This window comes from Cheilinus undulatus, linkage group 24 (assembly GCF_018320785.1).
Source record: "Cheilinus undulatus linkage group 24, ASM1832078v1, whole genome shotgun sequence".
In the NCBI taxonomy this organism is placed as follows: domain Eukaryota; kingdom Metazoa; phylum Chordata; class Actinopteri; order Labriformes; family Labridae; genus Cheilinus; species Cheilinus undulatus.
This window is the reverse complement of record NC_054888.1, coordinates 9,739,735-9,811,823: the sequence shown is the minus strand read 5'-3', so window position 1 is coordinate 9,811,823 and position 72,089 is coordinate 9,739,735. Positions and strand designations below refer to the sequence as shown.

Here is a 72,089-nt window from a genome sequence, read left to right as displayed (position 1 = left end):
CTATATTGATTCTAACAAAAGTTCTTGTTTGTATTCCACCAGTCATGAATGAACTCCCTCTGTTTTATATGAATTTCTTTTACAGTTTATACCAGTTGACAATGAACTGAGTCTGTGTTTATGCCTGTGAATGTATGTTTTCTCCATTGTACATCTTCATTCCACCAGTTGCAGTTGAACTCTGGGAGTTTCTTGCTGCTGGAGGCGTCCACAATGTTTCCATGCTCAGCAGCAGATCCAGCAGCTCTGCAGCAGAGACAGGCTTGCTGTCCCACTGGGAAATAAACACACTTCCTCTCCACTTAGAGCCAAGGAGCATCAATATACATCTCTGTGTCTTTTTTTGGCTAAATATGGAGCTGATGTGGGGTTAGTCAGCAGAAAAGCAGGGCAGAAGTGCCCTCCTTGCTTCATGTCATTGATTGAATCTGGAGTAAACAGGCTGGTTTGAGATGTCGATGCAGTTTGCCGATCATCTTTACCTTGTAGCGCGCTCTCTGATCACAATAACCCGTTTGTGGACATCAACACGTCGTTTGTTGTGCTGCCACGTTGGAAGTTTTCAATTGTCCTGCAGTTTGTTGCTGGGGGAGTTTTTGTGCAATCACAGAAACAATTTAGGGGCCAAAGTGTTTCTCTGAGTTCTCTGGACAGAGTGAGAGAAAAACACCTGAACAACAGCCGTTGTTTGTCTGCAAGTAACAGCTGCATGGAGCTATAGGAACACTCTGCTCATGATGGGGAAACATACGGTTAAATCTGTGCTTCTAAGGAAGTCTGATACCTAGATAATCAGGATGGAGATGAAACTTAACCCTTTAAAGGAGTGAGGACAGCCTATGCTCAGTGAGGGATAGACGAGAGTTTTTTCAGCCCCATCATGGTCAGTCACACACCATTGCTCCACAATCAGCACACACAAATGATCTTCAAAGTCTTTGATTTTGGAAAGGTGCTGAAACTGGACGATGCTCACAATCTCTGTTCCAGTTCATCCCAAAGGTGCTCATTGAGGCTGAGCAGTCCCTCCCACAGAAAAACACAGTTAATGGGCCCTCTCCAGTCGTGATTTATTAAAAATGTCAGTGCATGTGTGTTGGATCAGCAGCATCAGCACTATCATCACGGCTATCATTGGGTATTAATTATAAAATTATTCATTTATACTACTTTTAAAACCAATTTACCAACTGTTTTCTACCCATTTTGCTGCTTCTTTTTGCCACTTTACCCTTTTTTCTGCTTTCTCCCCTTGTTTTCCACTTTTTTCCACTTCTAACCAATTTTTGTATCTTTTCCAACATTTTTGCCACTTCTTCTCCTGCCTTAGTTTTCCACCGTCAGTTGCTACTTTTAACCAAATTTTGGTGCTGATCGCTAATTTTTGCCCTTATTTATGGTAGCGTTGACCCACTTTGCTAATTTTTGGCACTTTGGACCAATTTATTGGTGTTTTTCTACCCCATTTTGCACTTTTAACCAATTTTTTGGTGCTTTTTGCCTATGTCATACTTTCATCACATATAACCCTTTGTTTTTTTTTTTACATTATTTTGCCATCGTCAACCAATTTTTTTTCTGCTTTACACTAGTTTTTACCATAGTTTTGCTACTTTTTACCCATTTTTGTCTTTTTTGGAACATTTTTGCCACATTTAACCCACTTTTGACCCTTTTTGCCAGTTGTTTGCCCATTGTACACCATTTTTGCCACTTTTAACCCGTTTTACTTTTTTGCTCATTTCAACCAGTTTTTACCACATTTTGCTCATTCTGTTTTGTTTTGTTTTGTGTGTGTGTGTGTGTTTTGTTTTTGCCAAGTTTATTACTTTAAACCATTTTGACACTTTGTTTCCACTTTAACCCCCTTTTGCAGGCTTTCTGGTCATTTTTACCACATCTTTTTGCCTTTTTTTTTTTTTTTAAGATTTATTTTTGGGCATTTTTGTGCCTTTATTAGATGGGAGAGGACAGTGGATAGAGTCAGAAATAGGGTCAAGAGTGGGGGAGAGACATACAGTAAAGGGCCTCAGGCCGGATTCGAACCCGGGCCGTCCACGTACATGGGGAGCGCCTTTAACCACTTGGCCACCTGCTCCCCATCTGTTTGCTATTTTTGACCCATTTTTCTGCTTCTTGCCCTTGCTTTCACCCATTTCTTGCCACTTTTAATCCATTTTGCTGCTGGTCACTAATTTTTGCTACTTTTAACCCATTTTTGCCATTTTTTGGAACATTTTTGGCACATTTAACCCACTTTTGACCCTTTTGCCAGTCGTTTGCCTATTGTACATAATTTTTGCTACTTTTAAATCATTTTTCTTTCTTGCTAATTTCAACCATTTTGCCACATTTTGCTCATTCTTTGTTTCTGCCAATTTTATTACTTTAAACCGTTTTGCCAGTTCTATTACTTTAAACCATTTTTGCCACTTGTGTACCACTTTGGCTGCTGGTCTCTAATTTTTGAAAGTTTTAACCCATTTATAGATGGCCAGTAAGGGCAAACGGTCTGCAAAAGCCAGAAACAAAACGGTTTCAATAAGAGAAACGCTTCAACTTTAGAGATGCAATCAAAAGTCCAAACAAACTTCAGAAGGGGAAACGTGGTGCAACTGACAAAACGCTCCCCTAGAATCAAAACCAAATTCATGACAACAAACGTGCTTCTAATACAGAAACTATTCCACACTTAAAACGATCCTGATCCTAAACGCTCTTCAAAACCAGAAAAAACAAAAAACACCAGGCCTCCAGGGGGCGCTCTAGCAGGAAGAGCAAGAGGGAGAAACTCTCTCCCTGATATAACTACATAATTGGCAACGAGTAATATTACCGTGTAATGACTTTCAAAACACAATCATAAGTCCGTCCTCGGCTCATTCTCTCTTCTATCCATCTCTCCCTCTCACTCTTCCTGCTAGAGCGCCCCCTGGAGGCCCAGTGCTTTTTGTCGTTTCTGGTTTTGAAGAGCATTTAGGATCAGGATCGTTTTCAGTGTGGAATCGTTTCTGTATTAGAAGCGTGTTGGTGTTAATGAATTTGGTTTTGATTCTTGGAGAGCGTTTTGTCAGTTGCATCATGTTTCCCCTTTTGAAATTCATTTGGACTTTTGATTGCATCTCTAAAGCTGAAGCGTTTCTCTTATTGAAGCCGTTTTGTTTCATTTAAAGTGCGTCTGGCTTTTGCAGACCATTTGCCCTTACCGGCCACCGTACATTTATTTGTTTTAACCTTTCTTTGCCACATTTAACCCACTATTTGCCCTTGTTGCCAGTTTTTGCCACTTGTGGCCCATTTTTCCACTTTAAATCCATTTTTAAACCACCAATTTTTGCCACGTTTTTGCCTTAATTGGGCTGATTTTTGCCATTTAAACCCAATTTTTATTTTGCTTTGCCCCTCACCAATTTTTGCTGCTTTTTGATCATTTTTGCCACTTTTATGTCACTGTTCAACTATTTTGCCTTTTTAGCCCTTTTCAGCCATTTTAGCCATTGTTAGGCATCTTTTTGGCACTTCAAACTTTTTTTTACCACTTTTCACCTATTTTGTCTCCTTTTGCAATTTTTCAGTTGTTTTCATTTAAAGTTGAGCTCAGAATGCTCATCCACATTGTTAACATTACCAATAAAAAGGTAATTATTTTTTAAGGGGTTTATATTCTTAAGAAGGCTAATATCGTACTAATTCATAAATAAATGGAAAAAATATGGTTTTCACTCTGGACCATGATTTTGCTGACCTCTCCTGACCCCCAGTTTGGCTGGGCCTCAGAAAGTTCTCCCCTTTATCCCCCCTTATGGGCAGCCTTGGTGGTTGAGGACAGGGCTCTGTGTGGGCCAATCAAGTTAATTCACACTGAACTTGTGAAATCATGTCTTTATAGTCCTTGCGTTGTGCTCTGGGGCGCAGTCATGTTGGAATAAAAAAGGGCCTTCCTCAAACTGTTGCCATACAGTTGGAAGCATAGCATTGTCCAAAATGTCTTGGTCTGCCGAAGGATTAACGATGGCCTTCACTGGAGATAAGGGGCCTAGGCCTTACCATTATCCCCTACAATCATCTTTGTTGTATTTATAAAAGTAAAACATCCACCTAGGTGCTGCAGCAGACATAAGAAATCAAAGTCAGTATTTAGGGGTGGTTTTCTGTGTTTACTGCAGATTTTCCAGCTCCATCATGTCCTCAGTCTGACTGCTCTGCAGCGTGCTTCACTCTCGTCCGTCTGCTCACAATCAGAGAAAGTTCGAGGACGATTTGAGCCGGGGTCTTTCTGACAAGCACCTCTCATCATCAGTTGTGTCAGAGCGGCCATTGTTTCAGCAGCACAGCCATCATCTGACCATCTGCTCGTCTGCAGTGACACCCTGATGTTTAATAAACACGGCGAGCTCTCGAGCCGGGACTGAATGAACCATCAAAGAGGTCGGATGAGCTCTTCAGAGCCAGCGCGCTATCCGACCACCTCTCCAGACGACGGCGGCGATAAGGCCCAGAGTGTTTGATGGCGAAAACATTCCCTCTTCCTTTATCAATCTCTAACAGAAGCTTTTTTTTTTGCTCCATTATTCTGCGCTCGTGCTGATAAGCCGTGGAGAGCCCAGAGTGGCGTGAAAGACATATTGTGCAGGCCAGCAGTGAGCGGAGATAAAAGCAGAGAGAAACACAAAGGTCAAAGGCAGACGCTGAAGGAGCGTGCTGCTCACAGAAACATCCAGAGATCATGTTTAATTTAAGGCTTTATCAGGGAAATGTCCCATGGTCAGAGACGTGCACTAAAGGAATGACAGAACAAAAACACCCATGTCTTAGGTTACTGGACGGCAGGACTGGAAGGTTTGAAATACAATGCCTATAAAAAAGTATTCACACTCTTACTGATTTTCAACATCAGTCATGGTCAATACAACCCTAACCTTAAGGTTTGGGGGCCTAACCCTAACCCTCTTTGGGTTTTCCTTAGTTTCTCATGAGCTATTTTTAATTTTATACCCCTGTTCTTTCCCACGGCCTGACCTTTAGTTTGGGTTTGTAACTCCAACCCTCTTTGGGGTTTTCCTTGGTTTTTGGTGTGCTATTTTAACTTTTATTCCCCTCTTCCTCCCCTAACCCTAACCTCAAAGGTTCGGGTGCCTAACCCTAGCCCTTTTAGATTTTACGTAGTTTTGGTGTGATATTTTTAATTTTATCCCACTCACCCTACCCTAACCGTAACCTTAGAGTCCGGGTGCCTAACCTTAACCCTCTTTGGGTTTTTCTTATTTTCTGGTGTGCTATATTTCGCTTCATTTCCCTCACCTTACCATAACTCTTACCTTTAGGGTTCAGGTGCCTTAACCCTAAGCCTATTCCCTCGCCCTACCCTAAGCCTAACCTTATGGTTTGGGTGCTTTACCCTAACCCTCTTTGGGTTTTCCTTAGTTTTTGGTGTGCTATTTCTAATTTTATACCCCTAGTCTTACTCTAAGCCTTACTTTTAGGTTTCAGGTACCTAACCCTACCCCCTGAAGTTGTCCCAAGTCTGTTGATAATTCTTGCTGCTTCTTCATCGTCTCTTCTACTTTTCTTGGCTGCAGGGTTCATCTTGAGGCTTGTTGTTAAAGGTGATAACTAGAAACAGCTGTAGTTACGTGCCGACGGGGGTTGGAGTTTGAGCCATGCGGTGTTTGTTATTGTCTATCTCAATGGGCGAAACTGGGAACAATGGCAGGCTGAGTGGCCAGTTATCACCCAGCAGTTTCGCTTTCCCCTCCCCTCAATCTCCCCGCAGAAACTACGAAAAGAGGGCATTTTTAAACACAAAATGAACCCTTTTAAATGTCACATTTGTGTAATTTTTTCAGCGAATGAGTAGTTTAAATGTTGGACTTGCATAAAATGAGAAAAACTAAAAATGATCATTTTGAAGAAAACGACTTTGTATCTATTTTTCTCAACCACTGGAATGCTGACTTGCAGGAACTTTATCTGGCTTTGGTCACATATGTTGTAAGTCCTGCATGTTTGAGTCCTGCAAGGAAGTAAAGGTTTGAAATACAATGCCTAATCTCTCACCTAACTCTCAGGTGCCTAACCCCAACCATGTTAGGGTTAGGGTTTCCATTTCAACTCACAAAATTCTGCTGTTGTGAGAAACAGCCACTTACCATAACCTCTGACAGTGAGTGGAAAATTAACATCATTCAGTACGTCAGTCTGGGTCCAGCTTTGGTGATGTCCAACACTTCCCGCCCCACATTTAGGTCGCCCCATTGTAGAGGTCTGCAACAGATGAGCCCAAAATGCCCCACCAGAGAGGTCTGCAGCCGAATCCTTTTTCAGCACTCTTCAAGTCCTGCCACAAATTCTCTGTTGGATTGAGACCTGGCCTTTGACTCGCCCTTCAACCTTTTCTGTGTAGCTTTCCCTGCATGCATCAGGTCATTGTTTTGCTGTAGTTCTTTCGCAGACTGGACAAGATTGTCGTCCAAGATTTTCCGATTTGCCATGTTCATTTTACCCTCTTCCTTTACCCAGAGGATCTGGCTGTGGACCTCTGCAATGGGGCGACTTCAACCCTCCTGGGGCGGGAAGTGATGTGCTTTACCCAAGTCAAGGATTTTATGACTAAAAATCACAAATTTAACAAGAGGGATACATTTAAATCTAACAAACCAGTGTTCATTTCACAGACTAAAACTATGACATCCCCTGATACTTTTCTCCAAGTTGCTTGGGGTGTTCCTTTGACTTCGTGGTGTAATGGTAGCCAGGAATATGGATTAACCAGTGACTGGATCTGTCAGAAACAGGTGTAACAAGCCAAATTATATTGACAGTGATGGATTTATAAGCTCAGTACAAGGGTAAAACATCCGAGGGGGTGAACTAAACCGGGCCTAAAATCATCTATGATGCAACCTTAGGAGCCAGGAGACCCTCTCCAACCTCTCCCTGTATATTTTTCTTCTTCTTCCAGTCCTCACCCTTGATAAAAAACCTCCTTCAGCTGATGTGTTTTCTGTTTTTTAGGCACTCGATATCTCGCATCCTGCAGACTTGTCCTGCTAATGACACAAATATTTTCCCTTTTCCCTCACCGTTCCTCTGCACAGCGTCTCGTAGAAACGGCACCGGCTTCCCGTCGAGAGCAGAGATAAAGATATCCAAGTGTTTCTTTTTAAAAAAACGAGTTAATCCGCTGCAGTGCAGCTCCGTTCAGGAGGCTGTCGGAGTCTCTGCAGATGATTAAGATCAGAAATGTCTCTGTTTGCTGCTCAAACATGAAATCTGTCAGATAAATGTGCAAATGTTCAGGAGGCTGGCTGCTGCTCCAAACTACACATTTAATAACTCAGTGGGGCTTCTCTTTCAGGTTCTTCATCTCTCCCTATGATTTCTTTAAAGTGAGTTATTTATCCACCTTCAGACATATTTATGGACCTCGTGTCGATGTTAAAGGATGATGATGACTGAGTGTAAATCAGATAGCATTGTGAGTGATCAGAGCGTGCAGTTAAACGTGGATCTATGTGCAGCACAGATCAGTTAGCAGGATTTACGTTCATGTCAGCTCGTTACAGTGAGGCTGATTGCTTCCCAGGTCTGAAGATTAAGACTTTAATCACACATGTTAGCCATTAGCTTCTTCTTGTTTTAATTAGAGTTTCCTGGATCATAAGAACATGTCTGACATTTGAGATGAAGCCCACAAACTTTACTCAAACCCCCTTCACTTTTTTTTATCTATCTCATGTTGCATCCTGACACTACAGTAGAAAAAAAAATAATTTATTCTCATGAATCTACACTCATAACCTCATCATGCTGAGGTGAAAACAGAATTTTAAAAAATTTAGTAAATTAGTTAAAAATTAAAAACCAAAATATCACATTGACATAAGTATTCAGACTCTTTACAAAAACACTTGAAATTCAGGTTTCATGGCTGGCATTTTTATTTTCCATCAACATGCAAAATCCAGTTTTGTGATGTTCATTTGCACTAATAAAACATGCAAAAAGCAACATATGGTACATGTTTTCTTGTTGTTTTTTGGAAGAAAACAAAACAAGAAGGCAGAAATAAAATAATTTATAATTAATACTGTAGTACCATATAGCATTTATGAAAATGGAAACACCTTTCTTATAATAGAGGCACTTTCTTATGGGTAATGGTAACAATGTGGATGTGCACATTGAACTAAACCATTAGGACAGTAATGTCAGACTTCACAGCCAGGCCAAAATGAGCACAAATGTCAGGATGCCAGAGAATAAGTAGAAGAAACAGACAATTTAAAGGAAAAAGGATTTAATAATTGTTAAAAGAAGTGGCAAAATGGGGTCTAAAAGGGTGAAAATAGGTTGAAACTGCAAAAATGGGCAGAAGTGGCATGAAAAGGGCAATTACTGTCAAAAGGGTGAAAAAGAACAGGGAAAGGGTTTAAAAGTGTCTGAAAATGGCAAAGATTAAAAACAAAAGGCAGCAGAAATCGGTTTTAAATGGAAACAGAGTGGCAAGAAGCAGTAGCAAGAAAGTGGTAAACAGGCAAAAGGTGCAAAAAAGGGTTAAAAGTGCAAAAACAAACAAGTTGCAAAATGGCTAAAAGAAATGGCTGAAACAAGGTTCAAAAAAGAATCCAAGAAAGTGGCAAAAATGGGTTGAAAGTGGAAAAAAGCTGAAAAATGAGTTAATAGTTGCAAACACCAGAGGCAATAAGGGCCAAAGAGGGTAAAAATATGTTTGAAGTGGGAAAAAGTGAAAGAAAAAGGACCAAAAGCAGCAAAAAATATCCTATGAGTTGCAAAAAAAGCCAAAAGTGCTAAAAAGCTGCAAAAATGGTTTAAAGCAAATAGCATAACAGCAAAAAGATGTTGCAAAATGGAGAAAAAGGCAACATCAAAAAAAAAAACAAAAAAAAAAAACAGTTAAATGTTACAAAAAAGTTTCATGAAGGTGGTAAAAGGGGTTAAAATGGAAGGGAAAAGTTGCAAAAGTGGGCTAAAAAAAGGGTTAAAAGAGGCAACAAGTAATGTCAAATAAGGGACCAAAAATGGTAAAAATCTGTTAAAAGTGATAAAAGAAAAAAAGTGGCAAATATGGGCCAAAAGTGGCAACAATGGGTTAAAAGTGGCAAAAATGTGACCAAAAAATGGTCCAAACATCATGAAAATAGGTTGAAAGTGGCAAAACAGGAACAAAAATGGGTCAAACAGGGTGAAAATGGGTTAAAAGTGGCAAAAATGTGACCAAAAAATGGTCCAAACATCGTGAAAATGGGTTAAAAGTGGCAAAAATGTGACCAAAAAATGGTCCAAACATCGTGAAAATAGGTTGAAAGTGGCAAAAAAGGACCAAAATGGATCAAACAGGGTGAAAATGGGTTAAAAGTGGCAAAACAGGAAAAGAAATGGGTCAAACAGGATGAAAATAGGTTGAAAGTGGCAAACAAGGAACAAAATAGGCCAAATATGGTGAAAATAGGTTGAAAGTGGCAAAAAAGGAACAAAAACAGGCCAAACAGGGTGAAAATGGGTTAAAAGTGGCAAAACAGGAAAAGAAATGGGTCAAACAGGGTGAAAATGGGTTAAAAGTTGCAAAAAAATGGGTCAAATATTGTGTAAATGGGTAAAATGTGGCAAAAAAGGAACAAAAATGGGCCAAATATGGTGAAAATGGGTTAAAAGTGGCAAAAACAGCAAACAGCTGAAATGGGTTAAAAGGGGCAAAACAGCCAATGTAGCAAAAAAATGTAAAATGTAGCCAAAAAGGGCAAGAATAGGTTAAAATTGGCCACAAAAGTGACAAAAATGGGCCAATCATGGTGAAATTGGGTTTAAAGTGACAAAAAAAAAAGTGGCAAAAGTGGGCAAAAAGCTGTGAAAAGGTTAATAGTGGCAACAAGAAGTTTCAAATACGGGGCCAAAAAGGGTGAAAATGTGTTTAAAGAAGCAAAAGAAGCAGCAAATATGAGCCAAAAGTGTCAAAAATGGGTTGGAATTCATAAAAAGGCAGGACAGATTGCCTTTATCCTCTAACTAAGGCAGGTTAAACACTAGACAGTTGTTGAATTTGTTGCGTTAACTCTCTTTGGACTTTTCTTTCTTCTTAAACACAGATCAACGACAGTAGCACGTTTACTTCCTAAACTCTGCTTGATAAAATGTTTTTGCTTCTTGTGACGGCTTCTCTTCAAGAATCCTGATCCTTCTGAATCCTACAGATCTTTACAACACTAACAGTTACCTACGGTGGCTTCACATAAGGGACCCAGGCCATAATCCATGTACGCTTGACCCTAAAGTCTGGCTGGTCTGTGTGAAAGCACCGTGCCCAGGTCCACTTGAAGAGGTGGTCTTGGGTCATGTGGATTCACTCATAAGCCCATAGACAGAGCAGCCAGTAGTTCTGTTTGAAGGTGGAGGGCTGATGCAGAAGGATCATTTGGACTCTGTACTCTGGGTTAAAATACAGCTGTTGTCCTTGGACCCGGTGTAAACGTGACTCTAAACACTGCTCACTGTGTTCAGGAGCAAACAGTTTCATTTATGAAGGAGTTGCTCTCAGCTTTATCGTCTGTTTAACACCCTGCTGCTGCTGTAACTCTCTTCTTCTCTGCGTACAGGAGACGGCATCGGTGAGCAGTAATTAAACACTCGACTTCTCAGAGCTGAATTAACAGCAGCATGCCCTCGCAGTAAAGGACGCAGCGATTATCTAATGAGAGAGGAAGCATCTACAGGTACAACAAAGGATTCATTTCTCTGCTGCACCTTCAGCTGCACTTATTATACCATAAATGTCTTTATTTATTTAAAACCATAAAAAGAAGGTGGAGGCATTAGAAGGAAAACTTTTGACGAAGTCTGCAGAGAGTTCACTAATGATTGACAGTTTTTACATTGGGATCATTTAGCATTTGTGCAGATTTTGCAGACAGTTTCCAAAGAAGAGTGGAAGTCTGAAGTCGTCCAATCCCAATCCATGATTCACCAGGAAATACAACACCTGCAGTCTATGATAACATATTTGACTTTTAACCTGAATAATAACCACTATTATCAAAGCAACACAACGTAATTTTACATATTTATGTTTCAGTAAGTAAACCCTTTTTAGAAATGGAAACACCTTCTCTTAAAACAGACTGACCTTTTATTGGTGGTGTGAACAGTGTGGATGGGCACACTGATGTGAATGATCAGGAAAGTAATGGCAGACTTTATAGCAAGGACGTAAAGTGCACAAACCTCAGGATACCAGAAAAATATGAGTAAAGTGAGACAATATTAATATAAAAGATCGGAATAATTGTGAAAAGAGCCAAAAAAGAGGTTGGTAGTAGGGACAAAATGGGCTAAAGTAGCAAAGAGAAGTGGCAATATTAGGATTAAAGGCGCAAAAAAAATGGGCAAAATATGGTGTTGTATGGTATATGGTGTTCAAAGTGGTTAAAAGAGGGGAAAATTGGTACAAATGGGCAAAAAGTGGCAAAAGAGTGGCAAAAATGGGCCAAAAGCTACAGAAAAGTGGAAAAATTGTAAAAAAAAAAAAAAAAAAAGGGGGGGGGGGGGATTTGGTAAAGTTTAAAAAAAAAAGTAAAAGAAAGTGTTAAAAGTGGTAAGGTAGTGTCAAGTATTGGCCAAAAGTGGAAAAATGATTTAAAAGTAGCAAACAGGGGCAAAAATGTGGCAAAGTATGGCCAAAGGTGTCTAAGAGGTGGTGAAAAAATGGGTTAGGTTGGCAAAAATGGTTAATAAAGGGGGAAAATTGGCCTAATGTGACAAAAACATCATTAAAAACATGTGTTGAAAGTGGCAAAAAATGGGCAAAACACTGCAAAAAGGGTTAAAAAATGCATACCTGCTAAGGCATGAGCAAAAAGTGTAAAAAAAAATAGTTAAAGTGGCAAAAAGGTGGTGGAAACAATGGATTTAAATGGCAAAAATAGGCAAAACACTGCAAAATGGTGAAAAGCGGCAAAAAAGTGGGAAATATGGGCCGAAATTGTTAATAACATGGCAAAATTGGGTTGAAAGTGGCAAAAATGGGCCAAGCCTGCCAAGAAGGATGGCCAAGAAATTTACCTGAAAGCGGCAAAAATGTGTTTAAATTGGCAAAATGTGCAAAAAGCAGCAAAAATGGGTTAAAGGTGGCAAAACGGAGCAGAAAGAGGCAGTAAGTGGCAAAAAACAGTTAAAAGTCACAAAAGAGTGGTAAATGTTGGCCAAAAGTGGCAAACAAGTGGCAAAATCGTGTCAAAAGTAGCAAGTAGATGCAAAGATGTGGCAAAGTAGGGTCAAAAGTGTCTCAAAGGTGGAGAAAACAATGGGTTAGGTTGGCAAAAATGGGCAAAAAGCTGCAAAATTGTTCAAAGTTGCAAAAGAAGGGCAAAAATGGGTCAACAGCTGCAAAAAAGTGGAAACATGTCCAAATGTGACTAAAACATCAGAAAAAAAAATGTGTTGAAAGTGGCCAAAATTGGGCAAAAAGCAGCAAAAAGGGTTAAAAAATGCATACCTGCCAAGGCATGAGCAAAAGTGGGGGAAAAAAAATAGGTAAAAGTGGCAAAAAGGTCGTGAAAACAATTGATTTAAATGGCAAAAATAGGCAAAAAGCTGCAAAGGCGTAAAAGTGTCAAATATGGGCAGAAAGTGTTAATACAGTGGCAGAAATGGGTTAAAATTGGTATTAAAAGTGCCAAATAAGGGGTCAAGCATGCCAAAAAAGTTGGCCAAAAAATTGGTTAAAAGCTGCAAAAAATGGGTTTAAATTGGCAAAAATCATTTAAAAGTCACAAAAGAGTGGCAAATATTGGCCAAAAGTGGCAAAGAAGAGGCAAAAGTGGGTTAAAGGGGGCATTTAAAAGTGCCAAAGATGGGTCAAGCGTGAAAAGAAGGATGGCCCAAAGAAAAAACGTTTAAATTTGCAAAAATTGGCAAAAAATGGCCAAAAGAAGACACACTTCAGAGTGACATAAAAAGTTCAAGGAAAATGGCAAAACGTGGCAAAAAATGGGTTTAAATTAGCAACAAAGGATTGGCTAAGATGGGCAAAAAATGGTTAAATATGACAGTAAGAGGGTGGCAAAAATAGGTTAAAATCAGTGCAAATGGGTTTAAGTGGCAAAAAGTGGCAAACAAGAGTTGAAAAAGTGTTGAAATGGGTTAAAACCTGTTAGCCAGGATGCTAGCACCAATGCTGCTGATCCAGCATATAAGCATTGACGTCCTCAATAAATCACAACAGAGGAGGGCCCATTTTCTGGGTTTTTCAGGGACCCACTGGATTTTAGTTTCCTGGTTTTTCTGTTAACATCCACCACCACTAGAGGGTGCCATACCAGTAGCTGCTATCACTGAGGTCCTTCTTTGTTTAATCATTTAAAGTGTCACTCATACTCATAACTCTGTTACCCAGAATCCTTAGCGTTTGACGGACAGCCCCAGAGACACTGAGTGCCCTTTCCTTCTACAGCTTTAGGACACCATTGCAAATGCTGCTGCCCAGTGTGAATCATCTTTATTCCAGTGGAGCTGCACAGCAGACTCACTGCAGGAATACTGATGCAGCTAATGCACTCACAAACTTGATCACAACTGCATGTAGAAATCAGGAAATCTGGATTATGTTTGATTAAAATGAAAGCCCTTTCTGTTTCAAACAGCTCTGATGTGCAGAGTAGTAAAAAAAAAAACACACGGCTAACGCTGCAGAGAAGCCGAGTTCTGTTGGTGTAAATGTGTCGGACAGACGGCACTTCAAAGGCTTCACCTCGAGCCATATTTAAATTAATAAGTCCAAAGTAGTCGCTGCTTCATTTCTGCGTCTGTATGAGGAGCTCTGCTGACTCAGGGAGGATTATTTTAAGAGTCTGGTAGCTCCACGCATGGCTTCAGTTTCCTCTTTCACCCCCCAACGACCACTGTAACCCCGAGTCCAAGTTTAGAACAGACATGCTAAAAGAGACACATGTTTAAAGGAGACTAAGGAGGAGGTTTAAAGGAAAACAGCTGCCTTATTCAACATTTTCCTTTATTTTAAGGGCATTTAAATCACTTCTACCACTTTAAAGGATGTCCTCTTCTTGATTTATTGCAATTTTTAGCTTTTAGCTCATAATTCCAGCCTTTTTTGCCTCTGCATCAAAGCTAGAGACAGTATGTTTTTGGGTTCTTCAAAAGCGATATCTCAAGAACGCTTTGACGGATTTTCCAGGATGATCTGATTAGATTTTGGAAGTTTCAGCATCCGTTTGTGAGCATTAAACAAGCGCTCCTTCTACTCATGTTCCTGAAACTGTCTCGTGTTAAAGTTCCAAGACAGTCAGACCGTTCATTTCTGATGGCCACTCTCATGGAGTGCTCATCTGAAGACGATGCATCTTTCAGACAGGAAATACATGCTAAAACTTTCAGAATAAAAACTTTCTTAGCTATAGATAATGTAGCTCCATAGCTAACATAGCTAAAGCTACGCTTACAACGCAGCAACATAAGCTACATGTCTACGTTATCTGCATAGCTAAGCTAGCTTTAGATATGTTTGCTAAAACTTACGTTCGTAGGGCTAATTTAGCTGTAGATAACAGAGCTACATAGCTTAGCCACCTACAGAATTTATTTAGCGACATCTAATCTCACAAAGCAATTATGCAAGCTGTGTTAGTACATGATCTACATTTGCTAAAACTTAGGTTGCGTACAATAACTTAGCTATAGATAAGGGAGCTACATAGCTAAAGGAGCTACTAAGTTAGCAAATGAAGCTCACAAAGCAGCTACGTAAGCTATGTGTCTACATTGTCTGCATAGCTAAGTTAGCTTTATTTGCTAAAGCTCAGGTTCTTAAAACTAACTAAGCCATAGATAGCATTGCTATGTAACTTATGAAGCTTTGTAGTTAATGTTGCTACATCTAAGCTCACAAAGCAGCTATGTAAGCTACATAAGTATGTTATCTACATTTGCTAAACCTCAGGTTTCTAAAGGTAACTTAGCAATAGATAAGGGGGCTACATAGCAAAAGAAACTACTTAGATAAGTTAGCTGAAGTGAAGCTCTCAAAGCAGCTACTTAAGCTACTTATGTATGTTATCTGTATTGCTAAGTAAGCTGAAGTTTCTTTTGCTAAAGCTCAGGTTCTTAAAGCTAATTTAGCTATAGATAACAGTGCTATGTAGCTAACGTAGCTACGTAGTTAATGGTGCTACATCTAAGCTCACAAAGCAGCTATGTTAGCTACATAAGTATGTTATCTACATTTGCTAAACCTCAGTTTTCTAAAGGTAAGATAGCAATAGATAAGGGAGCAACACAGCAAAAAGAGCTACATAGCTAACCAAGCTAAAGTGAAGCTCACAAAGCACCTATGTAAGGTAGGTATGTTGTCTACAACAAAGTAGAGAGGGGTCTGGCAGCAGACCGTACATCTCTGAGACACTGTATATCTCAGAAAGAAACATGTTTCAAATATTTGATTTTTTTTAAATTCAACATTATTCATAAACAAACCCTGGCAGTAATAATCATTTAAAAAGTATGTAACAAACACTACAGACTAAGAAACATTTCATAAATAAAAACGAGAAAAAGATCAGGGGCTTATTTCCGAGTAAATTACGTGTAGACCCACTGTAGAAGTAGTTACACAAATGGTGGCTTCCTTTTGCTTCATTAGCTTTAGCTAATGCTAACCTAGTTATGCTAGCTACATAGTTAATTTTGCTACATAAGTCAGTCCAGCCAAGTTATCCTTAGCAAAGTGAGCTATGAAGATGGCATACCTACATAGCTTTCATAGCTACTTCGTGATCTTAGATTCAGCCACATTAGCTATGTAGCTATGTAGCTATGCTATCTATGGCTAGGTTAGCTTTAGAGACATAAGTTTTAGCAAATTAAACTAAAGCTAACTTAGCTTTGTAGATAACATAGACATGTAGCCTAGGTAGCTTCTTTAAGAATTAAGCTTCAGCTACATTAGCTATGTAGCTCTGCTAGCTAAGTGGCTTGCAAAGCCATTGGAGCTATGAAAGCTATGTCAGTTGTGTTGACATGTTTTCATGAAGGATGAGCTTTTTTTCCTTGAACATTTTGTAATCAAATTTTGCAGGTCAGGTTCATGACTTTTAACTTTTAGTATCGTAAAATTCAAATTTTTAGCGTGTATTTGTGTTCTGACAGATGTGGGGTCTCAGATGAACAGCTTGTGAGAGTGACCATCATCTTATTAGGCATGATAAGACAAATGTATCTATAGAGCACCATTTTTACCTAGACCAACATTAGTTAGGTCAATAATTCATTGCTTTTATTTATTTTTTTATTTTTTATTTTTTTTTTACATTTTTTCTTATCATTTGCTTTCTAGTTTTGACTTTTTATCCCCATCCCCATCGTCTCATGCTTTTTAACTTATTGCTTTGACTTTGTCTTATAGGGCTGACCGTTTGCGTTCATAATTTGTTTTAATCTGTTTATTATTTCACCAACATTTTTCATCTTAATAATTTTTAGTTATTGGTGAATTTGATTTAGACAATTTGCAGCATCATCTGTACTTTAGTCCCACTGAACCTTGTGATTCCAGCCTGCTAATTTTAGATTTCCTCGACTTAGATGATTTTTTTCTCCCTGTTTTCTTCCTATTTCTATCTGCCTTCACACCACGCCCATCTACACGTATCATTGGTCAATTTTCCTGGACAGCTTCGTATTCATTGGCTGCACTTTGTCAACATGCAGCTTGTCTTCTGGCCGTGTCAAGGTGCGCAAAGGCAGAAACAAAAAGCAGGAAGTCCAACCGTTTGACTCAACAGTTATGTTAATGTTTAACATTTTCAGTTGAAATTGACGTTTTTGATAAAGCTATGATAATTTAAAGATTTAAAAAAGTATATATAGATTGTTAGACGTCACTTTTGTTCTTTTTTTCTCTTCAGTAAACGCCTCCACATCGGTTAGTTTTTTTATTTTGAAAGTCATCACCGGAAAATAGATTTTGTAGTTCTTATATGTTGGCTGTAGTTCTTCCTGGTTGGCTGTAGTTCTTCCTGGTTGATGTGGACGGAGCTGCGGGGTGAGGTCTGTTGTTGTGTCTGGGTAAATAATGTAGAAAATTAGCAAACTGTGAACGGAATAATGGCGGGATTTATCGAGTTATCGGTGTTTTAAAACGGGTTTTTACAGCGCACTATCCGACCGTTAGTCCGTGTTCTTCTTCTATGGTTCCGGTGTCCTTTCATACCTCCAGTGCTGCGGTGAATCTCCCATTAGCTTCCATGGATTGTTAGCTGCTAACGCTATGTGTGATACGGACTGTGTGGATATTTTTAAACCCAAATAGTCCCCAAATAATCCCGAAAAGAAGACATGGCGTCCTCCAAGGCCAAAGTGGGAGTCCACGGTGACACGAACTGTGTGAAAGAAAGTAAAAATAACACAACCGGCGGCAGTGCAGCTGGAGAAGCATCACTGAATAGTCGAATATACAGTCTGGATGAGCTGGAGACCATCGCTACTGTTGGTGAGTCTAAAATTATTACAAAAATATATATTCACTTGTGTTACAGTGTTGTTTTAGGTGTTAAAATGTTGGATATATCCTTAAATCTCATAGGCATATCTTTGACAATGCAGCAGGGAACAGTTTAATGCAGCAAGAACGAATTTTGTCAATTTATGGGTGCCGTATAAGGCCAAACAAGGCTGCAAATACTACTGAACGTCATAATTATATCAAACTATATATATCTGATCTGTAGGTGATGGTCAAACCCTGTGTTGAGGTGCTGATTTCCAACACATTAGAGTTATTTTTAAAATTCCAGACTCTTTGTGATAGTTGAATATAAGGAATCCTCATGTTACATTTACAAATGTATGAATATTTGTAGGGGATGGACTCCCATTGGACAAAACTGTGTTAATAGTATTTTAGGATGGCCCACCAAGTGCCCACTAAGGGGCCCTTCTAGGGGACCAAACTTGATTAAGTGTCAACTAAGGTGCTCTTGCAGTGGACTAAACCTGGGTAAGTGTCCACTACGATGTAAGTCTTGTGAGCAAGACTTGGTTATGCGCCCCCCTAAAGTGCCCTTCTAGTTGCCAAATCTTGGTTAAGTGCCTAGTAAGGTGTCCTGCCTGTGCAAAACTTGGTAAATTGTCTTTTAGGGGGGCCCTTCCAGTGCCCAAAACTTGGTAAGGTGTCCACTTAGATGCCAGTCTAGTGGACAGAACTTGGTTATGTATCCCTTAATGTGACCTGCTAGTTGATAGAACTTGTGGCACAAAAATGACCCTCAAGGACTGGTCTTGGTTAAGGGCCTTTTTGGGTGCCATTCCAGTAGACAAAACTCGGGTAAGCCCCCCCAAGAAGACCTTCTAGTGGACCACTTTTGGTAGTGTGTCCAAAAATACCACTCTAGTGGCCAAAACTTGGTTAGGTGCCAACTAAGATGCCCTTACAGTGGATAGAACTTGGCGAATATTCTTCTACGTTCCCTTCTTGTGGCCAAGACTTAGTTTAACACCCCTTAAAGTGCCCTTCTAGTGGACAGAACTTGGTTAAGTACCCCTTAAAATGGCCTTCTAGTTTACAGAATTGGTACTTTAATGACCCTCAAGAACTACTCTTGGTTAAGGGCCTTTAGGGTGGCGTTTCAGTAGACAAAACTTGGATAAGCCCCTCCCTAATGTGCCCTAATGTGGACAAAACTTGGTAGTGTGTCTACAAAGATAGTGGCCAAAACTTGGTCAAGTGCCAACTTAGGAGCCTTACTAGTAAAAAAAACACTGGTTTAGCGCCCACTGAGGTGCCCTTCCAATTGACAAATCCTGGTAAAGGGCCCACCAAGGTCCCCTTCCTGCGGTTGAACTTGGGTTTAGGGCTGCAACGATTCGTCGACATAATCGTTTGTGTCAACTATAAAAATTCGTCGATGCGGGAATTCAAGTGTCGACGTGTCATATTATTGTATTTTATATCGGTAAAATCTAGTACCGGCCCGTAAGGACTCATCTGTACTTGCAGTTCACTCCAGGAAGTGGTGGGGGCAGTATCGCTCCCACTGTTTACATTATTCACAGAAACTGAGAAGAAGAAGTTAAGCATGGCGGAAAGCACAGAGAACACACCAAAAAGCCGACCCAAAGCTTCCAAAGTTTGGGAACATTTTACAGAAAACAAATTGGCGAAACAAGTCAACTGCAAACTGTGTCAAGTCAAACTCTCGCACCATGGCAGCACTACGGCAATGCACGAACACCTGAAACGTAAACACACTGTAGCTGCCGCGTCTTCAAATACCGCGGGTATTTGTGGGTAAGTTTGCAAGTTGCATGAATATCTTTTAGATCTTTTGCATTTAGTTACTGAGCGCTTTGTGCTTCAGGCACGAGGATTAATTCCAGTAGCCTACTTTTAACGCCGGTGCCGTACGTTAATCAGTCGGAAAACCATCTTTGATATTTGCTAGGGTAACGATTTTTTCAGTAACGCTATTTAGTGTGCAATTTACTTTAGTTGTCAGTTCAATACTTTTATATTAGAGGAAAAACAAACCTTGACGATGTAGCAACTTGCCGTGTCATGTCAATTTGCTAAACCATGAAGTTTTCACAGGTGTGCATGCATAAGAAGGCGAGGTAAAACGGGGATCCAAAATAGTATGCCAAATAGCCACGACTAGTCGACTAATCGTAAAAAATAATCGTTAGATTAGTCGACATAAAAAATAATTTGTTGCAGCTCTACTTGGGTTAGGGGCCTTCTAGGCGGCCCTTTCAGTGGAAAAACACTAAATTGCCCTCCATAGTGCCTCTTGGTTATGTGTTGTAGAATAAATGGCTGAATTGTTTACAATTCCTTGTCTGTTTTATCACAAAGGCACAGAAGCTAAATCACACAATAAAAACATCTTTACCAGGGTTTCTTAATATTCTTATCATATCTTATCAATGATGCATTTAAAGTTGCCCCTGGAGAATGTAAACTGAAAAATCCAGCGTCTTGTTTAGTTAAAGTAGGTGTTAAAAACTCACGATTTCCATATTCTTCCAGATTGTTCTTTTTTCTGAAAATGTGAGATGCTATCAATCAGTCGTGATTTTTTTTCATTCTCATCTTCTCTGTCTATTATTTTTCATGATTTCCCTGCTGATTATTTTCTAGTAGTAACGTCAGAAATAAACACTAATTAAACTTTTCAAATTAGTCCACATTTTATCTTGCGGCATCAGGCTGAAACTGAAGGGAATTGTTGTTTGAGAAATGCCTCCAAAATATTCATCAACTGGAACAGTTGCTGATTTCTTTCTCAGTTGTTGACGGCTCCGTAATTACTGCAGCTTTTACAAAGACTGAAAATAAGAAAGCAGGGATGATTATGGGTTGATAGCAATTCTTTTCTTACACAAGGGTCAACAAGACGATGGAGGAACAAGAGAAAACATGCAGTCTTTATCATGTAACCACCAGTGTGTTCACACATAGATAATAAATGTAGTTCTAGTTGATATTGACGGCTGACTGTGATATCATATCATACACACAGGTTTATATAACGGAGCTTTATCATTATATGTCTCACTTCCAGCTGACCCAGTTTAATCTTTATCATTTTGTACATGATAACTGTGTAAACATGGCAGATTGTTCAAGGTTTGTCCAAAACTGTGTGTACTGTCATCCTTTCATATTTGTGGTTTACTAAAACCAAAAAACATGAATCCAAAAGCTGTCATATGGTGGATAAGACTTAAAAGGCCTGGTCGGATTTTGTAACCCAGTCCAGCCCTAGTGAGTCATGAGGATATACAGTACTGTGAATAAGTTTCAGGCGTGTTTGGGCCAAAAATTAAGGCTGAAATAAGGCGTGTAACAGCAAGTAAGCCCACCTGTGGGCGGAAAGGAGGATTGACACAACCCTGGCTGCGCTCTGGATGTCCTTGCATGTTACCAGGCAAATAAACGGAAAAGATAACAAAGTCAGCAGCTTTAGGGCACAGTTAGTTGAAGATGTGGCAAGAAAGCATGGCCTAGAGTACCGTCTGGGTAGGTATTAGGGCTGCCACCAGCCTCTGGTCGTGCTGTGGGTGTCCAAAGTGCCCGAAAACCACCGCCGGTCTCGGGGTTTTTACCAGAGAGGAAAAGGCCCGGACAGAAGAAATGCCGTCAAGCTTGACCTTGGCACATGTATGGAGCTTCACTCTGGCCAGGAAGACTGGAAGGTTAATCAGTATTCCTGGCTACCATTACACCAAGAAGACAAAAGAACACACCCAGAGAAAAGGTTCTTGAAAGTTTAAGTCAATACAACAATACAAGGTACTTGTAGTTCAGTTGAATCCATCATCAAGAAATGGAAGGAATATGGCACATGTGTAAATCTATCTAGATCAGGCCGTCCTCATAAACTGGGCTGAAGTTCGCCAAAAAAACAAAACTCCATTGTAAAGTGGAAGAAATTGATTGGTCTGATGAAACCAAGCACTGCACATCACCACAAACGCACCATCCTTGCTGTGGAGCACGGTGTTGGCAGCATCATGCTGGGGGGTGCTTCTTAGCAGCCAGCTCTGGAAGGCTCATAAAGGCTGTAGATCTCTATGGTGGGCTCATCTGATGCAGACCACTCCAGTGGGGCGACCAGTGACATACTGACCCTTGTTGGGTTTTCTTTAGTTTGTAGGGTGTTAGGGTTTTATTTCTTTCCCTAACCCTAACTTTGAGGGTTGGCTGTCTAACCCTAAAGGTAAATTTTCATTTTGTATTCATAAACACAACAAGGTGAATGTTCTGGACTGGCTGAGTCAAAGCCCAGGAATTTTAAGGTTTGTTTTTTGTCAAAAACACCAAATTATATTGACTGTGATTGGTCATAATACTTTTCAGAGCCTCAAATCTGTTAAAACCTCAAATTTGACAATATTTCTGCATAAAGACACCAGAAGCATCAATCCACATCCATATATGATCATTTAAAAATGAATAAATCAGGATAGCCATCATATTTTTTCTTATTTTTAGAGCTTAAGAGCATAAATCCTTTTTTTTGTCCGACAGGAACTGCGAATGTTTCTCCCTCTCATTGGAGTTGTGACATTTGAAGGATTCAAACCTTACATTTCAAACCTGCAATGAATCCAAACCGCATAATAACCCTGTTTTTGGTGTTTTGTCCTAAAATCAGAGTGTTGGTGACTCTAAATAACCCAAACCTGCAGCTCTGTCTCTCTTTTGCCACTTCTCAGTCATGATCCTGATTCAGTGGCGTGCTCAAACAGGAGGTGCGTCACAGGGCAGAATTTAAACATCCTGACAGGTGAAGGTGAGTCCGTGTTCAAGCAGAGACATGTCTGAAGCAGTCCAGAGCCATGCCTTCGTCATTGAATTTCCAGAATTACTCGACAAGGAGCTTCAATGACACTAAGGTTCAAGGTCCAGTGTTGCCTTTATAGATGGAGTTTAGATCAGTGTTTCTCAAATGATGTGGCAATTCACAGTAGTGTGCCTTAAGGCAAGTCTAGGTGTGCCGTGGAAATTTGTAGGTTAAGAGCTGAAAAGCATGGCAAGCCATTATTGGGTTGAACTTGGGGTTGAAATTATTAATTCATGCTAATTTTTACCCCTTTTTTTGACACCTTTTAGCAAGTTTAACCATTTTTTTGCCACTTTTTTTGCACCTTTTGATCTATTTCTACACCTATGCCACATTTTTTCCTTTGTTTAAACACTTTTTTCCCCCAATTTCACCCTTTTTTATTACTTTTAACCATTTTTTACCAGCCTTTTCCAACATTTAATCCTTTTAGACTACTTGTAACCCATTTTTGCGACTATTGTGACATTTTCGACAAGTTTTTGCCAATTTCAACTTATTTTTTTGGCCTCTTTTTTTTACTAATTTTGCCCATTTCTGACTTTGTTTTGCCACTTTTTTGGAACTTTTTTTGCAAAATTTAACCAATTTTTGCTACCTTTTTACTGCTTTTTGCACTATTTTGCTATTTTTTGGCCATTTTTTTGCCATTTTTCCCGTCACTTTTAACCCTTTTTTTTAAACCAACTTTTAGCAACTTTTTTCCTCTATTCTTCACAGTATGAGCTATTTTGCCACCTATGCCACCTTTTTTTAATATCAATTTTAGCCCACTTTTGCCTCTGTTTAACCTTTTTTTGCCCAATTTTTCCCTTTTTTTTAAAATTACTTTTACCCCATTTTTACCACCCTTTTACATTTAATCCTTTTAGACTACTTGTAGCCCATTTTTGCCACTATTTTGTCATTTTCAACCAGTTTTCGCCAATTTCAACAAATTTCTGGGCCACTTTTTCACCAATTTTTACCCATTTCTGACTTTGTTTTGCCACTTTTTTCCCTATTTTTTCCATTTTCGTTATCCCCCAGTTGGCTGGACCCCAGAAAGCTCTCCCCTTTATCTCCTCTTATAGGCCACCTTGACTGTAACATTGTTTAAAAAGTCTACTTTTTACCAATTTAAATGTGGTGTGCCTTGAGATTTTGGCTTAACCTTAGTGCCTTAGGTGAAAAAAGTTTGCAAACCGCTGGTTTGGATTACAACACAGGCTTCAGGAGCAAGAGGACCAAAAAAACTGCTTTTTTCCCCACCTGTAATTCCTATAATTTTACTTCAGCCACATTTAGGACACTTCACAACTGTCCCTGGACAAAGATTCAACCCAAAACCTTCTAAATAATGAATATAATTTAGTCAGTGCTCAGGCGTCTTTTCCTACTTTTGGATCTTAATCGGCTTAAAATGTCCAAAGCAGCCAGATTTGAGGAATCACGTGAAATCCATTCTTCATTCCCCACATTTGAAACTGTCCACAACATGTGTTGATTCAGCTGAACAAATGTTGACTTAAAGGCTTTATTACGGGATTATTAATATCCATTAATCAGATTAAAACACTAAACTAACACGGGGAACCATCCAGAGTTTGAAGGAAGGCATGGGAATGATTGAATAAAGCCTTGGGAAAGTTGCACAAGAAAGAAGAGGATGTCAGCTAAATTTGGAGATCAGAATTCCAGCTAAAGCAAGCTTTTTAAGAAGTTATCAAAGAGAAGTGAACCGTTAAAGAGGGGAGGATTTATGCCAATCTTTACATCCTACTAAGGCTGTAAAATGAATCATTATCACCATGTAATCATGCTGGAAAACATCCTTAAAGGCAGCCTTATTTACAGAAAACATCCCCAGTTTAACACTTGTTTATCTGTTGCATGTTGCATTTAAAAATGCCATCATACCGCAGAGATCCTCCACTTGTGTCGCAGACCTAATTTTAGCTTAAAGCATGGATGTAAAAGCTGTGATTGGTCAGCAGATCCGAGGGGTCCGGAGGTTGCAGAGAGGTCAAGGAGATTAGAGATTAAGGCTGATTCTGGTCCAAATACGCCAGTGCTTTTAATACAAGGGACACTGTTTTCCTTCTCACATGCAAGTTGCTCAAACCACATGTTTATTTTTAGAGGTTAAGATGTTAAAATGTTGTTATCCAGAATACTCGATTTTTGAAGTACTGTCTTTAAAATGCAACCCAAGAAAGGAACAGTGGGATAAGGAGAGCAGATAGATCTAAAGGAGTTTGATTTACAAGGTAATGAAAAATGGACCTTGAAAAAATAAAGACGGATCTTTGCATTAAATTAAGGTTCTTACAGTAGCTGTTCAAGCATCCTTTAATCTAGTTTTCTTTTATTTGCATGCACTTTCCTTAAATGTTGCTTATCTCAACAGTTGCCAATGTGAAAGTGCAGTTGTAAATGTTAGGCAGATATACGCAGTCATAAGGCTGATATTTGAAGCCAATAAAAGCGATGTCTTCCTCCAAAAAGCCAATATTTACCACCAATAAAAGCAGATATTTACAACCAATAGAGGCCATTTTTACAGTCAATTAAAGCTGATATGTACAGTTGAGAAAAGCAGATATTTACAGCTAATATAAGCCAATATATACAGGTACTATAGGCCAATATTTACAGCCAATATAAGCCAATATTTAAATAGCCAGTCTTGGCCAACATTTAAAGCCTATAAAAGCAGATATTTACTGCCAGTCAAAGCAACAATTTACAGCCAAAAAAACAGATATATTTACAGCCGATAAAGGCCGTTGTTTACAGTAGATACAGGCTGATATTTACAGCCAATAGAAGCATTTATATTACAGTCAATAAGGGCAATATTCACAGTAGATAAAAGCAGATATTTACAGCTGTTAAAAAACACATATTTACACCTGATAAAAGCATCTAATTTCAGCTGATGAAAGCATATATTCTACAGCCTGTAAATGTCCATTTACAGTAGATATAAGCTGATATTTACAGCTCATTAAAGCGGTTATTTACCACTGATAAGGCCTATTTTTACAGCTGATGAAAGCCTATTTTTACAGCTAAATAAACAGATACTTTTCAGCCATAAATGCCCATGTTTAAATTACATAAAGGCAAATATTTATGGTAGATAAAAGCAGATATTTACAGCTGATGAAAGCAGATATTCTACAGCCGTAATGGACATGTTTACATTAAATAAAGGCCAACATTTCAAGTGGATAAAAGCAGATTTTAACAGCTGATAAAAGCATTTATTTCTAGCTGATGAAAGCATATTTCCTGCTGAAAAAAGGTAATATTTACAGCCAATTAAGGCAGATATTTGCAGTTAATAAATGCCAATATTTACAGCTGATATAGGCAGATACTTACACCTGATAAAAGCATATGTTTACACCTTAAAGCATATATTCTTCAGCTAATAAATGCCCATGTTTACAGTTGATAAAGGCTGATATTGGGGTGGGTTGAGGTTGGGGTCGGGATGAGAACAGTTTGTTATTGTTCTGTTGTTCACTTTGTACCTAGATAAGAAGATTTTTATTTTTTTATTTTACTTTATTTTATTTTTTTGCCTGCTGCTAAGGATGAAAGGACTTCCATTTAATATGTCAGGCCTTGATAGCTTTTTTGTGCGTAAAGAAAAAAAGCAAAATGTTTTTATGGACGCTATGTGAAGATCCAGTTTTCTTTAATAAAAATATTTGAAACAGAAGGCTGATATTTACAGTTCATATATTAGTTCCAACTAGCTGAAATTTAAATATCTGCCAATATGGATAATTTATATTTTAAGCTAATATCTGATGATATTGATATAATGTGGATATTATCCATCCCCACATATTACACAAATTATTTCATATATTAAACTCAAAATTGAATTGTTGGTCTGGACACCAGCATATCATTTACTCTTCCAGGAGTCATACCTTCATTTCCCCTCCTTTCTTGTTGTATTTTACAGTTTTAATGAAACAATGGTGCATGCTTGTCTTAAAATCTTAGATGTTGACACTGATGACACTGCAACCCTCAAACCTTTCTCATTAATAGTGACGTAGCCTACAGGCAGATTTCACATACATACTGATGGATGCTGTCATGCTGTAGCAGTGTAATGTGTATTAATCTACATGTGGACGACAAAGCCCAGGCTTTAAGCCTGTGTGCATAAAAATCCAATTTGCTGAGCGTTTTGTCTGATGGGAGGGATTTTCTGCACAAAACAAATCAGCTAAAGCTCTTTATCTGCCTGCTGTTGTTTAATTGTCATTGAAATCAGGAGGGAACTCTCTTGTGCCGTAGATTTATTCATTGTGACCCAGAGAGCGTCGCTGCAAGGCGTCAGTCCTGTCAGCGCGGATAAATTCAGCAGGAACATCCCCAACATCATATTCAGGGATTTGGTGACCGTCTCAGTGAAGTTGTTCCAGCGGTTGATAGGATGAAAGTATGGCTGGTTTCACATCCGAGTACACTTGACCCCAAAGTCCTGTTCCATTTCATCAGTGTGAGTGCAAGCGCACCGAACAATCTACTTATGGAGGTAGGGCTGGAGTCATGTGGACTCTGGCACAGTCTATGGAAGATGTGAGCGCAGCTGTGCTCAAGTATGGGGTACTTGCCCCCTTTGTCTTCTAAAACTGTACAAGCACAGGTCCATTTCATCTTCTGAACTGCCCTGTAGATGTGTAAGTGGGAAGATTATATAGTAATAACATTTGACGAGGGGCACACTGTACCTATAAGAAGTATTCACCCCCTTGGATGATTTACCCTGTCATTGACTTAATAAATCAATCATGATCGATATAATTTGGGTTTTTCATCAGTCTTTTGGACATTTCTGATAAAGGATAGCGCCTCACAGCAACCTGCATCACTCCCCATTCAGAGTTCCCTGCCTTAATAAATGCCAAGTGTTTCACTGACATTCTTCATCTAAGTAAGTTTACGGCTGTGGCTTTATTCTTTTTTTGGCTGATAAGATGTTTTTATAAAATTAAAGCAGATATTTACAAGTTATGAATGCCAACGTTTACAGCTGAGAAATGCAGATATTTACAGCCGATAAAGGCCACTGTTTTTAGTTTATGAATGCCAATATTTACTGTAGATAAAGGCCAATATTTACAGATTATGAATGCCAATATTTACCATAGATAAAGGCCAATATTTACAGATTATGAATGCCAATATTTACCATAGATAAAGGCAAATATTTACAGATAAAAAAAAAAGCAGATATTTACAGATTATAAATGCCAATATTTACAGCTGGTAAAGGCCAATATTTACAAATAAAAAAGCAGATATTTACAGATTATAAATGCCAATATTTACAGCTGGTAAAGGCCCATATTTAAAGATTATGAATGCCAATATTTACCGTAGATAAAGGCTAATATTTACAGCCTGTTAAAGCAGATATTTACAGCAGATGAAGGCCAATATTTACAGCCAATAAAAGCAGATATTAACAGCTTATGAGGGCCGATATTTGCAGCCTGTAAAAGCAGATATTTACAGCCGATAAAGGCCAATATTTAAAGATTATATATGCCGATATTTACAGCTAATAAAAGTGTATATTTACAGCTAATAGATGCCAATTTTTACAGCAGATAAAAGGCGGTATTTACAGCCAATAAAGGCAAATATATACAGCTAATGAATGCCAGTATATACAGGAGATACAGGCCTATATTTACAGCTGATGAAATAGCAATATGTAAAGATTATATAGGAAGATGTTTACAGCTGATAAAAGAGTGTATTTACAGCTAATAAAAGCCAATATTTACTGCCGATAAAAGCAGATATTTACAGCAAATATAAAGCAAAAATAGACCTTCAACTAACAATGTTTATGGTTATGGCTTACCTCTTCTTTTTGGCTGATGACAAGAAAAACTACAGTCGGCACCATGCATGAAAAACAAAGCTGAAATAACTAGTTTTAGTTTTGTTTGTTGTTGCTGTCTCTGTTGAAGGTTGCATGCCCAAATAGTTGACCAGATATGCTGAGGCGGAAGAGCACAGAGCCAAAGCTTTTGGTCTGATGAGACTGAAATGGTGCTTCTTCTGGCCATCAGACAAGATGCTGTGTTTGGTCGTTGCCATCCCCACTGTGAAGCATGGTGGTGGCAGCATCATGCTGTGTGGATGCTTCTCAGCAGCCAGCCCTGGAAGGCTTGTAAAGGTAGAAGGTAAATTGAATGCAGCAGATTCAATCTTTTTTTTTTTCTAATATGCCAAATTATATTGAGCATGATTGCTTTATACAATCAATAGGGGATGAATACTTTTTATAGACTCAAGCCATCAACTTTTTCCAGTTGCATCCCTTCAGAACAGTTTTAAAACCAGCCCTGCAGGTTGTTGTCCCCCCGTCCCAGAAAGCAGGTGGAAGAGGAGTCAGGATGACCCACTTTTCAGACAGGTAAATATCCGTTTCACAGCATCACTGTGAAAATCAGCCAAGCCCGTCTGGGTCAGTCTCTTTGTCACTTCCTGGTTTCTGATGACAGCGTGGGCTAAGGGAGTCCAGAAAAATAACACCGGCTTCACTTAGCGTGTATCTGGTTCAAAACTCGCACAGTGGGCGCCTTATTGTGCAGAGAAGAGGAGGTAAAAAGAGGTGAAATGTTACACCAGTTCGCTGCTTTGTTGTGCAGAGCGCAGGGTTAGAGAGATACCCGAGTGTTTCCTGTCTAATCCTCTAAAGCGCTGTCTTCTTCCCCTGTTTTATGTTTTACATCCCAACATTCAGGTCAAACCATACTTTATTTTTTAACTTGATTGAAAGGAAGCTGTTTGCTCCCACTCCACAATGGAGAAACTGAAGTCCTGAGGCTACCTTCACACAAGTTTAATGATAGAACTGTTAGAACAGAAAGATCGCTGCCTGGCTTATCATAAATATAAAGCTCATCAGGATTCATGTGCGAAAGCTACAAGTTGTTCCTAGAAACCTGTTCATATCGTAAAAGTTTAACAACACAAAGTGCCGAGGCATTTACCTGCAGCAATCAGACCACCTGTCTAGTGTGCTGTTGTTTCTGCATTGCCATGGAAACACCACGAGTCCTGAGACAAAGGATCATTGTTGGCGAAGCAAGCAGAGGAACGAGACAGCTGGCATTTCATTTGGAAGTTTCAGTAGCTCCTCGTCTGAGTCACAGAGTCTCAGTCATCGTCAGATATTTGTTGTTTCTGTCTCTGCTCGTCTGCAGGAAATGCTCGGCTCTTTTCTTTGCCTGCAGGAGTGAAATCCTTAGTCCTTTTTCTTGTCTGCAGGACAGAAAACCTTGCCCTTTTCCTTGACTGCTAATCAGAAACACTTTGCTATTTCTTAAAGTGCAAGACTGAAATTCTGAGCTTACTTTCTTGTCTTTAAAACTGAGGCATTTTCTGCATTTGCAGCAACAAAATGCTGAACCCCTTTCCAAATTATTTAGCCCTTTTTTTCGCCTGCAGGAATCATATACCAAACCCTTTTTTCTGCCTGCAAAAATAAAATCCTGAGCCTTTTCCTTGACCTCACAACCAAAATACATCACCCCTTTTCTTGCCTGAAAGACTTAACCGCTTAGCCCTTTTTCCCACCTTCAAAACTGGGATATTTTGCCCTATTACTTGTCTGCAAGGCTGAAAGACAGAACTTCTCTGCATCAATGAAATGCTGAGTCCTTCTTTCTTGTCTGCAGAACCAAAATCCCAAACCTTATTCCAGGATTGTACCAAAAACATCTTGAGCCCTTTTCCTTGTCTGCAGAACCAAAATACTCAGGCATTTCATTTTTTGCAGAACTGAAATACTCAACCCTTTTCTTCGTTTGAAGGACTGAAATCTTTAGCCCTTTTCCCCTTCCCAGGACTTAAATCCTTATACCTTTTCCTTGCTTGTAGGTCTGAAATTATGAATCCTTTTTCCTACCAAAATCCTAAACCGAATTCCACATCTGAAGCAACCAAATCTTTGCCCTTCTTCTTGTCTGAAAGAACAGAATTCTCAGCCATTTTTGATGGAAAATTTTAGGCCTTTTCCTCCCTCACAGGACTAACATAGCTGGCATTTTCCTTGTCTGCTAGAGGAAAACACTAAGCCCAATACCTTATCTGCTGGTCTAAAATCCTAAGCCCATTTCCTTGTCTGAAGGGTAGGAATACTAAACCCTTTTCCATGTCTTGAGAATCAAATCTTGAGCTGTTTTCTTGTCTACAGAAATTAAATACAGGGTCCTTAATAAGCCTTTCTTTGCCTGCCGAAATAAAATTTGAGCCCCTTTACTTGTCTATAGGATATCCCAACCTCTTTTCCATGTCTAGAAAACTCTGATTTTTAACTCTTGTTCTTGTCTGCAGAAGATACATATTGAGTCATGTTCTCTTCCTGAAAACCAAAATCCTGAAGCCTATTTCTCTCCTGAAACAGAATATTTTGCCCATTTCTTTGTCTTCAAGGCTAAGCATACTTGACCCTTTTATATGAGACAGAAAATCGTAGCCCTATTCCTCGTCTGCAAGATGAAAACAACAACAGCTCGGAGCGACTGGAGGCCACACAGACTGCAGTCACTCTGCCTCAGGAGGACCAGCATGCTCCAACAGGACGTCCAACTGTTACTGACCCATTTTAAGAGATCATCTCTACCACAGACTTTCTTTTCTGTTCTCTTCTCCATCAAATATAAAATGGAAAATGAACATTTTCTTCAAAGAATATCAGAAGAGCAGCTCTAAAATCTGCTCTTTTCATAAAAATAAGTACAGGCCTGGCAGTTATAGTAATTTAAATAGAAAGGATTAAAACAAAATGTTCCTGACAGATAACACAGCACAGTTAAAAACACACAACAGTGAAACTAAAGCTTCACGTGGAGCCCTGCAGGCAGAACATTTATTGGAAATCATCGTTGGAGCATGTGAACACATAATTACAGCCCGTCATGGTTTCATCACAGTCAAAACTACACGCCAGCATGCATCAGTTAGACACAACAGAAAATACCTGACAGGTGAATAGGATGAATAATTTCCTTCACCTGCCAAGAGAAGGGATAGAAATCAGGCAGGGAGTGAAGAGTCCGCTCCTGAATGGAAAGAGATAAGGAGTCGTGGACGTGAGTTCATTTTGAACTACAGCCAGAGACCCACCTACAAAAATGGCACCCAATAGGCCAGGGCGATAAATGGATTTCATTGACTGGTCATCCTTGTGGAAAATCTAGATTTTCTCTTGAACTTCCTCCACCTCTCCTCTCGGTTTTGCCTGGTTTAGTAAAGAATGGACTCGTCGGAAATAGAATTTCACTTTTCTTATTTCTCTATCAGATTGCCTCCCTCAATCCATCAACTCAGGGGTGGACTCAGGATGTTTGAGGGGCAGGGGTAGGAATGATAAAAAGGACATCTTCTGGATGTGGTGGGACACCAGTGCACAAAAAGCTGTCAGACAGTTTAAATAAATAGTCAGAAACACTGTTATTTATTTATTTAACCCTAGTTAAGATCAAATGTATTTAATTTTGAATACCATCAAGACCTCTGACAACAATGGATATGAAATATGAACAATTTGATTGCAAACTATTTAACAATTTATTTGACAAAGATACACAAGAAAGGATGTCAGTGGACATAAATTTCATACCAAGCACGCTAGAGGACTTCACTTCATTTTCACAAATATTAGACATGCGTTCTTGTAGGTTTTGTCCACTTAGAGGTCACCCTGCCCAAGAAACCCCTGAGGGGTTTTGACTCGCTTTTGTCTACCTAAAGAGCGCACTGTCAAATGTTGTCCACTTGGAGGGCACTTCAAAGGGTACTTTGTCAAATATTCTCGACTTAGAAGCCACAAAAAAGGGCACTTGTGAAATATTGTCAACTCAGAGGGCGCTTAAAATGGCACATTGTCATACACCGCCCACTCAAAGGGCACTAAGAGGCAGGTGGTCAAATATTGACCTCTCAGAGGGCACTTAAAAGGGCACTTTGTCAAATATTGTCCACTCTCAGAAAACACTTTAAAAGGTACTTGTAACTATTCTCCACCTAAAGGGCACTTTAAAGGGCACCTTGTCCTATATTGTCGTCTCAGGGGCACTTTAAAGGGCACTTTGTCATGTATTGTCCACTCTAAGGGGCACTTTAAAGGGCACCTTGTCCTATATTGTCGTCTCAGGGGCACTTTAAAGGGCACTTTGTCATGTATTGTCCACTCTAAGGGGACTTTATATTGCTCTGATCAAAAAATGTCCTCTCAGAGAGCACATCAGAGGCACTTGTCCTATATTGTCTTCCCAGAGGGCATTTTAATGGGCACTTAACCAAAAAAGTAATCTCAGAGGGCACTCCAAAGGGAAATTTGGAAAATGTCCTTGCGGTGGGCACTTGCAATGGTATTTTGTGCACTTCAAAGGGCACTAGTAAATTAATATTCTGTCAGAGCACAGTTCTAATGGGATTATGTCAAATATTATCCACTCAGAGGGCAATTTAATGGGCACTTTGTCAATACTGTCCTCTCGGAGGGCACTTCAAAGGGCACTTGTCAAAAATATCATCTTAGGGGGCACTTGTCAAATGTTGTCCATGCAGAGGGCACTTTAAAGAGCACTTGTTTAATATTGCCTGCTCAGATGCCACTTCATTAGTTTTGTCCACTTAGAGGGCACAACAAAGGGCGCATTGTGATACATTGCCCACACAAAGGGCACTTAAAAGGGTACTTTTAAAATGTTGTCCTCTCATAGGGCAGTTTTAAGAGCACTAGTTGAATGTTGTTCAACTAGTGCTCTCAGAGGACACTTCTAATGGTGTTATGTCAAATATTGTCCACTCAGAGGGCAATTTAATGGGCACTTTGCCAATATTGTCCTCTCAGAGGGCACTTCAAAGGGCACTTGTTAAAAAAATGTCATCCTGGAGAACACTTGTTAAATGTTGTCCATTTGTACCTTAAGTTGAGTATAGAGTATTCAAAATAGACCAAATATAATTAGCTTTCAATTTTCTTCTACCAATACCAATATAATGCAGAAAATGTTGTGTCTCCCTACCAGTGGCTTTTTAAAAACAAGCTAAGGCCAGTTATGTTGCCTCATCAAGTTAACATTGTAGCCCAACTTTACTGTGCTCATAAACAAACTGTTTAATCCTCCCCTCAGGCACGGGGACGTTTGGCCGAGTCTTCCTGGTGAGGGACAAGAAGAGCAGGAACTTTTTTGCCCTGAAGCAGATGAAGATCCCCGACGTGATCCGACTGAAACAGGAGCAGCACGTTCACAACGAGAAGGAGGTGCTGACCGAGGTCAACCACCCGTTCCTCATACGACTGTGAGTCGGGGGGGGGGACCACCTGCTGGGAGACATTTTTAATAATCTTCACACATAGCTTTCATTGTAGGTTTCAGTGAAGGTAAAATTTTACCTGAGGAGAGTCTCTACCTTTAAAGCAGCTGTGTTTTTTAATCCAATTTAATATTCACTTTTTCAGTCCACAGTCTCAGTAGATTCTACAAAATGAAATAAATCACAGAGCTATTCATGGAGGAATCTCCACAATATTTTAAATTTCCCCACTGATACAAATCCAATAAAATATGAGGAGAAATGGAGCAGAATGGCTCAAACACCATCAGGACACCACACATCCATCTAGCTGTGCTCATTTTACTTTCATAACATACTATACCTGACGGCGTCTTCCTAACTCTATCCTCATCAGTCAGAAAAGGACTGCATGCTTAAAAACTATTTTCTAAAGCTGCTCCTATGTATGCTTTGGGAATGATTCTGAGTCTAAATCTGGTCTTTTTTTTTTTACATAAAAAAACATTAAATTTTTCTAAGAATAAGGGTTACAAGTTTCTAAATATAGAAAACTCGCTTAGCCTGTCGTGTTTTATTGACAGGTCATTGCAATGCATGCTCATTTCAGACTCGAGCCTGGACATAGCTTTTTAAGAGTTGCTAACCTAAAAAAAACATTGTCCTTGTTAATACAATGTCTGAACAGGAAGCACTTTTCAAATTTTGTTCACTCTAACGACACATTATAGAGCACTGCAAACATTAGCAACTCAAAGGGTACTTCAAAGGGAACTTTGTTTGAAATTGGAGACTCAGAGGGCACTTCAAAGGATACTTGTCAAAAAAATTCACTTAAAGGGCACTAAAAAGGTCACATTGTCATAAACTGTCCAATCAGTTGGAACTTCAAAGGGCACTTCGTTAATTTTATCCACTCAAAGGGCACTAAAAAGGGCACCTAGTAATGTCCCGTCTACTCAGAGGGCTCTTTATAGGGCTCTTGCCAAATATTGCCCACTCAGAATGCACTTTAGGGACATTTCGTCAAATATTGTCAACTCAGAGGTCATTTTAATGACACTTTGTCAAACAGTATCACCTCAGAGGGCACTTTAAAGGGCATGTTATGAAATGCAGTTGATCCAGAGGACACTTCAAAGGGTACTTTGACAAATATTGTCCACTCAGAGAGCACTTGGGAGGGGAACCTGTCAGATATTGTCCACTCATAGGACACTTTAAAGGGTACTTCTTCTATTTCTACTCAGAGGGCACTTTAAAGGGTACTTACCTTAAATATTGTCAACTCAGAGGCCACTTCATTAGTTTTGTCCCCTCAGAGAGCACTTCAAAAGGGCACTTCAGAGTGCATGTCTTATGTCTTCAATTTTTGTCCAATCAGAGGGCACTTTTAAGTATACTTTTCAATTATTGTCCACTCAAAGGGCACTTTTAAGTGTACTTTTTCAATTTTTGTCCACTCAGAGGGCACTTAAAGAAGGTTTGGCAAACACTGTCCACTCAGAAAGCACTTAAAAGGGCTCTTGTCAATTATTGTCCACTCAGAGGGCACTTTAAAGGGCACTTTGTCAAATATTGTCATCTCAGTGGGCACTTTAAAGAGCAATTTGTCAAATATTGTTGACTTAGAGGGCACTTTGTCAGTTTTGTCCACTCATGGGGCATTTTAAGATACTTTATCAAACTGTGTTAACTCAGAGGGCACTTTAAAGGGCAATTTGTCAAATATTTTCAAAGATTAGACTGGTGTCTTATTGCCCTCCCTGTTAATGCACTGTCTAAACAGGATGTTTATGTGGAGTTTTGCATTGTTTTGGTGGAAAGTTAAATAAGTCTTAGTGCCTTCTTATATTGTTGACATTTTATGTGGAAAATCAGCTGCAGAGGATCCAAGACGCTAAGGATTATAAAAAGACAAAGAATTAATAAGCAGTGCTGCTCCCAGACCATAAAGAGCCTGTAAAGGAGTAAAAGAGCTAATCCTGTGAGCAGTAGTGTATATGTGGTAGAAGTCATGGTTTCAGATTGAGCTGCAGAGACGAGAAAAAGAGTAGATAAAGCAGCAGTGTAGCACAGAGACAGTAATCGTCTTTGTGGCCGGCAGCCAGCACTTATGGAAAACACTGGAGCCTCCTCCATCTTCATCAGTGACACACTCTCTTGTTTTTTATTCCTCTCGAGTGTCCTTACAGCTCAAACCGCTGCTGCACACCAATCCAAACCTCAGCGGGAGATAAAGGGGCGTGAGAGCGATGCAGCCTCTCATTTCATCTGATTTCAGCGGGTCTTCTGATGCTGCTTTAACACTCTAATCCTTCAATGAACACGTTAGAAAACAGCAGGAATTCAGCATTTAATGGAAGGCTCTTAGATTTAACCGTTATCTTGTTTTATGTCTTTTTTCAGAGCGTCTTCAAAGAATAACTAAACACCAGAGTTTAGATGGAGGTTCATCTACCCTGGACTTTTAAAAGATGCCTTTAAATCATCATGGACAGGGCAGTGTGGGGGAGGGATAAAGCATGCTGACTCACTCCTTTGTACTGTCCCTGTCAGCCATAATATCATTCAGCCTGTACTGCTTTTGATGATTTGGTTATTGACCAACTAGGATTAGAGCAACTGCTCTTTCACATTGACAGGAACTACTTAAGGTGGTTCAAACATGTGATCAAGATCTTCCCTCCCTTTGGAGGTCCTCTGGGCATGTCCAGCTTAGAGGAGACTTCTGGGAATGAGCTTGATGAGTTATCAAGGCCTGAATTTTAGTGTGACTGTGGGAATTGCTCCCCATCAAGACTGGTGATGTCATGGGCTCCTTTATTTGCCCTGCCCAAATTAAACCAAGCCAAGAGAGAGGTGAAAAACTTTCTAATGGTCACATGTAGACCTCAGTGTTTTTACATTTACAAGCGAAAGTCTGGGTCTTTAAATCCCCTTTCTTGCCTGCTCTGATGCTCAATTTGAACTTCAGCAAGTCATCTTAACCACGTCTATATGCCTTAATGCATTGAGCTGTCACGTGATTGGCTGATTAGCTATTTGTGTTAACAAGCAACTGAAAAGGTGTACCTAATAAAGTGGCCAGTGTGTGTACATATATACAGGGCTGTCAAAAAATGCAGTTTTTTAGTTGTGATTATTCTCAGGATTTCTATAGTTAATCACAATTAATTGCACCTGTTTTGGGGCATTCAAAAATTTCACTAGTTTGTATTTAAAACGATTTAAGTGTCTATTTTTTAGGGATAATGGAGTTTTTTGGATTCTGACCTGCTTTTATAGGTAAATTAAAGACTTAACCACAGAAAGAGGAACTCATAATGGTTTAAAAAGGAAATAAGTAAACAGTAAAGAAAAAACAGGTGAATGTTTGTTAACACAAGGTTTAGGTGATTCTTGACGTGTCTTCTGAGTTTTCTGAGTTTTCTGAGTTTTTTTAAAGTGAATTAAGACATCAAAGAGCAGCGGACTTATTTCACAGGGAGACGCTGATGTGGCTTAATCAAAGTTTTCAAAAGACACACTAAAGCATGTGATTAATCTCGATTAGAATAATGTAGTGCATCAATTGTAGATTGTAATTATCCATATGTATATATATATATATATACATATATATATATATATATGTATGTATGTATATTCATAAACATATATATGTATATACATAAATATATATATTTTTAATTAATTTGTATGTATTCTACAATTCTGAATTGATTTAAAAATTCTAACAATAGATATTTTTAAACATACTTTATTAAACCCTCAGCATATTTTTGACCATAGATGCTAAAGGATGTGAATGACTCCTTTGCTGCGCTGTTAGCATTATTAGCATATTAGCAGCCCTAGCTCTTAGGGTTGGTAATGTTATCGTAATCTTACCGCCTGCACTGTCTACATCATAGACATAATATACATAAACACCGCATTGGCCAGTGGGCCGTACGTCAACACCGCCGCCATTTTGCCAGAGGCATTCCTTGGCAAGATGCCTCACTCCTGTGCTGCTTGGGGCTGGCAAGATCCCCTGTATACTTGCATTTGTTTATGGAACGGTCTTGCCTCTGGCAATGTGGCGGACATGTTGACATATAGCAGCAGTGGGCAAACACAGTCAATGAGGCGTCTACGTATATAATGTCTATGATAAAAACAATGTGAACGAAGACTGGTGTTATAGTTTAACAAGTGACCATGTTAACTGGTGACTTTACGTTAGGTATATATCAGTTAATAACGGGTATCAACAGCTGAAGCCCCTTTTTTTTATGTTTTTAATTGCATTAATATCTCCTAGGCATTTCATAGAGATTACAGAAAAATGCCCAGTGTTTTAACAATGTTGTAACTATGACGACCACTGACACTTTGAGCTGAAAAGTCACCAGTTAACACGGTCACATGTTAGAACATAACACCTGTTCTCCCACAGCATCTTTTATTTATGATTTTTTTTGTTTGTTTATTTGTTGTTTTTTAGGTGTTTCTGAGAAAGACCTTACCGCTGAAGCCCACACATTTTTATATAAAAATATTGTGCAATGTAAGCACAAATTACTGTTTTCTTTGTAATTATGGTAATTAGCTGATCTTAAAAAACACTACAGATATGCTAAAGAAGCATTTTTGTGACTGATTTTATTAAGCTTTTGAATGTGAAATAATAATTCACAGCCCTTTAAAGCACAGCAGCCTGGATCAGATGCTGAATTTATCACCTCTTTATTAGAAATAGGGAATGTGTTGTGAAAAAGGAATGACATGCTAAAGAATTCACATCTTTAATATATGTATTTTATTTATGTTTTCAGGTTTTGGACACACCATGACGAGCGCTTCCTCTACATGCTCATGGACTACGTGCCTGGCGGCGAGCTCTTCAGCTATCTGCGCAGCCGAGGCCGCTTCAGCAACGCCACGGGCCTCTTCTACACCTCAGAGATCGTCTGCGCCATCGAGTACCTGCACTCCAAAGAAATCGTGTACCGCGACCTGAAGCCTGAGAACATCCTGCTGGACAGAGAGGGCCACATCCGCCTCACCGACTTCGGCTTCGCTAAGAAGCTCTCTGACAGGTGACACAAAACGATAACGCTACCCACCACTGTAGTGATTTATTAAGACGCTAAACAAATCAAAGTGAAAGGGAGAGGAGTAAAAAGTAAGAAAGGAGATAAAATAAAGCCATAAAAATCAGTTAATAAATCTTGAGTGAACACGGAGTTTAAGAAGGGATTTAAGAGATGATATTGATTTTCAGTCTGAGCTCAGACAGCTCCGTCTGCACACTGAGGCGCTCGAATGAAAAGAAATGGTCGGCTTTAGTTTGAATCCACACTGGTTTGTATTCAGGAGTCACTGTTGGCCTTTTTCTTTTTATTTTAGCAGCAAAATTTGAGAACTTTATCAAACTGTAGACTTAGTTTGAGCCAGTGTGCATGATTTTTAGTATCTGCTGCAAAGATTGACCAATTAGTCATCTTCTTATTAAAACAGATGCAGCATTTTTGACAAAGAATTGATCAATTGGAATGAAATAAAGAAAACCCGTGTTTTAGCTTGCTAAATTTGAATGTTTTTGGTTTTTGTCCAATTTAATGAAAAGTAAACTGAATATTCATGACTTTTTAATTTAGTTGTGGCCAAATTATGACATTTAATGGACATTTTCCACCATTTTCTGACATTTTAGAGGTCAAACAACTACAAAACTAAAAGGAAAAATGAAAGATAGATGAATTAAATGCTTTTTTCAAGATGACTAATGGAGGCTGGAAGCACTATCAAAAATGCCAAAGTTTTCCGCTGTTACTGTGCCTGAGGATTTCTGATTTTTTTTTTTTTTTTTTTTTTTACATATCATTACCTAACTTTCTTTATTTCTCTTTTAAGCAGCAGAAATGGGCCTCCATAGATTTCCTTTCAAAACAGCCTTGTTTTTTATTTAACGGGGTTAAATTCTAATGATTTATGGCATAGAAATTTTAAACAGGCAGAATTTTGGATGCCCCAATTCTTCAAAAACCTTCCTACATACCCAATCTTGTCTTTGTTTTCATGCACTGTGAGAATATTTCTGAAACATTTGTTAGATTTTGTGCAGAAGACTGTTACACTGAATGATAATAATAATAATAACTTAAGTTATAAAGCACTTTTAAAAGCATGGGTTTACAAAGTGCTTTGACATGTACAAAAAAAACGAAACAGAACAACAGCAAGTAAAAACAAACAAGCTGTATAAATAAAAAAGTGTTGAAAAAAATTTAATAGCAAAAGTAGAAAAGCAGGAACTAATAAAATAGACACAAGCATTAAAAAGATGAGGATGACAAATATTTTTGCAAGGTCACAAAGAAATTAAAACATGCTTAATAATTAAAAGTTTAGTAAAAACAATCTGTTTAACAGGTGTATCAAACTCTATCACAGCAGGATTCTGAATTAAGGTCTAACCTGAGAGCCTAACAGGGTCGACAGAGAGCAAGATGAGGGTGATGGAGGGGAAGAAAGCAGGGGCAAAGATCAAGAGGAGCAGGATGGAGGAGAAAAAGCAGGTATTGGGAGCAAGATGAGGATGATGGAGGAGACGAAGGCAGGGACAGAGAGCAAGAGGAGGAGGATATAGAAGAAGAAAGCAGGGACAGAGAGCAAAAAGAGGATGGGGAGGAGAAGAACAAGGGCAGTGAGCAAGAGGAGGGCAATGTTGGAGGAGAAGAAAGCTGGGATCAAGAGCAAAGAAGGATGATGGAGGAGGAGAAGAGAGCAAGATGAGGGAGATGGAGGAGGAGAAACTAGGGACAGAGAGCTTTCTTAGATGTTCAATTTAAATATCATTATCAACACAATCAAAAGATTCAGTAAGATCTAAAAGAATTAAAATTGCTCCCCTCCCTCTGTCATCTGCTAAAGTGAATAACAAGCTGAAAGTGTAGTCAAAATAAGAAATGTGTTCAATCTGTTATAGCTGTAAGTATTCCAGTGTTGCAGCAGCCTTTATTACAGTAGAAAAACCACTTATTTTACTTTATCACGTTGTTGTCGAGACATTCATGCAACAAAGACTCAGACATCTTGACCCCTTTGTGAAAAATGACAAGCACCATTCAGCAAAACTGCCGTTTCTTGGATTACTGCACAAAAAGAACGTCTTCCTTTCTGAATATTTTGGTCCAATTTCGTCTTCCGTCAGTCTGTCCTGAAGTGTCTGCCATCTCTGCTAGATGACAGCTGTGTATCCTCGTCTGGATTCTCTTTGTGTTTGATGTTTGATTGATTGTCAGCAGGACAGCGACCGCCATTAAACGTCCCAGCTCGCACTGTACTTTCTCTCACCGGCGGAGCTGCTCTTAGTTTTATCCTGAGCGTGCTCAGATGGAGAGGATTTGGAGGAAAGAGGAGATTAAACCTGAAATTGAACTTTGAGGAAACACAACTAAGACTGGCTGCCGTCTGGAGGTCGTCCTGCTTCACGGGGCTACACTTTGGATTGTTTTTTTATCTGCTCAGTTCACTTAAAATGCAGCAGACTGGGTATGTTTTTTAGTTGAATTAAAGGTACATTATGTAGATTTTTTTAACTGAAATGTCTTTGTTAAACTTAAAACAGTTTTCAAAGCCGTAGAAGTTTTTCATTTCTGCACTTCTTTACTGGGCAAAGCCAGTGTGTTTTGGTTTAATGGATGAATTCCCAACATTACAAGGGAGAAAAGCCGTTAAAAGTGGCCTTCCACAAAAATAGCCTGCTTACTCAGGTTCAACTTAATTTGTTGTTTTCCCAGGCTGCTGAAGTGCAACAAGATGACATTTCTTATGTCATCTTTTACTTATTTACTTAGTGACATGAACGCAATTTAAAAATTTACTTTGCAATTACATCGATGACTGATGAAAGTAGCTATCATGACCTTTCAGATTCATATCCTGTCTATGAGGATTATAAACCAGTCTGTCGACACATAACCTTAAAACCAGTGCAGGCCAATGCCAACAAGTGCCTTTGACTTCTAATAACTATCACAGTCCAATGCAGTAGAGCTGAATCTCCACTCAAGGCCCTCAGTATGCCTAAAATGAGCCTCTAAAGCACCATTCCTCTGCGAAATTGGGGTTGTGGGTCCATTTCTTTTAGAAAGAACTAATCTTACAATCTCACTTAGCAGCATTTGGTGAGCTGTGCAGAGGTGTGAAACTTTTAAAGGTTTAAAGTTCTCAGCAAGCTCTGACTTTCTGTGAGTCTACAGCCGAACCCAATTTGTCCGATTCATCGTGTCGAGACTGCAGAGACAGACGAGAAAAGACTGAGAGGGTGGGAGCCAGGAGGTCACAAGGACGATCCAAACAGATGGAAAGATGTGTTTAAAAGGCAGGTTTATAGAAGATAGGAGCAGAATTTGTTTGACATAAATTGACTTTGTTGCTTTCTTGAAAGCAACTGGTCTGCTCTGAGAAAAACAGCCAAAAATACAGGAGATGCTGATTCACTTCTGAATAAGTGAGTTGGTTTCTTCTTTTGAAATGCTTGAGAATGGTTTCGCATCATTATTGGACAAAATCAATACAATAAATCACTGAAATACATTATGAAACCCTTGTATCATTACACAAGGAATGCCAAACCATAAATTCACTAAAGTGCAGAGTAGGGCTAATTGATTTGAAAAAGTATTGATAATTTTGACTTAAATCACATATTCTACATGACTTCTGGTATTACAAGGAACAAAAGTTTCTTGTAGAGAAATGTAGACCATACTGGACTCTCTATATTGTACTGGACTTGAGGTGGTATCAGGAACAATGAATACAACTGTGCTTGCCATCAAGTACAACTGGAAAGTCAACTCTAAACATCACCTGTCTCTTTAAGAACCATCATGACCCTCTGAGCTGCAGGGTAGGGTGGTCTTGGTGTCTTCATGTCTTTCATTGTGCCTTCTTCTCCTTCTTCATTTTTTGTTTATTAGCTGTTAGCAAACAAGCTAGGAGTCTTACTGCCACCTGGATAGGGTTGTAGACACGGTGTGTGTTGCCTTTGGTCTTTATTTAGAGGTATTTGTCGTGTGAATGCATGGACTGAACTGTAACGTCCAGACTGTGAATTTGGAATGAATACAAATTCCCCTTGTACAAATGTGCTCAGGCAGAGTGGTAGAGGCACTTTACAGTGGAGCAGAAGAAGCACACTTTTTGATTAATTAACTTTATCAGTTATCGGTAGAATAACATCCCGCTACGATGCCCGGCCAAATGGCAAATATCGGTCCCAGTAATCAGTAGGGGTGAGACTTCACAATACGATACACATCACGATACAATAGTATCACGATATATCAGGATAGCATGATATTGTGATATATTGCGATATTCTACACAGTTAACTAAGAAAAATATAGAGATGATGTATATGCAAATCACACAATATGTTGGTGGTGTTCCCGCTATATTTCACGGCAGCAAGACAGAGCTTGCAAAAGGCATATGCTTTCTCTAACTCGCTGTTTGTGCTCCCCATTTTGACTTTGTAGCCAAAATGCTTCCAAACGTCTGCTTTGAATTGTGCAGGTGTTGTTATTTTGTCAGCCATGTTCGCTCCTTTCACCTATGCACTCTGACTGCTTCTACAGGAAATGCCGTGGCGACATACAGCAGAATAGCTCTTTGGCGCCATTTACCGCAGTGGAGGTGCGGAAGTCGTATTTTACTAACAACTCGGCTAAAATATGAATTTTGATTTTTTTACAAAAAAATCGATATTGAGAGTTAAAGTATCGATATTGTATCGGATGTCAAAGTATCGCGATATATTGCCGTATTGATATTTTTTCACAGCTCTAGTAATCAGCCAGGCCGATAATCTGCCACCACTACTACTACAAAGGTTAAAAACAACTATGTGACTAAAACTGAAGAACAAGTAAATCTAAAGACTAACACAAAATCTAAAATAGATACCAAAATAACACTGGTTTGCAACGTCACAGTCCATCGTCAAATGCTGGGACCTAATATGAGTGTCAGGAATGACAAATGCTCCTATAGTGTGATGTAATCAATGACACATCCAAGACGCCCAACGACCACAATTTGACAAGACTAGCATGTCCGAATTTTTCTTACATTGTCGTCTAGTTTGACAACCCAGCCCGACGTCAACGATGTGCAGTCATCTGCATACATTTTAGGTATGTAGGACTCATTACAGGGCCTGATTAGTCACAACTACGGATGAGTATCGAAATCTGGTACCGAGATGGTACCAGTATCAGCGCATCCAGTACCTACCAGGCTGAATTACAACACAGTTATAGATACTTAATTTCAGTACCTCACCACCCTAAATGAAATTCAAGAAATAAATATTCCTGTGAATCAATTTACGATACCCAGACAGCTTTATGCTCCAGCTGACTTTTGGCACACCGTTTTTCCTCTCGAAACTATCAATTGAGGCACCGGCTCCGTATATAAAGTATCGATTCTGAAGTAGTATCAAAGAAACCCAAATGATACCCAACCCTAGCCCCAAGGGGAGGGGGAGGGCGGCCAGAGTTGACATGCCGACGTCCATGTGTGTCATGGGACAGCCAAGGTCAAGCTTGATGGCATCTCTTTTGTCTGGGTGTTTTCACCCAAACACCACCAGCAGTTTTCAAGCCCTTGGGACATCCACAGCAGGACCAAGTGCTCGTGGCAACGGTAAAACCCGCCCGGACAGTACCCCAGGTTGTGCTTAGTCACCGCTTACACCCCTTTATCTGCCCTTTAGGTGTGGAGTTTTCAGGGCAAAACATTGCTAGCATCACATTGAACACTCCTGTTGTGAATGTGATTGACACTCTTACTGTGACTGGTCCTGGAAACAGTAGTGATGTCAGCATTAGATGAGCGGTCGGGATCACACTTGTAGTGTGGGCAGGCTGTCAGCCAAGACAGGACAAGATTTTCGTCGCATAGTCCAACATTTTGCCGTCATGAAAGACCAAAAAAGTTGTGCAGCCTGAGCCGGCCTTTAGAGGAAACTTTGGATACTGAATAAATCAACTGAAGGCATATCTATGTGAAAACAGAGTAAAAAAGACAGTAATTCCCCTTTAAATCAAACCCTTTTTGCTCTTTTTTTCCTCCTGTCCTTGAAAAGCTCATTCTCTCTTCTTGGAGTTTTGAGTGTTTCCTCCAAACTTTCCCCTATCGGAGCCTCTGAAGGACAAACTTGATGTCATATTGTGTGAACAAGACATACGGCGAGCGAGGCCTCTCGGCGACCCCAGCAGAATTGAAATGAAGACATGCTGAAGAGCAGAGGAGTGGTCTTCCTATGTGTTTCACCCTGCTGACATGTAAACATAACGGGGGAAGATTACATTTCCTCTGCAGCAGATGGAGACTACGCTGCTCTCTGATGGGACTCACTTACACAAATGGAGGCCAGCTGAATTACCTCCAATGGGAACCACCGCCGCCTCATCACCACCCGCTCGCTCTTCATTCGTTTCCCACGTCGGTGCTACCACAGCGCCCCCAGCTGGCCGACACCCCCAGTGACACGCCGAAGCTCTTTGTGATGACACACAACGCCCTGAAGAGCAACACCTCGTCTTCTTCTTTTCTCCACTCTTCTTCCCTCTCACCCCCGCTCCTCCTCCTCCTCCTCCTCATCTTCACGGCCAGCATCATTTCCATACAAATTACTGTCACCATGGCAACTGGCCCAAAGAGGTCATTACCCAGGTGATATCGGTGACAGACGACGACGAGAGGCTGGCAAGGGGCCAAGTGCTCTTCATCAGAGGACGAGTGGCTTCAACAGAGAGAGAGAGAGAGCAGTGTCACTCAACTACATCAACAGGCTGATGGACGGCAAACCAGCTGTTTTACACTTCCTGTTATCCTTCATGCTGGATGAGGATCCGGCACCCAATGTCCAGCACTCATATTTACATTCCCGTGTGATCTTTGAGCTTAATTTTGTGTCTTTCTGTCTTCTCACACAGCAATGAAACCTCTGAAAAATGATCCAAAATGAACCAACTTAGAGTTAAAAATGGATCGACACCAATTAAAATGTAATATTTGGATCTGAAAAACAAATTTTGACTTGCAAGCAGGCAGTATGGGGTTTGCAAAAAAGACTTCTGCGATTTTAAGCAACTTTTTTTTAAAAATTTTTAAGGAAAAAATGTGTTTTGACTCAAATGTTTCAAATTTCGACAAACAAGTGTCAAAATACAAAATTAAGAAAAGCAAGAAGTATCTAATTTGTTCTTTTTAATTTCCTGATTTGATTCAAAACACTTAGTTTTAGTCAATTTGGAAACTTTGGAACTATATTTGCAAATAAAGTGTTTATGTGGCAACTCATTTTTAATTAGCAGTCAAAGTTTTAAGAAATTTGAAGACAATTTAGATTTGCGCGTCCACTTAAAAGTTTTTAATTTGCAAAAACAAATAAGAGACAAGTGATTTGAATATAGGAATTGGCAATTTAAAAATTGGTTTATTTTTAAAAGCACTGTCGCCTCACAGCAAAAAGGTTCCTGATTTGAATTTACTTTAAGTCTAAGCCTTACTATGTGCATGTTTCTCATCACTTCTATAGTCCACTTCTTGAACATGCTTTTACTTTTATTAGTCTCTCTAAAGCAGTGATTTTCTACTTTTTTGTTGGCTGAGGCCACCTAAGATAAAGCAGTGACACACCATGTTCATATCCATACAGAATGCCCTCCTTACCCCACATTACTGTACCTTAGTTGTTTTGTAGTTGTAGCAGTAATGTATGCTTGTATGAACTCCTAAAGCACACCATTTTGGATCTACTGTTCTAAGGGAACCAAGCATTTTTGACCCACTAGGTCCAATATATCTAACTAGTGTGAAGGCTGTCTTTCTTGATATGGATGTTCCAATACCATTTTTTCCTTTCCGTTATGATTCCAATACCAAGGTGTTGGGGTTCGGCCAATACTGAGTACTGATCCGATACCAGTGTGAACTTCCTGGACTGACTGTGCAACTAGCAAATTATTTTAGATATTTGACTCAGAACATGGCGCAACAAATAGAATCATAATCATGATGCTGCCACCACCGTGCTTCATTGTGTTTGATAGCAACAATTCTGCATGACTATGACAATTGTTTGAATGGGTGGGCTTTTTAAATCTCACAGAGTGACCCTTCCCAGGCAGTTCTAGGTTGTTTTCACACCTGATAGTCCGGGCGACTCAGTTCATTTTGGAACTGAAATTTGCCACATTGTCGGACTTTCCTATGGTTCGGTTCGCAACCAACCAAACCGTATGTACCAAAAAACACCAAATTTACACTGTCTTGGGGTTTCTGTTTTTGTATTGGGCATTACGAGCAAGGTGGTGTTTACATTACATTTATGGTCATTTTTTATATGAGGCGATTTAGTCAGCAGCGAAGAAAAAGGCGAGCTAACGTGAACAAGAGACTACAACGTGTTGCTGTGGCTACAAAGATAGCAAACAAGGTACCAACATGTATTTGAGTGTATCAAATCACATATAAATCTGTTTATTATGCTTTATGCCAATTCATGCCTTTGGTTCACAAGTTTGTCTACTGTGCTTTCACACCTTAAACGAACCGCACCAGGGACCAGAGTCCACTTGCTTGGTCTGTACCAGAGTTCGTCTGAGCTTTCCGGACTATCTGGGAAAACAGAGCAGAGTTTGTTTAAAGCAGACAGAACAGCTCTGGTGTGAATGCACCCTCATTGCAGATCTTTGGTCTGAAGTGGGCTTTACTACCTGGTTGGACCTGGATCAACACTGAAACCCATCATCGATTATTAGTAATCAGCATCTGACATATGCACTTTACCTCTGGGAACAGACATACATTTGTCTTAAGTTCAGGTGAAGCCAGCGCTAGACACCTTCCAGGCAAAACATCCTTTTCTGTTTGGCATTTACATCTACATTATAAATGTTACTGCTTTGAGTGGCGCTGTTTCTGACAAGTCCACTGCAGAAACTCATGCTTGCTTCAGCAGTATGAGGAAAAAAACAAAACTAAATTTAATGGGATTTTCACACAACTAAGGTGAATTAAGTTTCTCCAAATCCTGCTGATACGTGATTGGTCGTTACAGCTTGGACTTGACATGTATACCAAAAGCCGAAACCAAAAAAAAAAAATCTCATAATTAGATTCTACATCTTGTCCAGGTGTAACCCCACCTCTCGCCCAATAGCAGCCTGATTTGGGTCCTTATATTTAGATCCCACAGTAAAAACAAAAACCTACTGACAGCCTGACCCTTGCTCATCTCCTCCTCTTGTATGCTGGCGGTACGATAATCAAATATGACCCAGGTGGGTCGGGTAACTCGTTCAGATCACTTTACATCAGGGGGGTTTTCTTCCTCCTGAAACTGGAGTCTACTTTTGAGAATATTTACGGATGTTTGCAGAGCGGGCAGGGATCCCTTTTCACCTGTCAAATGGCAGTGGAAACAACTTGACAATGAAGACGTTAATTATATATTTAACGGCAAAATTAGGGCTGTAAACTAGACATAAAGTATTAATGAGGACGATATTTAACAGTCGTGATCCACTTAGAAAATGCCCTCCTTACTGCTCTCATAGGTTGTTTTCTCTCCTGCGAGTGAAAATGTAAACAAATTTGAAGTGCTTCCACTCTGTTGCAGCCTTGTAAATCAGATTTGACTTTTTGGACCATTTGTCTTTCTGTTTTCTACACTATATTAACATTTGAAACTTTCTTTCTGTGTTTGTCTATTCAGGACCTGGACTCTGTGTGGGACTCCGGAGTATTTGGCCCCTGAAGTCATCCAAAGTAAAGGTCACGGCCGGGCAGTGGACTGGTGGGCCCTGGGAATCCTCGTCTTTGAAATGCTGGCTGGGTGAGTGCTGTAGACATCACAATACTCCACAGCCGATGCATTTTTGTTCTTTAAAATGAAGGCTATAATAGCCAGATCCCTTATTGTTTTTGCCACAGAAAGCTGAGGCTTCTCTCTTTCCCATCATCACTGTTTACATCTTTTCAATCTTTTCTGTTTGCAGCCTCAAATAAGAACAAGTGTTCACCATTTGACCTTTGATTTGACTGCAAGATAATCGCATCATCATGTTGGAATCGATATAAAATACAAACTCCCATGACTACAGCCTTCATTATTTTTGCTACAGAAAGCTTAACCTTCTGTGCTGTACCATATCATGTTTTGTATTCATGATGGCATCATTATAAGCCTTTACTTGGACAATAAAAGTGGTTGACAAGGAAAGGTTGCAGAGGGCAAATGCGACATGGTCACAGAAAGTCTGTGTTATCCTCTTTAAATAACTGTTATAAAACAAACCATAATCCTTCTTTTTCAACTAAAAAGTTTAGACTTTTAGTTATACAGGCTTCAGTTTGTTAAGATGCCTCCATATGCAGTGAAAAATGTGCAGGCGGCCACAAACTTCAGTGCAAGATAACTGCTCATTCCTCTTTAAATCAATATCAAATGGAAACTTTAATAGCTAAAGCTGTTATTATTTTTGAGGCGAGAAACTTTATTCTCAGTATTTTTTCACATCCAGTTGTATGTATGGTTTGTCCTTTCATCAATTTTATAAATCATTCATGGTTGATATTATTAAGCTCTACAAGACTTCCAGGGCCGGCTGCTAAGAAGCATCCCCACGGCATGATGCTGGATGGTGTGTTTGGGGTGATGATATTGAGTGTCTTGGAAGTTTTTTGTATCCATCCCATGACTTATACTTTTCCATAACCTGTTCTCTGAGTTGCTTTGAGTGATCCTTTGATTTCATGGTGTAATGGTAGCCATGAAAACTGATTTATGGGCACTGTATTATTTTACGTCCTAACTTGCAGGATTTAACTGGTTGACTTTATCCGGCCATTTCTGCAACATTTTTTGCCACTCTTAACCGATTTTTGATATTTTTTACCACTTTTAAATCAATTTTGACCACTTTACGGCAAATTATTGCCCCTGTGTGCAGCTCTTTAACACGCTTTCCCTTCTTTGCCAACCTATTTTTGCCACTTAAAACCCATTTTTAATATTTTTTGCCCCTTTAACGCAAGTTTTGCCATTCTTTAACCCCGTTTTACCACTGTTCCTGCATGTTTTATCACCTTTGTGCCACTCTTTTATCCATCTTTGAAAACTTTAACCCATTTTTTAAAGCTTTTTGCCTCTTTTTTTTCCTTTTTGCCAATTTGTGCCACATTTTAACATCTTTCCACCACTTTTCCCACCAATTGTTGTCCCTTTGTGCCACTCCACAACCCGTTTTTACATTTGTCACCCATTTTGCCACTCTCTAACCTCTTTTCACCAGTTTATCTGGCCATTTTTGCAACATTTCTGCCAGTCTTAACCTAGTTTTTTAAAATATATTTTTAAAATATTTAGTAATAATGGCTGACAAGTGAATTTTTGTAAAAACAGATCAAATGTTAAGTAATTCTAAAACTATTTATCATTGTTTTTAGGGTGGATTTAACAGCTACAGGCAGTTAAAGCCAAAGATACTCATAAAATCACAACATCTTTTCCTCCTTTTCTGAATATAATGATCTTCTGGGGGCCGGATAGGAAGCTTTGGGGGGTCTGATATGGCCCATGGGCCGCCAGTTGATGATCAGTAATTTAAAGAGTTCAGTAAGGCGCTAAAAAATGAGAATATTACAACAAATTTGCGTAAGTGTTGGAACAACAATTAAAGGGTAAATCAGTATTTTTTTCATGTTTCCTAATCTTGAGTTAGTCATAAATCAGTAGGTTTGGTGATCTCATTTTTGTAAATTTAATGGAAATACAAGCCCAGATTTTGTATTTTTCTATATTTATGATGCATTCTTAATACTTTTCTTTGTTATTATGGATTACTTACCTTCATAACTATGTAGGTTATGTTTTGTAGATTTCATGGGTATTAATATATTTAAAAAATCCCAGAAATGGCCTCAAAATGAGCCAAAATATGACCCCATGCTCTTGCAGATCATTTCTATTAGGAGGTCAGCCACTAGGGGGCAGTGTGCTCCATCAAAGCAGCAGCAGAGTTAGTTTCTGCTGAATATTATGGTGTTTTTTTTATTGGCAGCTGGCTGGGATGTGAAGTTTGGCTGTGTTAGAGATCACAGAGAACACACGCATACATGGCCAATAACTCGGCACAGTGAAGTCTTTGAGCTTCATCCATGTGTGGAGATTTTAACCTCTTTGAAACAAGCTCACCTGCAGGCGAGGGATGAAACCCAAACATCAAGCCCTGAAAGTAAGAGTGAGAGCTAAGCAGCAGAGGAGGAATTATTCAATTAATGCCTCTGCTGTTATTGTCTCTGAGCGGTAAATCTTTTCATTGTGTGCTGATTGGATTCTGCAGAGCTGCGACAAATTAACGTCTGAATGGCAATCATTGTTGTGGGTGAAGAACAATGACGTGGATCCCCTCTGGAAAGGTTTATTTATGCCGACGTTCTCCGTCTTTCTCCATGAATGATAATTAGGAGCGCGTGTGATCGGTATTCAGAGAGAGAGCGGGCCTGAAGACTGAGACGGTGGAGGACGATATTAAACGTTTTAGAGACACAACAGGTGAGAATCAATAACACAGTAGGTTATTAATTCTAACAATCCTGCAGCTGGGCCCTTAATTAATACTAGCAGATGGCTTTGGTAGTATTCAGCAACTTTAGCCTTCATATTTAACCCTTTTCATCACTAGGGTAAGCATTAAAGGGCGATTAAGACTAATTTTCAGGAGTTTTGAAACTTATATCTATGTGGTCCTTCATATTGTAAATGATTTTGTTTGGAGCTCAACAACCCAGATGACAACCAAGACATCCCTTTCCCCAGTGACATTTTCAAGCTCCTCCTGGGAAATCTTGAGGATTGCCCGGACCAGATGGGATATAGAACTTCTCTGGAGTGTTTTGGGTCTGCCTTGTTTTGATGCGAAGGAGCAGCAGGTCTATTCCAAACTCCCCCCAGATGTCCTTGGTTTTTTCCACAATCTCATTCTCTTGGTTATCACATGAGCTCATTACCATGGGTGAGAGTTTAAACGTAGATTGACCAGTAAATCCAAAGATTTACCTTCTGACACAGCCTATATCTGCTGTAAATATCAGCCTACATCAGCTGTGAATATCCGGCAACATCAGCAAAACACATCTGACTTTGACACTTGTACTGTAAATATTGGCCTATATCAGCTGTAAAGATTATCCTATATGAGCTGTACATATGGGCCTTCATCAGCCTTAAATATTGGTCTATATAAGCTGGAAATATTGGCCTATATCAGCTGAAAATATTGGCTGATTAAAGCTGGAAATATTGGCCAATATCAGTTTAAAATATTGGCCTATAGCACCAGGAGATATTTGCCTGAATTAGCTGTAAAAACTGGCATATATTAGCTGGAAAGACTTCCCTATTTAAGCTGTAAATATTGGCAAATATCAGCCATTAATATTGGCCTTTCTCAGCTCTAAATATTGGCCCTTATCAGCTGGAAATATTGGCCTATATCAGTTGTACATATTGATCTATATCAGCTGGAAATATTGACCCATATCAGCTGGAAATACTGATCTATATCAGCTGAAAATGTTGGCCTATATCAGCTGGAAATATTGGCCTATATCAGTGGGAAATATTGGCCTATATCAGCTCTAAATATTGGCCTGTATCATTTTAAAATACTGGCCTACATCAGCTGGAAATATTGGCCTATATCAGCTCTAAATATTGGCTTATATCAGCTTCAAATATTGGCCTATATCAGCTCTAAATATTGGCTAATATCAGCTCTAAATATTGGCCTATATCAGCTGGACATATTGATCTATATCAGCTGGAAATATTGACCCATATAAGCTGGAAAAACTGATCTATATCAGCTGAAAATGTTGGCCTATATCAGCTGGAAATATTAGCCTATATCAGTGGGAAATATTGGCCTATATCAGCTCTAAATATTGGCCTATATCAGCTGGAAATATTGGCTTATATCAGCTCTAAATATTGGCCTATATCAGCTCTAAATATTGGCCTATATCAGCTCTAAATATTGGCTTATATCAGCTCTAGATATTGGCCTATATCAGCTGTACATATTGATCTATATCAGCTGGAAATATTGACCCATATAAGCTGGAAAAACTGATCTATATCAGCTGAAAATGTTGGCCTATATCAGCTGGAAATATTGGCCTATATCAGTGGGACATATTGGCCTATGTCAGCTCTAAATATTGGCTTATATCAGCTCTAATTGTTGGCCTATATCAGCTGGAAATATTGGCTTATATCAGCTCTAAATATTGGCTTATATCAGCTCTAAATATTGGCTTATATCAGCTCTAATTGTTGGCCAATATCAGCTGGAAATATTTGCCTATATCAGTTGAAAATATTGGCCTATATCAGCTGGAAATATTTCCCTATTTTGGCTGAACTATTGGCCAATTTCATCCTGTAATATTGGCCTATATCAGCTCTAAATATTGGCCTATATCAGCTCTAAATATTGGCTTATATCAGCTCTAATTGTTGGCCTATATCAGCTGGAAATATTTGCCTATATCAGTTGAAAATATTGGCCTATATCAGCTGGAAATATTTCCCTATTTTGGCTGAACTATTGGCCAATTTCATCCTGTAATATTGGCCTATATCAGCTCTAAATATTGGCCTATGTCAGCTGGAAATATTGACCCATATCAGCTGGAAATACTGATCTATATCAGCTGAAAATGTTGGCCTATATAAGCTGGAAATATTGGCTTATATCAGTGGGAAATATTGGCCTATATCAGCTCTAAATATTGGCCTATATCATCTTGAAATACTGGCCTATATCAGCTGGAAATATTGGCCTATATCAGCTCTAAATGTTGGCTTATATCAGCTCTAAATATTGGCCTATATCAGCTCTAAATATTGGCTTATATCAGCTCTAATTATTGGCCTATGTCAGCTGGAAATATTGGCCTATGTCAGATGGAAATATTATCCTATATCAGCTCTAAATATTGGCCTATGTCAGCTGTAATTACAAGCCTATATTAGCCAGAAACATCAGTTTATATCAGCTGTGGTTGTTGGTAAGTTTAGGCTACCCTTTCCTAAATGGCCAGAAAATGCTGATTTGGTTGTTTTTTTAGAAGAATGATCCCGCTGGTTCCTGTTGTCTCAGATTTGATCACAGATAATATCCTCATGATTTCAGTCTCTTGGTTTTGGTTGAACTTCCTGCTCTAGCGTGCAGCACCCCTCCTCAGTCATCCTTAAAGGTCGGCTGTGAGTTAGCCGACTCCCCCTGCATCCATCTTCTTTATATCCTGTAAAAATGCTACAGATTTGAATTAGAGGAAGGAATGTGACCTTCTCCCGGCATTCATCGGAGCCAGCTTTGAAGCATTTGAGTCCAGGGAGGACAGGGGGACTACAGTGAGACCCCCCTGACAAAGAGCTCTCTTCATCTGCCTCATTGTGTTTGTCAGAGGTTCTGATCCAAGAATGTAGCAGCTGCTTCTTAAAAGTTTGATCACCCTCCTCTTGGGTGAAGTCAAGAAAACATAAAGGGAGGGGTCAAGCCCCCAGGGGGGAGGAAGAGGAGAGAGAGCAGGAGGAAAAGGACGAGTCTTTGCTTCATAATCCTGCCTCCGGGGCCAGATTTCTGCTCCTAATGGAAACCAATCCTGCTGTAAATGAACTCCTCTCCCCCTGTATTTATTTTTACCCTCCGACATGAAACCTACCTCAGCTGCTCCTCTCCACGTCGGCTCTGGGTCACTTTCATGCTCATTATGAAATAAGTCACATCAGAAAGTATTTTAGAGTCCCACTTTAGGATTTCTAATCATAGCGTGTCGATTCCACAGCTCCATTTTCTGGATTGACGGCGTTAAAATGAAACTCACCTTCTTCCCTGGGGCTCCCTGGTCAGCCCAAGTTCACCTCTGCTCAGCAGAGCAACAGTCCCATGATTAAAGATGGAGATCCTTGAGGAGAAACTGTCCTATTACACCAGCCCATCACCCAAAACAGTCCCAAAGTCCTGGAGCTGGAGGAGTATAGAATCAGATACCAAAGTTTAGCACTGGGACGCCCTTATCTGACATCTCTGAAGCCTTTAGATTAATCTCAGCTAAGGTACCACATGATTTTGGTCCAGTTTTTTAACCTTCTTTCTTTCCCTTTCCTCTGTGCAAACAGTGCTTTTTGTAAAACAGCACAAGTCTGGTCCAGCACCTTGCTCATCTATGTCACTTGTTCCCCATTGGCCAATCAAAATCAGTATAGAATATATCAATGTATTTTAAATTATTCAGTAAATGCTATATTTTTATTAGATGTTTTGGGGCCCGAGCATCAAGATGCGAGGACCCTATAGAGATTATTAGGATCATTCCCTATTTCAAATTTGGTGGCCTTAAGATATAAATAATAAATATTATATAAATATTTATAGTATAAAATATCAGAAAAGTCGTTGAACTCTGCACTTGCATGGGGCCTGGTGAAGAATAAGTTTTTTTAATTGTTTACAACATGAGTGATGGGAACTGACTTACTAGCGCCCCCTATACCACCGTTAAAATTCAGCCCCTCAAAGCCATTTTACCAATCAAAAAGGAAATTTTGTACACATATTCATCTTCACAAGACGCACAAAAATGTCTCTAATCGTCATGGTGAATTCCCTACAGGAAGTCCACCATTTTGAATCAAAGTGTAAAATTTGGTGTTTTTTGCCATGTCCAAGGTTCCTTTATGGATGAACTCATCCGAGGGCATAGGTCCAATCAAGCTGAATTTTGGTGCACAGCTAGAAGAGACCAAAATGATTAAAAGTGATAAAAATCTTCACAAAACTCAAAGGGTGTGGCCACGGCAAGCCCGCATATTGTACAAGAAACTTCCTGGCAACACATAACCAACATGGAAGACATTTACATGTCCCTATCATCTCTATAGCTGCCTTGAAGTCAGCTAGGCTCTGTTAGTTACTGTTACTGTTAAGTTACTAAGCATTCTAAAAGGCATCTAGATGCCGATAAAATAAATAAGCTTCTCTTTATTTGCTAAGGAGAATCAAATGGGTCGTTTGTGTTTGCTTGTTTAGCTAGTAGGGATGTGCGTGGTTCAACGGTTAAATTTGTTTATCAAATTAGCAAGATTTGCAAGTCGGTTTAAGTAATTCCCTATAATTTTTTAGAAACACTGTTGGGAAATCCTGGTCTAACATTCTTGTAGTCTGTGTTGAACCTCCCACCACTGGATGCCACTGTAGCTTTGAGTAATGGCCGCTGACTTCCTGTCTGAGCTTTCCCCTAGAACTTCACCAGGCGTAAACATGAGAAGCTTAGCGGTGAGCATGTAATAGGAACATCACAGTATGGCTGTTTTTAAAGTAGCAAATGGAAATAAAGTGGTATGTAGGCTGTCGAGGGTTTAACTCACTCAACTAAAGTGAAAAGAGGCTACATATCAAAGTACGATATTAATTTGCACAGAGGTTAGAAGGCTGGCAGAGCTAGCTGCTAATGTTAGCCACACAGTAGAGAGTATATCAGGCTCACATCATACCTGCTGACACAATGACCCTGCGATGAATTGGACTGTTTTCTAAATATTTTGTCCTCTTTGGACTAGTCAGCTGAATGCAATTTAAGTGGGCCCAAATGGGGAACACCTTTAATCTTGACCAGTTTTGTGTCGAGACCAGCTGCAGAGCATTTTGGTTAGAATGGCAGCCATCTTGAATGCACACTGATAGTTGCAATATGCTTTTGTGACCACAAGATGGCAGACAAAGTGTCCACGAATGATGCCAACTGGTCTAAGATCAGCAAAATTAACAGTAGTGGTGCAGGGAACCCAAAATCTAATGTCCTCATATGAGGACGCTGGGATGATAATGGCAGTAATACCGAGCAACTTTTATTATGAATTGGTGCAATATAAAGAAAGATTAACTGATTGATTGTTTGATTGACTGAATGTGAAGCCCATTTGTATTGCCCTGTTTAATAAGTTTGACTTGACAAAAAGAACAGACCTGAAAGTGTATTTTTCCTTGGTATGTCTCTTAAATGAGCAGCTAAGAGGAAATATTAAGGGAATACTCCCTTTTGGCCGTTTTCTCTGTTTTCCTGCTCTGCGTTTGTTATGGATTTGATTTTCTGCCCCTAAATCATGAATTCAAGTCAGGAAACGTTCCCCTCACGTTGTCCTCCTCCCTCCAGCTGTGGTGACCCACATTTTCCACAGATGACAGCAGTCTGTGGTGCTCCGCCAGCTCCCAGACGCCCCCCGTCCCACCGTCTCCTGCCTCTGGAGCTTTTCAGCGGCGGGCCGGCTGAGCGGCGTGTGACAAACCGGTGCGATTATTCGCCTGTCTGCTCTGTGCGTAATGCGTTTAGAGGCTGGGCCCATTATGTAATTTGTGGGTAATGACTTGTCCAGGCCGGAGCGGAGCAAGGAGAGGACTGGTGAAGTATCGAGCAGCAGACGGCCTGTGGGTGGTAGAAACGCTACCAGACCCTCAACAAAGGCTGCTCTGTCTGCAGCACTCACACTAACACATACACTAACACTTCAGAAGGTTCAAACGGATCCAGGTGAGCGTTTGCAAGCTCTTACCTGGGCCTTGCATCATGCTGTTTCTGCGCAGGCCGGATGTTGATGACGGTTCTCTCCCTCTCTCTCTCTGCAGGTACCCGCCGTTCTTTGATGACAATCCTTTCGGGATCTACCAGAAGATCCTGGCCGGCAGACTGGAGTTCCCACGACATCTGGATTTCTATGTCAAGTAAGCTGCAGACGCCTGGCCGAGCTCTGATTACACCAGACGTAAATTTCTGTGGCAAGCATTCATCCTAAACGTCTTCACTTGCATGCTGGGGTCACTGTTTTTTTAAAATCCAACACATCGTTTGTTTAAATCACTGTCGCCAATGAAAATCAATCTCTTTTCCCTGCAGAGAAAGAGTTTTAACACTCTTGTATATTATCTTAAATGTGAAAGTGTCTGGCAAGGTATGTATCATGAACAAAACCCCTCTGACACAGTCCAGTTTTAGGCATATTCTCCATAAAAATCCCCCTCTTGTTGTTACATAAGCCTCAGGAAAAAGTAAGGAGGAAGTGTTGTTTCCGGCAAAAGCTATGGAAAATCAAAATGGCCGAATGAGGCAGACAAAAAGCAGATGTTCAAACTTGATGATCTCCACAGTCACCCCTTCCATGCTGCAAGAAAACAAGATCATCTGCACACAAATAGATTTTTACATATGTAGGAGTCATACAGTACAGCCCCACTGACCAAGCCATAGAGCATCATGCTCCGCCTGCTTCCATTGATTACTTTCTGTTTTGATTTGAGGAGTCTTTCAATAAAAACTGAACTCCATAAGTTGTATTTATGAAGCATTAAACATTTCTGTTTCAGAGATGAATTTCACATTTTAAGAGAGAAAAGCTGTTTAAAAGTAGTGATGTCTTTTTAACCGCTTTTCTCCCTTAATACAGGGCCTATAAAATGTATTCACCCCCTTAGATGTTTTATATGAATAAGATAAGGGGGACATTAAGCGCCTTGAAATTTTTTTTGTATCCACCCCTAACTTCTACTTTTCAGTAACCTTTTGTCTGAGTTGCTTGGAGTGTTCCTTTGTCTTTATGGTGTAATGGTAGCCATGAATACTGATTAACCAGTGACTGAACTTTCCGGACAAAAAAGCCCTTTGTTTCTAGACCGTTCTACAAAGCACTGGTTCTCAACCTTTTTAGCCCAGGACCCCAAAAATAAAGGTGCAAGAGACCAGGACCCCCACTATACCTGAAGGTGGTTGAACACAGCCATGCACAACCTAGAATCTTGTGCAGACAAGACTGCCCATAAGGGGGGATAAAAGGGAGCACTTTAACTTGAAAAATAACCACTCTTACCAAAGAAGCAAGTATATTTTTTTTTTATTCATTTGTGTGGTAGATAGCCTTATTAAAAATGGGCTCCTTTTGTTAAAAACAGAAATAAAATGGGTCAAAAATGGCTAGAATGGAGAGCAGGTGGCCTAGTAGTTAAAGGTGTTCCCTATGTACGCGGGCGGCCCAGGTTCGAATCCGGCCTGAGGCCCTTTACCGCATGTCTCACCCCCACTCTTGACCCTGTTTCTGACTCTATCCACTGTCCTCCTCTATCTAATAAAGGCACAAAAAGCCTAAAAATTAATCTTTAAAAAAAATGGCTTGAATAGGTTAATATTGTCAAAAAATTGGTGGAAAAGGTGGTAAAATTGGATTTTAAAAGCAGCAGAAATTGGTTAGAAGTGGCAAAATTTTGATAAATTGGAAAAAAATAAGCAAAAAGTGGCAACAAAATTGGTTAAAGCTGCAAAAATTGGTTTAAGTGGCAAAAACTGACATAGATAGTGGTAAGGGGAATCAACAAGTGGCTGAAGTGACTTTAAATTGGCAAAAATGGCTGGAAAATTTGGTGAAATGGGATGAAAAACTGATATAAACTGGTAAAAAGGGTTAACTAAGACAGAAAAATCCCTCCCCACTCCCTGGTAAACTGCCTCCACGACATCAAAGCCTGGATGACCTCTAACCAACTCAAACTCAACAGCAATAAAACAGAGCTCATGGTGGTGGCCCCCAAAGCGCTGCTGCAGAAGGTTGGAGATCCAACCTCCATCTGTCCGTCCTCCGAGGTCCGAAACCTGGGCGTCATCCTGGACTCCACCCTCTCCTTCCAGTCCCACATAAAGTCTGTCACCAAATCTGCCTTCTATCATCTCAAGAACATCTCCAGACTCCGACCATCACTCCCTGATTCTGTGGCTGAAACACTCATTCATGCTTTCATAACCTCCCGCCTGGACTACTGTAATGGAGTCCTGTCTGGAGTTCCCAGCAAAACCCTGGACAGGCTTCAGTACATCCAAAACTATGCAGCTAGAGTTCTCACCCGCACTAGACCCTGGCAACACATCACTCCGACCCTCATCCACCTCCACTGGCTCCCTATCAAGTCCCGTATCAACTACAAAGTCCTCCTCCTCACATACAAATCTCTCCATGCTCTGGCTCCTCAGTACCTTTCTGATCTCCTCCATCCATACACACCATCCCGCAACCTTCGATATTCAAACACCGGCCTACTTTCCATGCCCAAAACCAAACTCCGAACCTATGGAGACAGAGCCTTCAGTGCTGCAGCCCCCACCCTCTGGAACACTCTTCCTGCAAACATTCGTAGCGCTCCATCTCTGGACATTTTCAAAAAAACGTCTCAAGCACCACCTGTTCACCACAGCCTACAGTCTTCACTAAACCACCCCTTACACTCATCCTACCCCTCACATAGTTTGTCCATGTATATGAGTTCCTGTAAAGTGTTCTTGGGTTTCTTGAAAGGCACTATATAAATTCAAGATATTATTATTATTAGAAAAATGGGCAAAAAATTGGTAGAAATTGGTTAAACAGACAAAAATTAGCATATCAAATAGTGAAATGTGGTTGAAATGTGGGAAGACTTAGTTAAGAAGTGGCAAAAACAGGCAGAAAAAAAGTGTTGGAAAGGGTTTAAAATGGGGCTAAAGCCACAAAAATGTGTTAAAGTTGAGAAAATTGGTAGGAAAAAGTGTTAACAACTGGTTAAAATTTAGGAAAATCAGTGTAAAGTAGTAACAGCATAATTTTAGAAATATTCTTGTTTTTTTTAGGGCACTTTCCAACCCCCTCTCAGCGTCTCGCGACCACCCCAACATTGAGAACCACTGCTCTAAAGAATACCACTTCTATTTCATGTCTCCGAGCTGCCGTTTTTCTGCGTCTTCTCCACATTTTAAACCCTGAGCAGCCTACAGGTGGAGGTGTTCATAAGCTGCAGTCGTTCGGGAAATTACAGCCTCCTTATCAAGGGTCACTGGCGCTCTCCACCCGCCGTCCCCTACCATTTAAACGTCTATTTAAGCGTGCTACTTCAAACGATAGTGGAGGTTGTATTAGCGGTGGATGGGGGGTCTATAAGTGCTCTGGCGTCCCTTTAACACAAGGACAATGAGCTCCCTGCGGCTAAAGAGGGGCTTCAGACCGACCTGCAGCCTTTAATGACACACCCAGCTGATTTGGAGCGCTCACACCAGCCATTAGAGCATTAGGGCGCAGGAATGTGCAGGATTACAGGCCGAGCCGGGTGGGTGGGAGTAGGTACTCCATCAGGGCTGACACACGCTCTGCTTCCCTGGATAATTCAGATGACACATGGCGTCTTTCTGTGACACAACTGATCTTAGAGGAGCAGACAGAAGGTTTTTTAATATTATAGCCGTATTTGAACATCTTGCACATTGTCACAAATCAAGAAGAGAGATGTGTCCCAGTTTGACCCCAGCATTAAACATCTTGTAGGGCAGTAGTCGTAAAATTAGTTAAAGACTTCTTACAGACATGTTAACAATGTTTTGACCTGACCTCACGACCTCAGCACGACCTCCATATCCTTCTTTATGTGGAGGGAATCCTATGAGTGATTCCTAAGGTGTGTTTGGTTCTCCAGGGTTGAAATAAGTTAAGTGTGGGTACCATTTGGTCAGGGTTAGGTGAAGGCCAACCCTTCCCCTAAGCCTAACCTTTAAATTAGTAGAAACAGGATCAGAAACATATTTGTTTGTTTTTTTATTCCACTTTTACTTCTCCACATCATCACCAGGTTTATTCTCCTTCCTGGAGTGCTTTAAAAAAGCAAAATCCCAAATATTTAGGAGCTGATTCAAGTATTTCTCAGTGCCATATCTCTGCAGAGGAAGGATTTAGACAAAAATGGAGAAATCGCTGACTTGCCAACATCCAGCTGCTGTATTTACGAGCCCGTCAGCAGCTCGTCGGATGTGAGATACGGCACCTTTATGGAGAGCTCTCGTTCTGTTTGTCAGCAGATATCATATTTTAAAACCCTTGTGAATCATCCACATCTTCATCCATGCACAGGGCTGAGAAATAAACAGATTTTTTAAAGATATATCAAAATATTTTCAAAGAGGATAATGGATAAGACAATATATTTTATACCATTGTAGTTTATGCTGCTTGTTTCTTCCAGCCTCATATGGTCAGAAGGTTTACTATTCTGATTTAATAAGTTATGATGTTTAAGCCACATTTACCTGCCCTATCCACGCATGTCTGCATCACTTGGATAAGTTTAAAGTCTCTAAAAGTTCCTCATAAAGTTTTCAAAGCAACACAGAGCTTCTGCAGGATGTCAGGAACCCTCTAGTGAAGATACATTTGTCTTTCTGACAGCTTTGGATGCTCTAACTGTTTCTCTCTCTCCCCAGAGACCTCATCAAGAAGTTTCTGGTCATTGACCGAGCCAGACGGCTGGGCAACATGAAGGTGAGTTGGTTAGACTCGCCGTCTCCCTGCACACATGGCAGCGCACCATATTTCATACCTTCAGTAGGTATTTTGACGTCAGCAGGCGGAGGAAAGAAAGCTCCACATGGTTCCAATTAGCTGTAAATGAGGAGAAGTTAACAGGAGGCTTGTTGTTTTGGAGCACAACGGATGCCTGCCTGTGCTTCTGTTTGGAGTATGTCTGACTTGTAAACTAAATATTATTGGTCCCTAATGAAAGCAGCTCAATGCACAATTATTTTTGTAGTCAGGGTTAAAGTATTTCAAGATTTGAGTGATCTAAAGGCAGAGTTTGGGTGAAAGCTGAGGCAAATTTAGAGGGGAACTCTTTGAAAGCATATTTTTTCTGCCGCTAACTTGCTTAACCAATTTATAAACCTGGGAGATCAGAGCTTTATGGATGGTTTCATCTGATTTCCAACATTATAATCGTCTGACAACTCAGCTAGTCCATAATACCACTCACCTGCTTTAAAGTGGAGACATGAGATCTCACAGTAACTCACAGGATCAAACAGGATTTCAGAATAAAAAACAAATGTGGTGAGGGACTGGCATTGTCTGCAGGTTTAACACTCTGGAAATATTAAACAAGGGGAAAACATGATTAAAAGGCAAAAAAAGTAAAAAATAAGATGAAATAAAAAGCAAAAAGTGGCAAAAATCGAAGCAAAATGGGTGAAAAGTGGAAAAAAAATGGCATTAAGTGGAAAAAATGGGTGAAAACCAGCAAAAAGAGAGTTAAGTGCAGCAAAAACTGACAAAAAGAAGCAAAAGTATGCAAAAAGATGTTGCCAAAATGGGACCAAAGAGTAAAAAAGTTGCAATTTCTTTAAAGTGGCAAAAAATGGCAATGTCAGCTAAAGTGGGTAAAAAAATTCCAAAAACATGTTGCAGAAATGGGCAAAAAGTGACAGGAAACTGGCAAAAAAATGCAAATATGGGTGAAAAGTGTTTAAAAAGGTGGCAGAAATGGGTGAAAAAGGCTAAAGTGCAAAAAGATGTTACAATGGATGGAAAAAAGTGGTTTAAAGGTATCTCAGATAAATCATTACAACCTGAGAACACAGTCACAATTTTCAGCTCTGTTAGCCAGGATGCGAACACCTATGCTCCTGATCCAACACACCTTTATGTCATCAATAAATCACAACTGAGGAAAGCCCATTCTTTGGGTTGTTCAGGGGCAAAGACAAATCTGTGGGCAGGCCTGATCATAGTCATCTTGCTGGCCTCTTTCACTAGTCTCCTTCATGCACGGTCACTCAGGCAGATTTATACATGTGCCAGATTCCTTCCATTTCTTGATGATGGATTAAACCGAACTCCGGCGGATGTTCAGTGCCTTGGACATTTTTTGTATCCATCTCCTGACTTCTACTTTTCAGTTACCTCTTCTCTGAGTTGCTTGGAGTGTTCTTTTGTCTTCATGGTGTAATGGTAGCCAGGAATACAGATACACTAGTGACTGTACCTTCCAGGAACAGGTGTCTTTATACTACAGTCACTTGAAAAATTAAGATATTGACAGAAGTCATGTTGTCTCTTTCAGAACGGAGCAGACGATGTGAAAAAACATCGGTGGTTCAAGACGATCGACTGGGACGCCGTTCCTTTGAGGAAACTCAAGGTGAGAACATCCATTTAGTCTCATTTTTCATAAATCTTGTTTTCCAAGATTGTTTTGGGTGTTTGCCCTTCTTAGATGGGACAGTTTAAGAGAAACAGGAAATATGGGGAGTATTGGGGAAGGCATGTACCAGCCATGCATTTGGATTGGGATTCAAACCCATGACCAGTGCGTTAAGGACTGTAGCCTTCACATATTTGAATTTCAACACAAAATACCATTAAAATATCTTTGCTGAAACAGGATAAGTCTGGATGTTAGACCAAAAAAATGTGCTAACTAATTAATCAAAAGTTGATCCCATTAGATTAAAGTTTTTACTACAAAATTTAAAGAAGACTTAATTCAAAGCAGGTTTTTAAATAAATTAGAATTGAATTTGCTTTCAAAAGAATCTTAATGGAAATGCAGCATATTCCAGGTAAAGTGAAATGTGCATTAAATGCCAGGGAGAAGAGTTAAAAATTTTGACTTTCTATTCAAGAAAAACTTGATCTGAAAAAATCAGGATAAATTTGGCGAAATTAGAATTTGAACAATCATCCTCATTTTGCCCTTTGGGCTTCTGTACAGCACTCATTAGAGGATACGGCCCATTTTTTCCATATTCAATGAAGGCATTATTTTCTAATCAGTGCATTTTATTTGTATTTTTGTCTCCACAGCCTCCCATTCTTCCTAAAGTTTCCCACGAAGGCGACACCTCGAACTTCGACGTCTACCCTGACGAGGACTGGAAGAAAGATCCTCCTGTGCCTCAGAAGGACTTAGAGCTCTTCAAGAACTTCTGATCACCTTATTTATTATCCTCAGAATCAGTTGAAACGTTACCGGTACCATCATGGAGGGAGACGGGGGAGGGGGTGTCACATTTATCCTTAATAATCCCCCCCACTTCCACTAATGACGACCTCCTTATGATCGATACTGTGACGTGTATCACACCACAGCTTTTTATATTTTTATTTATGTGACTTTTGTCAAACTTTTTCGCCGTTATGGATTTTTTTATGCGTTTTTTCTCTGAGCCTGCTCATATGCAAAAACAGAAAAAGAAAAAAGACTGTTAATTTGTAGTTACAAAAGAGAATAACCAGGTCTTTTTTTGATATCGTCATGTTTGAATATTTTATCTGTTTTTAAAAATGTTCATGCAGTCATATTTAATGTGACTCCAGACTGGTGCTGCAGCTCTCAGCCGGCCAGTTTGTTTGGGAATAATGAGCAACTTTAGACTCGTTCTATCACGGGGTCGTTTATACTTCACGTTCACATCGGATCTGGGTATTCAGATCAATACAGCTGACTTCACTTCAGAGCTCACTAGCCTGTCTCTTATGCAACATCAGCCCATACACAATTTCTGTGGCTCCTTCTACCGTGATCTCTTTACATCCAAAGCCACTAGCAATACAAATGAATTAGGGTGAAACTGCTAAGAGGCTAGCAGCGCCTCTTTAAAAGCTTTATTTTCCATTAACATGCTTTTAAAGAATATGATGATACACTATTTTGTAAATACACTTTGAGTTTGACTAAAATGGCTCTCAGTTCTAGACAACAAGTTGCAGGAAACTTGTGTTTTTATCCATTCTTGTTGCTTAAGGTTGGCCACACATTAGACAAAACACCAATTAGCTCCAGGAATTGATCCAAGTACCATTGCGCCCAAACCTGTTGCCTCTGTATATGGGCTAAACTGAAGCCCCATATTGGATAGATGGAAGATTTGCCCCCCAGCAACCAGATTATTTGTCTTCAAGTTTGTGGTATCACCACAATTATATTACAGATCCTGATTGAGTTAGAGAATCCACCACACCACAAGTTTCACATTAATTCCTGTTGCCAATAAGGGGGTGCTTTGATGAGATGTTTGCATGTGGGCATGTTCAGTGTGATACTGTTGTCTTGCAAGAGACTAGAAGAATCCAGAATTATGTATTTAAAAGTTACAAGAGGTTAAAGAGCACCATCAAAAATGCCTTAGTTTGAAATTTAGATGAAGCTGGTGAACTTCCTGTTGGGATTTTGGTATGGGTCCACTTGGCTTTTTTGCAGGTCTCATGATGACCCATTTGCAGACCAAAAATCATAAGCCTAGGTTGAATGGTCCAAGAAGGCTGCTTGTTTGAATAGCCGTGGAAGAAAAAATTCACAGTTCAGACTTGTGGCCCCACACTGAGGTGAAAACTCACAGTTTTTACAGCTTTAGATCTTTATGTTGTCATGAATCAACTGACAAAATTTGGAGTCAATCAGAAGAAATCCCTAGGTGGAGTTTGTAAAATGTGAGACTGTAAAATGCCAAACAACGTCAAATTTTGACATTTACCCTTTATTATCTCACTTTCAGTAGATATTTTTAAAAGACAAAGTAGTTTTTTTGTTTGTCTGGACATGATACCTGTGTCTTGTCCATGACTTTGTGTTGAATGAACCGCAAGGTCGACAGGTGGATTGGTGCAGCATCAGCAGTATTGCAGACGTTGTACCATCATGATGATGAGCCAGAAGGCGAAGCTCTTAATTTACCGGTTGATCTTCATTCCACCCAACATGTATTGTCATGTACTTTGGGTAAAGACCGAAAGAGTACGATTACGGGTTCAAGCAGTAGAATTGAGATTCCTCAGGAGGGTGGCTGGGCTCAGCCAACACCAGAGGGATCTCAAAGTAGGGCCGCTGCTCCCCCCTCTCCTCAGAAGGAGCAAGTTGAGGTGGTTCAAGCGCCTGATCAGGATGCCGCCCGGTTGCCTCCCTGTGGAGGTCTTCTGGGCGCGTCCAACTGGAAGGAGACCCAGGACTCACTGGAGGGATTATATACCTCTTCTGACCTGGGAATGGCTTGGAATCCCCCAGGAAGAGTTGAAAATGTCGTTGGGGAGAGGGATGTGTGGGTGGACTTGTTTAGCCTGCTCTCTGGATGAGCTGAAGAAAATGGATGTAGGGGATGGATGGATGTGTTTATTTCTCAAAATCTCAAGACAACAACCAAAATCTACACCTTACTGTGCAAATAAAGATATCTTTTACCAATACTCTTGGTTAAACCTGTTCAGATATTTGGGTCGTGATTGCTCATTCAGGAGCAGGTGGTGGGTCCTGAGGATAGACCAGCTGGTCTAGTGTGCATTTGGAGGGCTATACAGTTAAAATTGGTTGAAACAGTCCTTATGACCGTGATCTCCCATGTTTTAAGAAGCCTTTGACAAACCAGGACAGAACCACCCAATCACCCAAACTTTGCCTTTGGATCAGTCAAAACTTAAAATACTTGAACTCTGACTATAAAAATGCTTTGAGCCGCCGTTGGTGTCCCGTGGTCTAAAAAGCAGTTTAGATTTAACAACGGTCTAGTGTGTGGCCAGCCTTATAGACATCAAAAAAGCAAAATTGCATCAAATGAAGAGCCGTTCAGAAGCAGATTACTGAGCTGAGACTTAACATGATCTCTTAAACGAGACACATCCCATCACTACAAGCTGAGCGAGGCTGGATTGGCAATCCAGACCACGTCAGTTGGACTTTAATGCATGCTTGAGCATCTACACTACCAGTCTAAGACCACTTCAGATCAGGTATCTATCCGTTGCACCCACACAGAGCATTAAGGATTACTACTTAGAATCTGAGTGCCCTAAACGGATGTTAATGTGAGGTATAAATGATCCCAGAGTCAGCTGCTCGCTGTGAAAATGTGTGACCAGTAGCACTTGTTAAAGGTGCCTTACACCACCGATTGACGGGCATAACGTCTCAGAATTACACACTTGAAAAGTCAACGGACGATGTCGCTCCATGCAGGACGAATGGAAGCGAACTGCTGGGACTCTACGTGTATTCAAAGAGCTGAATGTCTCCTACTGTAAACTCCTCTTCCAGCTCTTCTTGTTCCTTTTAACAGCAGGAGGACTTTGTCATTATCACTTAGCCACAGCTGTTCTGCAAAATAACTTTCCCATGACTCCCTGTGCTCCTTCACTCCACCAATCATCATCATTGTTGTCATGCTTTTAAAGTCAAGTCATAAAAGAACACTCAGAGAAGACTTGGGTTTTGTCAGTCAAATCCCTGCGCTTTTATGGTTCTCTAGAGCTTTAAAAGAGGACTGAAACCTTTTTGTGGTTACCGTAAATACTCAAATATAGAGTGATGGTCAATTAGTGACTGAAACATTCAAAGTTTGTTTTGTGTGAGACATCAACTGAAGAAAGCGGAGCAGTGGAATCTGATTCGACTGTCAAAATTCTGTTATAGCCATATTTATGAGGAAGTCCACTAAAAGAAGAAGCTATATCACTGTAAATCTAGTCAGTATTCATGAGTGTTTCAGTCCAGGATTCTGATGGTATTTTAGGACAGAAATGGCCTTTTAAAATCCCCTGAACGATTTTATTTCCTGCCGATGTGCTTTCTGTAAACGTACCTTCCTCTTAAATCATCCCATGCTGTTTGTGTTTGTTCCCACCCTGCTGCTGTTGCTAAAGTTTACTCCCCGTCCTTCCTTTAGGAACATTTAATCATCTGTTGCCTTCCATTGTTTTCATCCTTCGTGTTGTTTGGACTCTGCCGAAGACTTCCCGCTCTCGGCAGCGTCCCGCCGTTACCTCTGTGTGTTTGTAGCGTGACTCTTCTGGAGTAAACACTTGAAACACCAGAGCGTGTTTGTGAATTTTCTCTCAACAAGCTGCAGATCGGTTGGTGAAATGTTTAGAAGGACCTGAGCCTCGTCTTTCACTGTTTGCATCCGTCTGCTGCAAAACTCTCCAAAATCATCCACAAAATAACAGGAAATGATGCTCCGATGGGGGAATTTAGATCGTTCTGGGGTATTCTTCTGCACCAAAGGAGAAAATCGTCCAGTTTAGTGCTGGTTGGTGGAGATAACATTCAAAAGATGAAAGAAGAAATCTCAGAATTTGGGGAGAAATGTATAACATTAGAGCAATTATTGTTAAAACTGGCTATTAAACTAGTATTAACCACAAAACATGCTGTAGGTACAGTCATGTGCTTAAGTTTTACGCATGTAAGACACTAAGGATTCATCATAGGCCCGTGTCACAACCCAGTCAAATTCCAAACAAGGTCAGGCTCAACAGCATCTCTTTTCTCCAGGCCCTTTCACCCCGATACGCCCAGAGACCACTGGTGTTTTTCAGGCCCTTTGAACATCCACAGCACGACCAGGGGCTCATGGCAACCCTACTGCCCATCCGAATGGTACCCCAGGCCATGCTTACTCGCCACATCCACCCTTACTTCACCCTATCTTTATGGACTTTGCCCTTTCCTATTATTTTCCCATGCCTCTGGGACAATGCAAGGACATCCAGAGCATATCCAGGGTTGTGTCAATCCCCCCTTCCCGCAGGAGGGTGTCCTCAGATGGGCTAGCTCACCATTACACACCGTGCTTCGGCCTGAACATGCCTAAAAGTTCTGCACAATACTGTACGCACCAAAATTAACATGGGCTATATTTGCGGACCATATTTTGTCATGCTCTATGCTTTAAGCCATCGATGTAGCCTGCAGCAAAAAACAAATTTGGCAGCAAGCTACTATGTCTTCAGACTCATTGTCTTTACACAGGAATTTTTGGGAAGTTTTTGCTTTCCAAAAGTCCACACAAATTCCCTAAAATGTCAAAGGAATATTAGTGAAAATACTTAAAAATATTTATAAAGTATCCCATAAAAAGTACCTCAAAATTACTTCAAAAAGTCTCAGAATATTTCTGTGAAACTTTATCATAAGCCTAAATATTCCTGTGAAACATTTCCCCCCCAGAAAATGCCATATAAATTCCTAAAAATCCAAGCTAAGTTCTCACATTTTAATGCAAATTCCCCCTAGAATTTCATATTAAAAATCCCCCAAATTTTTAAATACATTCACTCAAATTCCATGAAAATGACTAAGATCAGCCCCACAAATTGTACCAATAAATTGCCCAATTTTCCACAAAAAGGCCAAAATTTTCAAACAAATTTACCCATATAACTTAACCACATTCCAATTAAAAATTTCTAAAATATCTGTGAAAATTCTGAAAAAAAATTATATATATTTTTAAAGTATCCCAACTTTCTCATTAAGGCGAGTAATCACAAAGAAACATTTACCCAAGATTTCTTGGTAAATTCCTAAAAAAAATCCAAGCATAGTTTCCCAAAATTTACCAGCATATTCCCCAAAATGCCCTGAAAATGACAGAAACATCCAAATAGTCCAAAATTTCCATGAAAAAAACCACACCCCAAATTTCACAAAAAATAATCCCCAAATTTGACAAAAAATTCCCCCCTAATTTCCATAAGAATATCCCCAAAAATCCCTGAAACTTCCAGTGAAACTCTCCAAAATATAAAAACATATCCCCGAAGTGTCCATAAAAGTGCTTGAAAATGTCCAAGCAAATTCCCTGAAGGGTTCAAAAAGGAATTTTCTCTCTAAACTTTGATGGGCATTTCTAGTTTGGACTTTAAGACATAACTTCGACAAAGCTGGTGCAACACACTGCTGAATATGCAGTCGTCTAAATAGAAGACCTCCAGACCTGTAGGTGGCGCCGAAGGGATTGAGATTTCAATAAGACAAGAGGGAACACGATCTTTAGGGTTATATACAGCCACTAAAACCAACTTAGGTCAATTAGATGAATGTAGCTACAAAAGTGAGAAAGTTTCCTGCTTGTTTCAGCTCCTAACACTCGATTTTAACGCCACCAAATCCTGCTGAAGAACTAACAGGAAGTAGCCCAATAGCATTTGCAGTGAGAGCAGGTTCTTGGACTGGTGGGGCCAGCCCCATTTGCAATAATGCACCTGTTTTTCTACTCTTTCATAAGCAGAAAAGAAGAAATCTGTTACCCTTTTTTTAAAGAGAAAGTTACAAAATGAAGGCGTGCTTTTGCAGAAAATCAACCAAACTTAGCACTAGAATGTGTTTGCTTTTAGCCCAAAGTTAGCTCCAAAAAATACTGCTTTATCACTCATTGAAGGCTTTATACTAATCAGAAAAACTAGTTTAACTGGGGGGGGAAAGGCAAATATTTGAATTAGGATGTTTTTATCAGCTTAAAATTTTAGTAATGCCCATGGTGTGTTCTGCTATAGCAGAAAAGTGAGACGCTTTTGCAAAAACAGCCCTAACATGAACAAAAATGTCACATTTTACACATGTCTGTGCTCATAGCTCCTGTCATGTATTAGGTATTTAGGCTTATAGTCACTATGTAAGATTATATAACTAATATTATGAATGTTGCAAATATTTCTGTTATTCCATGCTCCTGGAAAAGTCAAAGAAATCTGTGAAAACCTTCATATCAGTTGTATCATATCAAGTTTGTTGCCTTTGTTTGCATAAATAAGACTCACATGATTCCACATTTATTCAAAAATGTCTGTTTTTCATGTATTTATCTTCCAGGACCTCCTCCATAATTCACTGAGCATGTGCAGGATATTTTGCACAACAAATCAACATGTACTCCCATTCAAGTCGCAGCCTTGTGTCTCAGTTTAAATGAACTGTAGGTTCTTATCATGTACTAAGATTCATCATCATGTATATAAAACCACGCTGTATTTAAAGCTTTCTCTGCTCAGTGTTTGGAGCAGCCTCTGTGTTGTCTCAGTCCATCATGTCTTCCCTCTTTAAGTGTCTTCTCAGCTTTTGCCTTTAAACCATCTGCTCTGCCATCCTCCATTTTTGACCGTGAACATATCAATGCCTTCAAACATCCAGTAGATCTCCCTTTATACCTGAACGATGGAACTTAAAGCAATGTCTCATGTTTGTATGAAAACTGTTCTCGTGGAAATGTTGGAAAAGTGCAAAGAAAGAAACGTTCTCTTCTTCTTCTCTTGTCCTGACTTGTCTTTCTTTTCCACCTTTAATCACTTTTTTTCTTCCTTATCAAGGTCATAAAAAACATGATGCTATATTTAACAATGACTTTTTATTAGTCCTAAATTTTGAGGATATTTAAGGGTTCTTCTTGACAGAATATAAACGTGACTTTTGAGGCTGTTGTACGTATATTTTCAGAAAATTTAAAGGTTCTAACTGATAGTGTTAAACAATGACTTTGGGGGTTATTAGACTAATATTTTGAGGATATTTAAGGATTATTACTGATAGTATTGAACTCTAACTTTTGGGGATATAACACTTATTTTGAGGGAAATTCAAGAGTTCTCACTGATGGTATTTAACCATGACTTTTTGGGTCATTAGACCAATTTTTTGAGGCTGT

The 72,089-nt window shown here is 39.7% G+C and overlaps 1 protein-coding gene across 1 annotated transcript; it reads left to right on the top strand.

The window, feature by feature from the left end:
• Window positions 1-17,058: 17,058 nt before the first annotated feature.
• prkx (protein kinase X-linked) lies at window positions 17,059-71,692 on the top strand. The gene is made up of 8 exons (XM_041781777.1): window positions 17,059-17,515; window positions 33,545-33,713; window positions 38,531-38,794; window positions 48,499-48,618; window positions 57,476-57,571; window positions 62,112-62,169; window positions 63,743-63,820; window positions 64,486-71,692. Exons 1-8 carry the CDS (start codon window positions 17,362-17,364, stop codon window positions 64,609-64,611), a joined length of 1,065 nt encoding a protein of 354 aa, XP_041637711.1. The 5' UTR covers window positions 17,059-17,361; the 3' UTR covers window positions 64,612-71,692.
• Window positions 71,693-72,089: the final 397 nt, after the last annotated feature.

Excerpts from the sequence above, each read along its gene's own strand:
- prkx (XM_041781777.1), top strand. The coding sequence starts at position 17,362 with ATGGCGTCCTCCAAGGCCAAAGTGGGAGTCCACGGTGACACGAACTGT. Across the intron at positions 17,516-33,544 it reads GGAGACCATCGCTACTGTTG|GCACGGGGACGTTTGGCCGA; the intron begins GTGAGTCTAAAA and ends TCCTCCCCTCAG. Across the intron at positions 38,795-48,498 it reads GCTAAGAAGCTCTCTGACAG|GACCTGGACTCTGTGTGGGA; the intron begins GTGACACAAAAC and ends TTGTCTATTCAG.